This window comes from Sesamum indicum, unplaced genomic scaffold (genome assembly GCF_000512975.1).
Source record: "Sesamum indicum cultivar Zhongzhi No. 13 unplaced genomic scaffold, S_indicum_v1.0 scaffold00183, whole genome shotgun sequence".
NCBI classification, from domain to species: Eukaryota; Viridiplantae; Streptophyta; class Magnoliopsida; order Lamiales; family Pedaliaceae; genus Sesamum; species Sesamum indicum.
The window spans coordinates 66,232-138,320 of record NW_011628079.1 but is presented as its reverse complement, the minus strand read 5'-3'; the positions used below and the strand labels follow the sequence as shown (position 1 = coordinate 138,320).

Sequence of the window (72,089 nt, the reverse complement as noted above, 5' to 3'; positions counted from 1 at the left end):
TTTCTTTGTTCGTGGGAAATGCCTTGATTTGGTGGAGGTTTGTAAAGAGGGGATATGAGCCAAGAGAAATAACTTCGGCTGAGTTTTAGAAAGAGAATGGAGTTTCTAAATTTAGTGCAAGGGGATGATCAAACGTTGGCAGAATATGAACTTCGTTTTGCGGTACTAGCCAAGTATGCACCAGAAGCAATAGCAACGCAGGAGGATCATTGTTGCCGTTTTGAGCAGGGTCTACGACCGAATATCAAAAGAGGCTTCGCAGTTAGAACTACAAATTTTAAAACTCTTGTTGAATCAACGGTCCTGATGGAAGAAGTAGTAATTGAGGACAAGAAGAAGGGGAAGAGAAGAGAAAATCAACGTAACCAATTGGGGAATTGAGTAGGTTGACCAAGAGGGGAACCGGTCACTCATTCTCAGTGGGAAATGGGAACTTTACACGTGGTGGTCGCATTTTTTGAGGGAGTAGTGGACAGATTCGGTGGATCCATGGGCTTTAACAGAGGTTCTTTCCAACGTAGCTCATTCGCTACGTCTTCTGCTAGATCAGAAAAAGGGAGCTAGACCGAGTTATGGTCGAGGACCAGTTTTTCCTTCGAGCTGTTCTACATGTGGAAGAAAACATCAAGGGTCATGTTGGAGACGGGATGATATAGTGAAGACCTGTTATCACTGTGGAACTAGAGGACACATAGCCAGGAATTGTCCCAGTCAGACTATAGGTGTGACTGGAAGTGTTGCTAGTGGGACCCAGAGCCAAAGTAGTGAGGGGAGTAGTGGCAGGGAAGCTGGGAGAGGCAGAGGTAGAGGCAGTGGCAACAGAGATAGTGGCCACGCTATTGGTAGCGGTATGAGGGGGCTGGAGCACAAGTTACTTAGGGACAAACCCAAGCAAGGATATATAACATGGCTAGAGAAGAAGCCCCAACATCGAATGACGTGATATCAGGTACGATATTGTTATTTGACATTGCAGCTTATGTTTTGATTGATCGTGGCTCAACACATTCATATATTTCATTCGAACTTGAATCTAGAATACCGGGAGAGAATAGCCCGTTCTGATATAATTTGATGGTTTATTTGCCCGTGGGAGGGGTGTGGTAGTGAAGAGTGTTAGGAAAGGGAGCTTAGTGATTGTTATAAAAGGGAAGTGATGATCGAATGTTTCGGTGAATCAAAAGCAATATTTGTCGGGGATCGTCAGATAGTACCAGTTTGTGTAATATCAGCCATAGAGGCGAAACGATTGATGTTAGAGTGTTGTGAAGCATATCTAGCCCATGTGGTAGATACCGAGAGGAGTAATCCCAGGTTTGCCGCCACATAGGAAAGTAGATTTTTCCATAGAAACTCTCCCAGAAGTTGCCCCAATTTCTATTGCGCTGTACAGAATGGCCCCAGTGGAAATGAGCTCAAAAAGCAAATTGAAGAATTGTTGGGGAAAGGGTTTATCAAGCCGAGTACTTTGTTGTGGGAAGCACCAGTGCTGTTTGTGAATAAGAAAGATGGGAATATGAGGTTATGCATCGATTACCGCCAATTAAATAGGATAACAGTGAAGACTAAATATCCACTGTCAAGGATTAATGACCTGCTAGACCAGTTAAAGGGTGCTACAACATTTTCAAAGATCGATTTGAGGTCTGGGTATTGGCAGCTGAGGATAGCAGAGAATGACATACCGAATACAACTTTCCGTACTCGTAATGGTCATTATGAGTTTCTGGTGATGCCTTTTGAGTTAACAAATGCACCAGCGGCGTTCATGGCATTGACGAACCGTAAATTTCAGAAATACCTGGATCACTTCGTTATTATTTTTATAGATTAAATCTTGGTATACTCAAAGAATAGAGAAGAGCATGATCAACATCTGAGGATAGTTTTATGGATTTTGAAAGAAAAGGAGTTATATGCTAAATTAAACAAATGTGAATTTTGGGTAAATCAGGCGGTTTTCCTTGGGCATATAATATCTGGTGATGGGGTTAAGCCTAACCCTTCAAAAAGTAAAGGCTATTATGGAATGGAGAGTGTCAAAAAATGCCACTGAATTTCGAAGCTTCTTAGGGTTGGCTGGATATTACAGGAGATTTGTTGAGGGTTTCTCTATAATTGCCGGTCCTCTAACCAAGTTGTTGAGAAAGGGGGTAGAATTTCAGTGGACGAAAAACTGCCAACAAAGTTTTGATGCGTTGAAGAAGAGACTGACCTCCAATCCGATTTTGGTTTTGCTGTTTGGTAGCGGTGGATATATATTGTATACAGATGTTTCTAAATAGGGTTTGGAATGCGTGTTGATGCGAAATGGAAAGGTAATTGCTTATGCATCCCGCTAATTTAGGAACCATGAGTTAAATTATCCCACACATGACTTGGAGTTAGTCGCGATTGTGCATGCACTGAAAATTTGGAGACATTATTGGTATGGAGAAAAATTTCAGATGGCTTAGTGACCATAAAAATTTGAAATATATCTTAACGCAGAAAGAATTGAATTTGAGACAGAGAAGATAGATAGAATGCTGAAGGATTATGATTGCACTATTGACTTCCATCCGAGGAAAGCAAACGTGGTAGCAGATACCTTCAGTAAAAAGAGTTCAAGTACATTAGCCAATCTGGGGAGTCACAACCAGACGTTGCTATTGGAGATGAGGTCTATGAATACGAAATTGGAGGTTGATCAGGTAATGATTTTGTTAGCAGCCTTGCAACTTAAGTAAGACGTTTTAGATCAAATCAAAGAAACGCAGATTCGAAATCCTTTCTTATTACGAAAGTTGGAACAAATAAGACATGGTAAGAAAAAACTTTTTTTGATAAGAGTTGATGGAGTGACAGTGAATGGGGGATGAGTTTGTGTGCCTGATATAGATGGGTTATGAGAAGAGATTTTGCGAGAAGCTCATAATGCACCATATGCGATGCATCCTGGTACTACAAAATATATCGAAATTTAAGACCTTACTATTGATGGCAGACAATGAAGAAGGATGTGGCTGAATTTGTGGGTAAATGTATGACCTGTCAGCAAGTAAAGGCAGAACAACAGGCACCAACAGGTAAACTTCAACCTCTATCAATACCAGAAGGTAAAGGTTTTTCCTCCGTTATCCAGGCCAATCGAGTAAGCAAGTCCAATAACTAAGTAGATGCCCAAAACTGATTTGCTTGCTCTCATTCCTGAGGTTAAAGCAACTTGGCTAGAATAGCTAATAGGTGCTAAAGCCCTTTGTTTGGCGCCTTTTCTTAAGGGCAACATTAGAAAGGTTATTTAAGTAGCTAAGCTGGTTATATTTACTAAAGGCAATTCAATTGTTGTTCCTATCTAAAAGTTTCGCACCAGTGCCACAACTGTCTATAAAAAATAGAAATATCCGCTTGCGCGAAGAAGAAAGAATCTCGGCCTTCTTTCAGTGCTCTCTTCTTGGAATCAGAGACTGCCTTATTACATGATCACGCCGAGCAAGCTCCATTCATGCCCAAGCATCGCACACAAGAGACAGCCTTCGGACCTATGGCGAACCAATATCGTACTCTAGGGTAGCACTCTCCATGGAAAGATGAGTGGTTTGTGCTTCACTAGCCAAGTCACACAAGCGAAGCCGACTAACTCTCGAAGGGGGAAGTAGGAGAAGATCACTTGGATTTTGTCGTGGGGTTGCCACGTACATTCAGAAAGCACGACGCTTTGTGGGTGATTGTGGATAGATTAACGAAATATGCTCATTTCTTGTCGATACGAATAACTGATACTATGGATAAGTTAGTTGGATTATACATATTGGAGACAGTAAGATTGCATGGAGTGTTTGTATCGGTTGTGTCAGAACGGAGGGGGTTGGACACAAAATTACATTTTAGTACCACATTTCATCCTCAAATAGATGGGCAGTCAGAAAGAACGATTCAAACCCTAGAAGATATGATCAGAGCTTGTACAATGGAGTTTAAGGGCAACAGGGATGCTCATCTACCGCTAATGGAGTTTGCATATAATAATAGATATCATTCTAGTATCGGTATGGCCCTATATGAAGCTTTGTATGGAAGAAAGTGTTGCAGTCCGATTTGTTGGGATATAGAAAGATTAAGACAACTGGAAGGTCCTGAATTGGTGCAGGAAATAGTGGAAAAGATACAAGTAGTTACGAAGTGCTTGAAGGCTACACAAGTTCGACAAAAAAGGTACGTTGATCAACACCAAAGGGAGATGGAGTATGAAGTAGGTGATAAGGTTATCTTGAAGATATCTCCTTGGAGGGGAATCCTGCGGTTTGGTAGGCAAGGGAAGCTGAGTCCGAGATATATTGGACCATATGAAATTATTGAATGAATCGACCTACTGCCGTACCGACTAGCATTACCGGCAGAGTTGCCACAAATACATGATATTTTTCATGTTTCGATGCTGAAACGATATCAGTATGATTCTAGCCAAATTATTCGCCAGTCAGAGATAAAGATTTCTAAGGAATGTATATATGTGGAGGAACCAATAGAGATTTTGGAAAGAAGCGTAAGAAAATTGAGAAATAAGGACATATCGATGGTAAAAGTGAGATGGAGTCATCATTCCGCGAGAGAGGCAACTTAGGAGGTTGATGAGCATATGAGAGAGAAATATCCCTATTTATTCCATTGAACGGGTAAGTTAGTTAAATTTCGGGGACGAAATTTTTATTAGGAGTGAAAAACTGTGACGTCCGTAGAATTTTTCACATAATTGGGAGACTAATTGGTAAATATTTAAGAATTTAAATTTAATTAGTAAATAAATTATAGATTGAATTTGGAATATTATAAAATTTGAACAGAATAAATTGGAGTTCGTTATAATATCTAGGGCAAAATATATTAATTAAAAAAATTAGGAAGGACGTAATGAATATTTTTAAAAAACTTTAATTAAATAAATAAAATAATAATAATATATATATAAACATATATATATATATATAATGAGAGAAGAGAGAGAGGATGGAGTGAGCGGCCACCGCCCACCTCAGTTCTCTCTCCTCTCTTTCATATTATAATACACACTCACAACAAACACATTTTTTTGCAATTTCTCTCTCGGCCGAAGGAGAAAACAGAGGTATGAAATTTTAATTTTAATTTTTGTTAATTTATATAATTATATTATTTAATTACTTCATTTATTAAATGTTGTTTATATTGAGCGATGTATTATTTAATCGAATTATTTTACGAGTTTGGCTATTTAAAATAGTGTCGGATTGAATATCAAATCGGATATAAAAATCATATCGTCGGTTAATTAGATTATTAAATTTATTAGATTTGGATATTACTATAGTTAAATTACACAATTCCATCGGAATGATTGATCAAATACATAATTCTACGTATTGTTCTTTAATTAAATTTTATAATAGCGAGGAATTGGTAGAAAATTCATAGAAACGTTCCAAAAATTATAATTAAGAAATATTATGTTATTAAAGAGGGAAAATGAGGTTTTAATGGTAATAAAATTTAGAGATGTTAAAAATGATTGTTATAAATATACAATGGGTTTGATTAAATGAATTCTTATCAATTAGTTGACAAATTAAATATATTTTTGAGAAGCTTAGAAGGTGTAGTTGTCTAAAATAAAATGGAACAAAGGTTGAACTTCAATATAAATAGAATATTAAAAGATTGGTGAAAAATGTACGAATATTATATAACTTTATTTAGAGTTTATGATATTCAATATATATATTGATTATACGTATAATACTCTATTATAGAACGTAAGGACAAAGCAGAGGGTTGAGCAGTCCCTTGTAAAATCGAAGCATTTTGGAATTTAAGGTAAGTGTAGCTAATTGGATTTATATATATAGCTGTATGTGTAGTATTGTATATATTATATATATTGGTTTTTTGGATGTGATCATGAATTTGGGTTTATAGTTATGTACGTGGATTTTGTATATTGGTTATTTATATATTTAGTTGTGGACTATTTCTTAGATCTTAATATCAATGGAATTGCTACTCTGTGTTGTATGTGCTTGTGATGAATGAACATGAGAGTGGTATGAGTATGTGACCGTACAATTGATTATTGCATAAAATCGAATTGAGAAGTTATTATTAAGTAAGTAATTATTATGGAGAATATAATGATGAAGCAGTGATATTGTCGTTGTAACTTGAAATAAGTGATGATGCTTGCCTAGTTGGGAACACAGTCAATGGTTTATGATAATGTGATTAATGATGACGTGATTGATGATGTGATATGAAAAATAAATGAACTAACCTACGTATCATGGCACGTAGGGTACTGGGTTATTCCGAGTAGTGGGGAATATCCTGTGATGTTAGCTACACACTCGGGTGGTGCGGGAATACCATTTTGTTGTGATGTCCTGTGCTGATATTGCTACACACTGGAGTAGTGATTGTGTTGATATCATATACAACGGGTATCCTGTGCTGTATATGATATGACGTTGACTAGCTCGAGACCACCTAGTTTTGGACCGGGCTTGTTGGGCCTTTTTTTAAAAGGATTATATATTCTTAACTATTATTTTTTAATAAATAAATATTTATGTGATTTAATTTATTATTCATTTATTTCATAAGATCATTATAAATTTAAGTAATTCTTTATAAGAACACTTCAAATAAAAAAATAAAACAAACACATGCATACCTCCCAGATCATGAAACCACTTAATAGCCCCCTTGTTCACATCCCCCTCCGCCGCCGCTGCTACTCAACCCTAACCCTTCACTTACTTTCTGCTGATCTTTCCCCCCTTATTCTTTTCTCTGTTTTTTTGGGTGAGAATCGGAACATGAATAGAGGAAATGGAAAATGAAGGGGTGAGGTCTTAAAACGTGGGATTGTGGATGGACGGTGGTTTTGGGTAAAATGGTCGGAAAGAGTACGACGATTTTTAGGATTTTAACTGTGGATTTTTTCTTTTTTGGATATCTTTAGTACAATTTCTTCCTAGAACTATGAGATCAATATTTAAAGAAATCATTGAAAAATCGCAAAAAAAGGAAGAAGAAAAGGTTCGCATTGAGAAATATGATAGAAAGAGAGAGAGACTTTGAGAAAAAATATGGCAGAGAGAAATGTTTCGTGCTTCTTGGGTACGATGATGATGACGACATGCGTTGCAGTATCACTTGTATTCCCAAAGTTGCCATTAGCCCCCCCCCCCCCCCCTTTTTTTATTAATTTCTTTCTGTAAAATACACAATCTCCAAACTCCGTATATTAATTTCTAATGTACATCAATCTCAACCACATATGCCATCAATTTCTAATGCTTGGAAAAAAAAAACGAAAAGTGGAATACTCACATAGACAAACAGATATTGAGCAGTGAAAAGAGGTACGCGATATTTTTTTTTATTTTAATTCATATTAATTTATATAATCATGTTATTAAATTAGTTTATTTTTAAATATAGTTTGTATTGAGCGAAGTATCATTTAACCGGAGTATTATATGATTTTGACTATTTAAATTAGTGTCGAACTACATATCACATTTGATATAAAAATGATGTAGCTGGTTAATTAAATTATTAGATTTATTAGCTTTAATTATTATTATAGCTAATTTACACAATTCCATCGGAACGGTTAACCAAATATATAATTCTATGTATTATTGTTTAATTAAATTATATAGTAACGATAAATTGGTAGAAAATTCATGGAAATATTCCGAAAATTATATTTAAGAAATATTAGTTTATTAAAGAAGGAAAATGAGATTTTAATGAAAATCTCATTTAAGGATGTTATGAAAAATGATAGCTATAAATATATAAGGGGTTTGTTTAAATGAATTCTTATGAATTAGTTAATATATGAAATATATGTTTGAAAAGCTTAGAAAGTGTACTTATTTAAAATATATTGGAACAAAGGTTGAACTTCAATATAAATAGAATGTTAAAAGATTGATGAAAAATATACAAATATTATATAATATTTATTTAGAGCTTATGATATCCTTTATATATATAGATTATACATATAATACTCTATCATAGGATGTGACGACAAAGTAGAGGGTTGAGCAGTTTCTTGTGAAATCGAACCATTTTGGGATTTAAGGTAAGTATAACTAATGGGATTTTTATATATAATTATATGTGTTGTGTGTAGTATTGTATATTATATATATATATTGGTTTCTTAGATGTGATAATGAACTTCAACTTATATTTATATATGTGGATTTTGTGTATTGGTTGTTTATATATTTGGTTGTGGACTATTTATTGGATTACCTTAATATGGATGAAGTTGCTACTATGTGTCATATGTGCTTGTAATGAATCAATGTGATAGTGGTATGATTATGTGATTGCATAATTAGTTGTTGTATAAAATCGAATTGAGAAGTTATTACTTACTATGTAATTATTATAGAGAATAGAATGATGATCGTGAGTTGAAATAAAATATGGTGCTTACTTAATTGGGAATAGAGTCAATGGTTTACGATGATGTGATATGAAAAATAAATAAATTAAGCTAGGTACCATGACGCATAAGGTACCGGGTTATTCCAGATAGCTGGGAAGATCGTGTACTGTTAGCTACACACTAGGGTGGTGTGAGGATAGCATGCTTGTTGTTATGTCCTGTGCTGATATTGCTACACACTGGAATAGAGAGTGTCACACAATGGGTATCCTGTGTTGTATATGATATGACATTGATGAGATGATGATGCCCGAAAAAACCATTGATTAATGTACTCCAATTAGAGTAAGTAGGGCCCTTAGTGAATAAGCGATAACGTCAAATATTATATCGCGGATTGATGTACAGTTGTGGGTATGCATTATTCCTTACATGTGTTGTGGCTATATGATGATATTTGTTAATTGATTAGATTACATTGTATGTGACTTGCGGTCTATGTGTATATATAGAGACTGGTTAGCTATACTTACTGAGTAGGCAGCTCATTTCTTGCCACGTACTTTTCAGGGAATAGGTCACACTGACTAGCCACATTGGACTTAGCTATACTTACCCGTGTCCTCGTTTCTTATTAGATAGGTCAACCATGACATCTAAAGTTGGAGTTTTTGGCTGTTTGATTGTTAAATATTCTAGTCTTTTGCCGAGTCTGCGTTAAAACTTTGGACTATTTTTCTTTGAGGTTATGTAAATGAGGACATCTGGTGGGAGTAAATATAAACTTTTGGCTATATCTATTATCTTTTGTGATACATATATATATATATATATTATATTGATAAAATAGAATTTATTTTATGGGTTGAAAGGGAATTACTTATAAAATGAGTTCTAATCAAGAAAAGGATGAAATAGTGATAATTAAATGTAGGGAGTACGGGGTGCTACATTGGGTGGTATCAGAGCAGGTCTAGGTTTTTAGGGTAATAGGTTGGTTGTGGATGTGCCTAATGATTGAATTGTTTAAGTTAGAATGGCTTCTCAAGGTGCACTTGCTGACCCAGTAGTTAGTAGGGAAGAGTCAGCGGAGTTCGTAGAGGGCTCATAGCACGTTCAAGTGCAGGTGTGGTGGAGGTAGGTCGAGACGGTGTTGGTGCTGATGCTCTAATTCCTCCCGGTGGTGCTCCCGTGGCTGGATTACCACCAAAGTATGCACATATATGTCAAATGGCCTTTCAGGCCCAAGCACAATTACTTGCACAGGCGCGCGCATCCACTCCAGCGCCAGCACCAGTAGTTCCTACAATTTGATCGTAATTATGAAAAAATCAAGAAGATGGGGGCTACATAATTTGAGGGTACCCTTGACCCAGAGATTGCTAAGAGATCGTGGGAAAAAGTCGTAGATGTGATGTGATGTACTTAGCTAAGTTTCAAAAAGACTTTGATGATAAATACAGACCCAAGACGTACTGAGATAGGAAGAGAATGAAATTTCTAAATTTAGTGCAAGGGGATGATCACACAGTGGTAGAATATGAACTCCGTTTGCTACACTAGCCAAGTATGCACCAGAAGCAATTGCAATGCAGGAGGATTGTTGTTACCGTTTTGAGCAGGGGCTACGACCAAAGATCAAAAGAGGCCTCGCAGTCAGAATTATGAATTTTAAACTCTTGTTGAATCAGCGGTTCGGATGGAAGAAGCAGTAATTCAAGAGTCCTAAAGGACACCTCCCAATGAGTCCTCTTGCTGGACTCCTTTTTTAAAGTCTACCTCTGTAGACATCCTTCCCAAAAAGGTATGATGTGTTTAAATTTATTAAAGCGAAGCATAAAAACTATATAAGAATAAGTCCAGCCAGAGCTTACACAGGCCTCCACCGTCTTAGGGACCTCTAGGACTCCCATCTTAAGCATTCGTTTGCTTTATGTTTCAGTATTTCTTATGTAAACATATGTTTTACTATGTACTATGCAATACTCACGTTTGAGAAAAGTTAAGGCGGCATCCCATGAGAAAATGAAGGTAGCCTGATTACCTAGAAAGCTTAAGGAAGTATCCCCCAAAGGAGGTGAAAGGAACTCGCCTCTGGAAATTTTAGATGGCCTCCTTCAAGAAAAAGGGAGGGTAACCCCCAACCAAGTGGCATTATGGAGGCACCTTCCATGAAAGAAAAAATTCGAAGTGCCTTCTCTCAAAGGACGTTTGGTACCTCTCTCAAAAAACTTGGAAGACGATTCCCCCTCACAACAAGACTTGCGATATTCATGTATCAAAGGAGCAATCTCATTCCACAGGAAAAATAGCAAATACAGGAGGAAAGATTACCTAATCGCATTTCAAGGCCCCAGACCTAAAACCATGGCCAGGGGCGAATCATCCCATCAAAGCAGAAAGCTAAAATTATTTCATCCCCATTTTTATTGGGGGAAAGCAGGTAAGGAAAGAAATATTATTTCGTCCAACAATCACATTACATTATCATTTTTTTTCCCCACAGGCGGGGCCTTCATCTTTATCCTCAAGTGTCGCAGCAGCAGAAGCTTCAGGGGGCAGCCATCAGCATCATTGGGGTTGTCCCTCTCTTTTAGGGCCAATTCCTGCTTCAGGGTGGGGGTGGGGGGGGACCCTCACTTCGGCTTTGACCTCTCCCAGTATATTATCTAAGTCTACCTCTGCAGAAAGAGAACAACCAGTGAGAAAGAGTTGAGATAAAAGAGCAGCATCAAATTGAGGGAAGACCGATCCAAGAAACAAACTTGATTCAGGAGAGAGGCCTCTACCCACGGGACAAGAGTGTTTGAAAAGGGATCTGGAGCACTCTCCATGGATGTGGCAATATCCAAGAAGGAGGAATCCTCCACTGATGGAGGATACCCAGGCACTTTGAATTGTTCCTTGCATGCCATGAAATCGTGTTCGAAGTAGGGCCCTGCTATCTCAGCCAACTCCCTTTGATATGCCTTATATTTCTTTAACTGCTCTAGATGACTTGCTTCCCTTCCAAGTAGCGTTGCCTTTCTAATGTGTTAGGGAACTCGAGGACTGCCATCTCCATAGCCTGCTTAAGGGTCTCCCTACAGCTCTGAGCCTCTTTTTGCATCTTCTTCATTTCTTTCTCCAGCTATTGCGAACGAGCCATTGCCTCTTTCTTATCCTCTATGAACTTGAGGTTCTTAGCCCCCAGGCACTCCAACTTCTCCTCCAGCTTCCTCCTTTGGGCATCATGTTGGGTGTTGTGACAAAAAGAAGAAAGAAATTAGGAACCCATCTTTTGAAAAAAGAAATAAAATCAAAGGGATTCGTACCTTGAGCATGTAAGAGGAAGCTATCCCTTCCAATTCCTCCTTTGTCAGGGAAGACAGTAAATGCTTATCCCTTGAGGACAGCACCCTTTCCTTAAGTTCAGCCACCAACGGAGCATTGCTCTCTCTCTCCTGATGTAGGGATTGACAGGTATGCAAGCAGCCAGAGAAGGATCGGGATTACTGAAGAGACACCCCATTCTCATCCTTGAGAGAGGGTGGTGGACGAGGACCTGAAGGTTGTCTTTGTAGAGCTGGCTGGGGATACCCCTACTGAACTTACCTTCGCCTTCTTACAGGAGCCCATTGGAGTAACGTCGGGCATAAGAGAAGACAAAAACACTAATGAAAATACACAAGGAGTCCCCCATAGGTTCTACCCCAGGACTTAAACTGAAGTGGCCTAGCAGCCTTTCATCAATGAGAGACCGACAATCATAAGGGTTGTCATTCAAGATATCAAGTAAAGAGGTTAGCACAATGTACCTCTCCCCATCCTGAAAAGTAGAAGGAGCCTCCTGAATCTAGCGGTCAGGGAAGGACTAAAGGCGATAAAACAAAACAAAAAAGAAATTCTTCTTCCAGTTTTTCGGGGGATGAGGGGAAGGCAAGAAGGAAACCTCATGACGGGGCATGAACACAAAAAAGTCTTTCTTTGCCTTCTTCAGGCGGTAACACTGTGCAAAAATACTGACCAAAATAGGAAACTGATGAAAGCAAAAAGCCTGGAGAAACTAGCTAGAAGTTTAAAAGAGTTGGGGACTAACTAATTCAAGGGGACACTGAAAAGGCGAGCCATATCAAAGTCAAAGGAGGAAATGGGGAAACGCAGACATGATTTCAACTGAGCAGAAAAGAAGGTTAAGCTGTTGGTGGGAGGAAGGTGAGGACGGCTCTTGGGGGAGGGGGTATAGATGAGAAAAAGCGGAGGGATGTGACATTCCCGTATCAATTGCTCTATCCCCATGACTTTGAGGACGGAAGAGCCCTGCTCCAAAGGCGAAGGAGAAACCTCCCTCTACTCTTCTCCAAAGGAAGAGTCCTCTCCCTCCTTCCCCCTTTCTTCAAGATCGATGTCCTCCTCATCGATCAAGGGACGGGCCGTCCCTGTCACTCGGCGGAGACCTCTCCTCGGCCTCGAGGGGAATTAAGCAGAAAACTGCTTGTCCCCCTCGAAGTAGCCTCCAAGGAATCATTTTCCACGAAGGTCTCACCTATAAAACGGATTGACTCATCGGAAGAAGACATATTCTACACAAAAAGTACTTAGAAAAATTTTAAAGGAACAAGAACAAGATACTTACAGAGCTCTCTGATGGAAAAGGCTTGTGATGCGTCAAGAAAAAAGGAACGAAGGAGAAATAAGGAGGAGTTACCTGTTTAAAGACATAGGGAGGAAGTTGAAGGCACACTTCTGTAATCGCCCATGACCGGAGGTGCTCGTAATTGCCCTTACGCGTGGTGGAGGTAGTTATCACCCCCAAGCAATCAAGAAGGCTAGGTCTAGGCCTAGCCATCATTCCCTGACAGAGGCAGAAGTACAGCGCTTAAGTACGGGCAATTGAAAGGACGCATGAAAGCGGGAAAAAACAAGTAATGAAGGAAGTTGCTTTAGGAAATCCTTCTTCAGTTGACGGAAGGACACCCCCTGGATCAAAGGGGAGAAAGACTCCTACTCTAAGAAGGAATTGGAGGCGTCCCTCATCCTTAGAGTGGGGTGGACTAAATTATGGGGGTGGCCTAACGAATTATGGCCCAAGAACAAGTTAAAGAGCCCAATACCCACCCCCTGTGCATAGCCATGATAATGGAAAAAGCCCACTGCGTACGACCCAGCTCGTTTAGCCCAAACACTTATAGATGGCCCAATCCTCATACACACGTCATTCTTTGAGGCTTGCGTGGCACACACATGGGCCCTCCACGTATGCCCTCCTAGCTGACAGGGAGTACGCGTAGGAGGAAAGCCTGGACAAAGAACCTGGAGTCTGACATTCAATAGACTTCTTACGGACTGGGAGTTCTCATCCGCCTCGGACTCTCTTTCTTACTCAAATAATAACCCTAACAACATGATCCCTAAAAAATAGAATTCGATCAAGTTTTATCTTAACTAATTCTATCCATTTCTCTTAGGAGTAGGGAGCACTATTAGTTCCATGGTAGAGGAGGATAGTCTTCTATAAATAGGGGATTCATCCCCAGGACGAGGGATACCTCACCAAATAGAATTTTGGCTACTACTCTTCCATGCTTCTAGTGCATTCATATACACGATTTATTTCTATTTATCTATCATAGATCTCATTCTTTTATGCTTTTCTTTATTTTAAATTATTATTCTTCAAATTAAGTACCAACTTGGGCGTCGGAGTGTTGTTTTTCAGGTCTCCTTCTTTTGAATTGTGTTTTAAGCAATCCAGGCCCAACGCGTAAGTCGTAGTTTGCTGGACTCGTACTAAAATGGTAGTCATGAATTACACTTAGATAAATTCACACGCACACAAAAATTTTTAAAATGCGTACACATGCGGAACCAAAAAAATTTTGAAAAATCGATGATTTTATTTTCTTTATTAATTTATGTAAAAACGATCATAGTTCGGATCGTGAAATGTAATTAACTCTTGAAATTACTTGATTTGTTAGATTTAATCATTATTATGATTGGTTTGCTCAATTTCATCGGGTCTATTAACCAATTGTTTAATTATATGTATTGGTGTTTAGTTAAATTATATAGTAGCGAGGAGTCGATAGTTGAAAGTATTATTACATTGTGTATGATATACAACTAATATATTTGTACCAACACTAACTAGTCACGTACATATATACTAGCAAATGTATTACAAACCTTTGTGTTACTTGACAAAAAGTACATCTTTCAATTCCATCCTTACAAACCCTTACCACTAACTACATAATTGTGCAAATGACATTACACGATTCTTAATATAGTCATTAGCTAATCAAAGCATATATATACTAAAACCCAACATACATACGATAGTCAAAATGTTACTTCGCATCTTGTTCAAATCTCCATAACCTTAAATATTGTAACCATACAATCGAAATAAATACAAGTAGATAGAAAAAGTGTATAAGGTTGCATGCTGAAAGAAAGAGAAATTTTCTTACATTCACAAACTCCCAATAGACACATTTGTTAACAACCTCTCTAATGGTAGTAGCAGCATCTTTACTCGGTCGCTGTAACTTCTCATCAGGAATGTGAATTTACCCAACATACACCTTCATAATCCAGGTGGAACTCCTAGTTGGCTATTCGTACCAACAACAAGACGTTCAACAACAATATTTTTGGGTATCTGATGATAAAATAAATGAACTAGTGCTCCAATTTGCATTTATAATGATTCGATAATAATTTAATGATCTTTGATACATTGACAATACTGAAGCTTACACATTTATTTTTCAATAACACTTTCAAAGTAATATACTTACATTAAAATCCTTTGTAGAATCATCACTAAGTTTTCATTTTATTGATCGCTCACCAACCACCTGCATTAAATGAAGCATAATAATTAAGAAATAGAGAAAGTTAAAAAGAAAATTGACAGATAAATAGTGTACTTCTTATTCTTTGAGAGGCAAAACATCTCTCAAGGCACTCAAATTCGGTTGTTGCAGGCTTGATGCACTCGGAACCGATCAATTAATTATGATCAAGAACAAAATTATATATATATATGTATATTTTTATGTATATATTAATAAAATAACTATTAGTTAGTTACTTGAGTAGTCATTGTTAACATAGAAAATATACTAGGGAGTTGACTTATGAGTACTTCCAATTTCTGAGTTAGTGAAGCTAACTTCTCCTTTTCCAACCTTAATTGCTCTTTGTCATTATTGAAATCATTTGCATTTGTTTTATTTGTTCTCTTTCCTCCATGAGTCCATCCTTAAGGATTTTAATTCTTCTTTTTCTTGTACAAAGCTCATGGATGCAATCACATTTTCAATTTTTCCCTTCTCTGTTCTTCTTGTCATTTTTTTGTATCTCTCCTCTCTATTGCATTCTTGAAAAAATTTGCTCTTTAAATTCCTTGTTTATTTCTAACTCCAATTTCTTAGACAACTCCCTAGTGAAATGTGTCTGAAAAGAAGTATAACATCATACAATAAGGATCACATAACATCACTAGCAAAAAAATAGAACATTTAGATAGAAAAAAATAGTACAAATGTTGAACAATAACTAGCAGTGATGCGTACCAAAAATTTAGCCAAGCTAAAATGGTCGAAGGATCTTTCATAAAATTCCAAGATTACAGGGACTAACCCTGCAAAACAAAGGTTAACAGTCTGATGCCTAATTGAATAACAGATTAAAGAAAAAATAAAAAGGAAAACTTCAATAAAGTGAGAATAACGGTGAAATATGGTTAAGAATGTTGAATATTCATATGGAGTGCAAATTATAAGTTTGGAATAGCTTGAAAATTGAGAGAAAATACTAAGGACAAGTGAGAGTTTGAGAGTGAAGAATGATCTTACCAAATGACTGTACAAGGTATCTATTTATAGGCATGTACAAAAGCAGGATACAGGGCTTGTTGTGCAATGTCGTATTAAGTTGGAAAGCCCTTCAAGTTGGCTATTATCCAGAATAAACTATTTGTGAGTTGGACAGATATGGCTGAGATACGTGAGTTGGACTGAACCCTGCCATATCTGGCTAAAAATTTGGGAGTTGGTTGTTTATGGAATTCCCAGCTCATTTGTTACTGATTTACTTGGAATCATCTGGAGATACTTTAAGGTGATGTGTACAAATGTGTCGGCAAGTTACATGATGTGTCCTCTCAACTGTATGATAACGTCTCCAGCTAAAAATGATGGGCCCTTATCCATCCTGCTGATGAGTTAGTTGGGTTAGTATGTCGAGCTTGTTGGCTTGGCCCAATAATTTTAGAGAGCATCATCTCTCCCCCCAACTCCAGGAGTGCAGATCATAGAGCTTGATTGTTAGAGTAGGTGACTGTCCTACATAAAAAAGAAGAATTTTCTTGCTCGTGAGCTGGAGGAATCCCACCAAGCTTCTTGAGTAATCCAACCAGTTGAAGGTCTCTAGCTAGAGAGTCATTCTGCTATACTTTGTTGTTCCTGCAGGCTAGTATAAATACTTGGCTAAAAAATACCCAATTTATTTGCTACGTAACAATGATCCTTGTAGGTTTTAGAGCAATGCTAAGTAGAATAAGATAATTCTTAATCCAAGTAGCTAGGCCTTAACTACGATAAACCTGTAGGTTTAGGCAACCTATTATAAGGCAAGAAAGGTTAGCCTGTTGTGCTCAACTTATGCATGCGTGTTTGTTCCAACTGCTCCTGTCATTAGTGAGGAAGATGTGATTTCGTTAGTAGGAGAAAATATATCTCGCAGTAAATGAGCAAGGATAGAACTCATGGAATAAGTTAACCTAGGCAAGTTTTATTTGCATTATGCTGAAACAGATGTCCCAGTAGAAGGAAACTACAAAATTGAAGTGAGTGTGTTAGCTGGTAACTGCTTGTATGTACCAAATGGTGATGGCTGAGTTGGATGTGTGCGCCAATTGGTGGCGGCTTATGTTACTACATGCACTAGCTAGTGGCAGCTTACCTAAATGCGTGCACCAGCTATGGGCAACTTAGTGGAAGCATGTGTCAGCTAGGAACGGCTTAGTAGGAGGATGCGCCAGCTGACAGCGACTTATTAGGAGTGTGCACTAGCTGGTGGCAGCTTATGTAAGTTCATATGCCAGCAAAGAATGACTTATGTAAAAATATGCATCAGCTAATAGTGGTAGCTTATTTGGAGTCAGCTAGGAGTTGAAAACTAAGCCTGTGAATAACATAACATGGGAAGCAAGAATTGCTTTATTGATGTGAGATAGTGCTTGATTACATGAATAGCAAACTTTAAATGAAGAGTAGGGATTTTAGCAATAAAACTTCCTCAGGTTAAAAGTTTTCCATGGTCGAGAAAACCTCCTACACTCCTTGCTTCTATAGGAACTGCGATAGTGAGAGCATTGTTCCTTCCACTCGCTCTTTTTTTCTTTGTCCATGTAGTCCTTAAGGTTGCCGACTTATATAAGCCTTTCTATCTCTTGTCTCAACGGGAGGTACCGATTGGTGTCATTTCCATACTCCCTATGACACCTGTTAAAGTATTTAGATTTTGGGAGTTCAGGACCTTTCTCTAAGCTATCAGGCCATTGTAAGGTGGGATGCTGATCAATTGCCATAAGTATTCTAGCTGGGTTGATGATAAGCAGGGCATACTTCTCGTTTTTTAGATCAAGGGGATTGAACCATCCTCTAGCCTCTCCACTGCTCTTGTTGGGGGAGGACAACTCATTCTCCCTCCTCTTACCGCAACTGCTCCTTCTCACCAGCCAGGCGTCCTCTAGGTTCATGTACTTTTCAGCCCAAGCCAACACATATACGAAGTCACTGGTTGGGTTTTTAGCTAGAGATTTGGAAAGATGGCCTCCATTAAGTATTTGGGAGAATTCACTAACTAGCACCTCCTAGTGAGCTATTGGGACCACAAGGATTGTTGTGTTGAAGAGTTGAATATATGCCCTTACAGTCTCATTTTCTTCCAGCTTGACCTCGAAAAGGCTGATAACCAATTTTCAGTACTTCTTGCTGCTAGCAAAATGGAGTTGGAAGAAATTGCTTAATTCTACAAAAGATATAACTTATCGCTGGAATCTAGTTGAACTATTACTGGGTAGAATTTGTTAACATAGTAAGAAAACACAACATTTAAAGCCATTAGTATACCTATGCAGCAAGGCTGCCTTTTTTAACCTATGATATGTTCAGCTGGAAGGTGCTATTATAAGCAGGTAGGTGCGAAGGTGCTCGAAAATGAGCAAGGAGTTCCTCCGCTATGATGTGTTCGTTCAAGGGAATGTCGCGTTCAGCATGCATGGTCTCTTTTGTCACTTGCTGGCGAAGTTCCACCACTTCTTTCCTAAGTGATTGCTAGATTTCAAAGGGTCGTAGGGTGGTTGCTTCCTTGCCTACAATAGCAGCAGGTTGTCAATCGATCCTGCTCGAGCCTAGTAGGAACCTGTTTTCGATACACCTTGACTTCTTGGTGTTTCACCTATTTTCAGTTGGGAATAGGGTTTTGCTCCGCTAGCTTGAGAACCATGGAGGGTTGAGTTAACGGTCTTCATGATGAATTGTTGAAACTGCTCACAAAAGAGCAGGTTCATAGCAGCAGGTCCAGTTGTTAAGTTGAGAATCGGGGTAGGGATTCGTGCGTGTGCTCCTAAGGTTAGATCTAGAGCGTGATCAGTAACAGCTCCTGCAGTGGAATCTATCGGTGGAATAGTAAGAGTAGCTACAGCAGAGTAAGAGTTTCCTTCATATGTTCTGTAATAACCACCGTCATTCGAATGGGCCATTTCTCACGCCAAAGCTTAAGTATTCACACAGACGACGTCAATGATGAATATAAAGATTTGGTCACACCACAAAAGTCGAAGGATTTTCTGTGAAATTCTAAAATTACCAGGGACAAACCCTGCAAAATAGAGGTTAGTACTCTAATGCTTAAGTCAATAACGGATTAAACAAGAAATAAAATGGAAAACTTGAATTAAAGTGAGAATAACAGTGAAATATGTTTAAGAATGATGAATATTCGTGTGGAGTGTGAATTATAAGCTTATAATAGCTTGACAACCGAGAGAAAATAGTAAGGACAATTGAGAGTCTAAGAGTGAAGAATGATGTTACTAAATGACTGCACAAGGCCTTTATTTATAGAAATGTACAGAACATGATACAAGGGTTGTTGTGGTGTGTCATGTGGTGTTGGAAAGCCCTTCGAGTTGGCTATCATCCAAAATAAACCATTTCTAATTTGGATAAATATTGACTGCGATACGTGAGCTAGACAGAATTTTGATATATCTACCAAAAAATCCTAGAGTTGGTTGTTTGTGGATTTCCCAGCTCATTTATTACCTATTTACTTGGAACCACATAGAGATATTAAAAGTGATGTCTACAAATGTGTTGGCAAGCTGCACAATTGTCCTCCCAGCTATATGATGACGTATCCAGATGAAGTGGCTTTATTTCTTTGTCCTGCCAATTCAATAAAGTACCAGGTACGCCTATGGGTCTTTCTTCCCTGCTGATGGGCTTTATTCATCCTGTTGGTGGGCTTTATCGTCCTATTGGTGGGCCCTTATCCATCCTGCTGATGACCCAGCTAAGCTAGTATGACTAACTTATGGGCTTGACCCAATAATTTTAGGGGGTATTCAACAGAAAATCTTTTTTTTTTTTGTTTTTGCAGAAATGCAGAAAAATAGCAAAAAAAAAAAATAGAAAAACTCCTCTTTTAGTCATGAATTGTAACTGAATCTAGTGAACAAAATGATTTTTAACTAAATCTAGTGGACAAAAGTGAAAAGGAAAATCGAATCACAAAAACTCAAATGGTTTCGTATTTTTTTTCAATATAGAATCAGGATACATCATAAAAACTTTACAAATTTGTTTGTCACGGATGAAAAATTATTATAAATTTATTGAACTAATTACTCTCTGTCTGATGGCTTTGTTATATACATTCATTCTCCTCGCAATTTCAATGAAAACAAATCAAATTAAAATGTCTCCATCAGTATTTTTCTCAGCTAAAAATTCTATATCTAAACATAACTCAAAGCATGTGCCAACCCCGCCAATTTATTCGCTGGAGGAACCTAAAACAAGGTGGTGAAAAATATAGTCAAAAGTTTACATCAAATCTGGTTTTTCAGCACCATTCAGTAATTTTGGCTAATAAGAAGTTCCACACCTCATGAATCAATCAACAATCCTCTACAAAAGACGCGGACAAGAAAACACACAATAAACACACATATAAGCATCAACAAATCATACCATCAAACATCCATCTCAACCATAGACTCAAGCAGTAAATTAAGTTAAATATGCGATCAATTGGCATAACTATCACCATCTAAAACAAATGATCCCCGTTAATATTTTCCATAATGGCTGTAGATAGTTTCTTCTCATCAGATCGAAACACTGAAAGAATCGGTATGGCTCGGAAATGCGGTGGAAGCATGGAATAAAAAATTATTAAAATTATTCAAAGGGGCGTTCCCTTTGAAATCCCAGGCATTTGATTTTTTCAAAAGCATAATAATCAACATATGAAGATGCTAGACAAGTGGCTAGAGGATGAAACAAAAAGCATAGAAACAAAAATGAAACTTTATCTTTTTATTTCTATAGTTGAGCAGCAATGTGCATTGTTCCCTATATATTGTTCTGTTCTGTTCACTTTAGGATCCAAATTAGAACCCATCTAATTTGTCCACACCACACTATGAAAAGATATAGTTCTTTTGTATTGTTACATAGAACAAAGAACAAGAAGAAAAACAACTCCATACTAACACTATTGTTTAGTGTGCTTTTGGATTGTTTTATGTTCTAACTTGAATCCAATTCAATATAGAACAAAAAGGAGAATATTTTGAGAGAAATTCAGAAAAATTTCATGGCTCATCTTATGGTTATGTTGAATATGTGTGTAGTTTTGTATATTACATACAATTGAATTTAAAATTCAATAACTATCATGTTTGCCTCCAAGGCAACCTGTACATACACATGCATATAACCTCCAACCATGATGAAATAACTACTCCATCATGTTCATCATGGTGAGTAGTTTCAACTCCTTCTTAACTTGCCCCAACCTCCCTCAAATGGGATTGGACTTCAAGTATGGACCGGCTTGATTTAATCAAATTAAATTAAACTCAACCAAAGTTCATTGGACAATAATTAATTAAATTAATTTTAGCCCAACTAAATCCGATGATTCATTTAATTCAATTAGATAAATCTAAGCCCAAACTCTAATTAATTGATCTAATCAATTAATTAAGTCAAATTTAATAAATTAATCCAATTAATTTAAAGGTGTTAAGTCCAAAATTAAATAATCCAATTAATTAATTCTTGAGTCATCCATCAAATGAATTATTAAATAAATGATCCAATCATTTATATATATTCTCCTTGAATTAATTTAATCCAATTAAACTAATTCATTTCTTCTTGAATTAATTCCACCAATTCCATAATGATTTGTGTGTGACTTTTTAGGTTCACCCTCAACTAGACTAGGCATTGTGTCCAACACAAATAATTAAATAAATTTAATTTAATTAATTATTTTTAATTAATCATGAATAGGAAACGCCCATCACCATGGGTGGTCGTCTAGTAGGGTCCATGGCCTTAGAGACTAGGTGAATGTTGGCGTGAAAATTTAGGCTCTCGAGTTCCATACAAGTACGGTCCTTCCGTCAACTATCTCTCGACCTTATCTAGGGCATGGAATTGGGCGTCGGTTCCCATCCTGGACCACCAACTATACTGAGTACTTGAAATGCGTTTACTCTATTAATCGAAAAAAGAAACCATTTTCTATTCGACCAATCACTATAGCCATAGGCTTAAAGAGTCTAAACCATCTCAGAGCGCATAAAAGATATATCCATCATATACTGATAGAGGACGGATTCTATCTTGAAATCCACCGTCCTTATAATGACCACATCGCAGACACAGTCATATATCCCAAATCCAAGATATAGCCATCATATGCATGCGATTGCCATGATTTCTCGAGTTCAAGGACTAATCTTGTACTATCAGAACCGGGAATTCAAGTTATACCGACTAAGCCTCTAAGGCTTTTATATGACGATTCCTGCGAGTCAGTTCAATCAATTAACAACCTTGTCAACTAATCTATTAAAATTGCATAGCCATCCCATGTCTATCGCCGATGAAACACGACACTTATCCAATCAATGCAACATTTAGTGCAAGTCTCTATAGGACTCTTGATGCCCAATCTCGAGGTCCTCGACTTAGACGTTTCAGACCAACCCTCAGAATTTGATTTCATAGCTGCCATCAAATGCGCAACCCAACTACATGGGTTATTCAATTGGTCTGTGTGCATGTGGTGACGTTAAAACACCGTTCAATATAAATAGTAGACACAACAAACACATGGTGTCATAGATGAATGCGTATACATTTACCAAGATAATATCACCTTCATAAACATTGCTAAATGGTTTCCAAAACCTCCAATTCAATTGACTTTCTGATTAACATTTCTAACAAACACATGTAGTTTTACGAGGCCCAAACAAGCATTCACAAAATTGAAATCCAAACCATTTTCTCTATAACAATACACTCCAAAAGAAAAAACAATTCGTTTCACCATTTTCGAAAATAAAAAAACTCAAACCATTTCACTCCATATGTGTGTGACTGGGTTTTCAAGCTTCAAATCGTGGGTTTTTCATAATCAAAAATCCAAACAATATACTTGAAGAAACCAAGTCGTGTGCGGGAGTGTGTGCAATTTTCAGCTGAAATCGATTGAAGATTGAGAAATACTTGGGTTTTCTTCACACAAACAAACAGTAGAGTGGGCTTCTCGCAGCGATTTTCAGCTCAAGAAATCGATCAACAATTTCCACTGAGGTTGGCTTCTTCCAGTAGAGTGGGCTTTTAGAAGCGAAGAATTGATTGTGAGAAGACTACTTTCTTCGAACAACGGAGATGGATTTTTCCAGTATAGTCAAGTATGAAATTTAGGACTTATGGTTAATTTTTCTGAAAGAACTTTAACAAAAAGATAGTTTTTTGAGTTTTTTTCATTTCTCTTTGGGGGAAGATATTTTAATTGCAGTCTATTTTATCGTTTTGCTACAATTAACAAATATTAGTAGAAAAATCTCAGAAAACAATTGTTTAATTCACCTTCTTTTTGTTATATCAGACAATCTTTTTAGTACCAAAATACTATCATAGCAAAGAATTGAAACGACATTGTTTTAACTGGAATTATTGTTGCGTATCAAAATTCATAATAAAAAACACATTTTGCTACGGGGTATTTAGTGTAGCGAAAAAACTGTTAACAAAAAGCATATGTAATAATATGACTGTAGTGGTAATATTAAGGGGAAGAGCTTAATTATGTATTCTTGTACTCAAATTGGTTATTTTTGTTTGCACATTATAATTGATGGGGATTTCAGTGATTGATTTCTCCAATGTTGATGGAGAGGAGAGGGCCAATGGTTTGCCCCAAATTGATCGTTGTTGTGAAGAGTGGGGTTTTTTCAAGTACTTAAAATAGTAATACCAACGACTTCTTATTTTATTAAAATGTATTTTAAAATAAGTAGTGTAGATTTGATATTAAGATTTGTGAGATAAAAATCGTTGTTTATTGTCAAATTATATCCTCTTTTATAGATAAATATATATATATATATTGTATGTTTAATATTATATTTTTGAAAGACAAAAAATATTATTCATCGACAAATTATGTCTCTTTTATATTATATTTATATATGCAAGTGCGTGTACATATATTATATATAGAAAGTTGAAAAATAAAGAAAACACAAATAAGATGTCAAAACTAAAATAATACAAACATTGGGTATGTCTTGTCTTCTCTCAAGAAATGCCCAAAAATGAAACAACACGTAAGGAGGGTATTTATATTTTTGTGTAGACTTTTATATTGTACTTTTATGTTTGGTATAATGAACAACAAATCAGAGTGGCGCAGCGGAAGCGTGGTGGGCCCATAACCCACAGGTCCCAGGATCGAAACCTGGCTCTGATACGGAGTGGCTTCCCTTCTGATTATTAGTTTGTTTTTGGCATATTATCCACAACAGTTTTCAGCAGACCTGTGTGCCAACTTGGGGATGTAGCTCCAGATTTTATTATTAGTCTTTTCTACTCACAAATTCCCACCTGGGCCCTTCAACGTACAAATAACCCAGCCCACCACTGATATTCTACTGCTACTGTTGGGCCCATGCCCACTTTCATTATTTTTATTTCAACCAAAAACGTTAAATTATGAATTCTAACAACTTTCTCACGGATAAAGCACGATTAATGAGCCGTATGTCTTTGCCCCTGGAGACAACTGATCCTCTTCAAAAATGAAAACCCATTTGTCCTCCTACAGACAATACCACAAATATGTTGTGAAATATGGCAAACTGGCACATTGTTTTATCATATTGTTTAATTCACCTTCTTTTTTGTTATATCACACGATTTTTTTAGTATTAAAATACGATTGTAGTAAAGAATTGAAACCATATTATTTTAATTGGAATTATTGTTGCGTATCAAATTCATAGTAAAAAGCAGATTTTGCTACGAGGTATTTAGTGTAGCAAAAGAAATGTTAACAAAAAACATATTTTCTTATAATAATATGCGTTAAAAAACGACTAACGAAGATGAAGTGAAACTTTGAAGAAGAGGCGAAGAAAGTGAAAAGCTGCTAGGAAATGCTCTCGAAGAAGAGACAAAGAGAGTTTAAAGAGGTAGGCGACTGGACCTACAAGAAATGGTTCCCGAATTGCTTCAAGATGTATGGTATATATACCACGGTTTGCTAGTGGATTTGGATACTGAGAGCAACAACATTTAGCGACTAGAATGACTTAATTAGTACAAGCACTATAATAACAAGCGAAATTTGGGGGTTTAGGAACGTGTTTCTTTTTTTTTTTGGTTTATTTCTTTGTAACGGTTTGAAAGTGACGAAATTAATTTGAATCGAATTTCACCTTCCATCTTTATAGATAGCAATACAAATATTTAGAAACAGTTAATGACGGACCATTTCAATTTGGCACGGTCACTGTACCACATGATTGGTAAACGTTCCTAATATTAAATTTGTGTAAAAAAATTTATCTTTTTTAATTAGACAAACTGGACGACATTTGGAACGGTTATATTATCTATTTCGGATTACAATTGTATTGTATTTGTAATACTCGTGACCAAATTTGGAACTGTATTTATTAGTATTGGTGATAAATATAGGAACGGCTTTTGGAATGTTTGTTAAACATAACATTGCAATAGTATTAGGCACGGTTATAATTTTGTTGGAACAACCTTCTATAACTGTTTTAAGAACGGTCAGTCTTATTTACAAACACGTATGTAAACTATTTTAGTAACGGTATTAGAAATGGTCGTTCTTATTTTGGAACACGTAGTTAAAACTGTATTAGCAATGTTATTAGGAACAATTAGCCTCTATTTAGGAACATGTATTTGAAATGGGTTTAGTAATGATATTTGGAATGATTAATTGTAGTTTAGGAATGCGTGTTTAGAACTGTTTTAGTAATGGTATTAGGAACGGTCATTTATTTAGATTTGTAATATTTTCTTTACAATTACTAAAATTGTTCCTAATTTTTAACTTTATAATTTATTTATATTTTATATTTTATATTTTTATTTAATCAATTTTAATAAATAATTTAATTTTTATATTTAATAATTTTTTATAAATAAATAAATTTATATGTTTTAATATATAATTAAATTAATTTAATATATTTTTAATTAATTATATTTATGAATTTTATTAATTAATTAAATCTAAAATAATGGAATTTAATAAACAATAGAAATATGTTAAGGAAAAGAAAAATATTATTTTTATTATAAAAAATACTATCTAACTAAAAATATTAAAAAAAAAATTAAATTCTAATCTAAACCCTCATCAGCGACGTCCATATCGTCCTAGTTTGGGATCGGGGGGTCTGTCGGAGGTGGTGGGGCGTTAGTGGAGACGATCGACTGTGATGGTTCTATAGTCGAGGGGGTAGCTCGCATCTCCCTCATTGTGACCATCAGTCTTCTCAAGCCGATTCATGTGGTCCTCCTGGCAGGGTTTGGTTGTGTAGATGGGGGTGGCGATGCTGATGTAACTTGTCTAAGCTCGATCGGGCGATAGAGAATATCTTCTGAATGTACTTTCTGGCCCATATGTGCAAGACCCGAAACATAGACTCATCGTTACAATAATAAAATTAAATGAACAATTTAGATTATTAGATAATAGCAAATTAATTTAAAGTACACTACCTTCATGCTCTCGAACAAAAAATATTGATGCTCTAACTGCACCTGCCTCAAACATGGCCACGGGTGGAGAAAGTATCCCCGCACCATCACATTGATATGCTCTTGAAAATGGCGGTCAGACCTGAAAAGACATGTTAATTAGACATTTTCAAGACAAAATAATACTATAAAAAGTTCATAAACAAATTTACCTTGTGTCATCGAGGTTGATGTACTGGTGAGCTAATAGTGGGGGATTGCTGGTGGTGGTGGTGGAGCAACGCTGGTGTGGCAGACTGTTGTATGGCCTCATCAACTACCGGTGCAGCTCCAAATGGTCCAGCATCATCTTGAGTCTACGGGGCAGATGACGATCCAACCGTGTCAGGTGGTGGGGGTGGTCAAAGGACTGTTTCCCAACTTGCAAAGCATCAGACGACGATGCTGGAAGTGAAGGGCCACGACAACGTGGTACAGAAGGCATACCACTACACATTATCTGTACAAATTATTAGGAAGTTTAGTCTAAATTTTGTGATTATTAACATTATTATGTAAATAATATTATTATTAGAAATATTAGCCTAATTTTGTGATTATTGACATTATTATATAAAGAACATTATTGGAAAAATTAGTTTAATTTTATGAATATTGACATTATTATGTCAATAACATAATTATTGGGAATATTAGCTTAATTTTGTGATTATTGATATTATTATATAAATAATATTATTAATGAGAAATATTAGCCTGATTTATGATTATTGACATTATTATATAAATATTAGTATTACTATTGAGAATATTAGCCTAATTTTTTGATTATTGATATTATTATTTAAATAATATTATTATTGGCAAGATTAGCCTAAATTTTGTGATTATTGATATTATTATGTAAATAATATTGTTATTGAAAAAATCAGCCTAAATTTGTGATTATGATATTATTATGGAAATAATATTGTTATTGGGAGTATTAGCCTAATTTTTTGATTATTGACATTATTATGTAAATAATATTATTATTGAAATATTAGCATAAATTTTGTAATTACTGATATTATTATGTAAATAATATTATTATTGAGAAAATTAGCCTAAATTTGTGATTATTGACATTATTATTATGTATATAATATTATTATTGGGAGTATTAGCTTAATTTTGTGATTGTTGACATTATTATGTAAATAATATTATTTTTGAAAATATTAGCCTAAATTTATGATTATTGACATTTTATGTAAATAATATTATTATTGGGATTATTGGTCTAATTTTGTGATTATTGACATTATTATGTAAAAATGTTATTATTGAAAATATTGGTCTAATTTTGTAATTTTTGACATTATTATGTAAATATTGTTATTATTTGAAATATTGGTTAAATTTTGTGATTATTGACATTACTATATGTAACTAATGTTATTATTGGGAATATTGGTCTAATTGTGTGATTATTGGCATTATCATGTAACTAATGTTATTATTGCAAATATTGATTAAATTTTCTGATTATTGATATTATTATGTTAATAATGTTATTATTGGAAATATTGGTTTAATTTTGTGATTATTGATATTAGTATGTAAATAATGTTATTATTGAGAATATTGATTAAATTTTGTGATTACTGACATTATTATGAAACACAAGAATCAAATAGGCTAATTATACAATAAATTTCACATATAGACAATAAATTTTACAAAAAATTTTAACAATATGATACAATACATAAGAATTGCATAAATTACACAACTATAAAAAAAAATTAAAAAATTATATAAATTACACAAGAATTACAGAAAAGTATTATAATTTCAGAAAAATATATATAATTTCATAAAAATATATTTTAATTTTGAGTGTGATATATATTTTTATAGTTGCAGAAACTACAATTTGCAAAATTTTTTATAGAAAGTTTTTAAAAACCACCAAAAATTTACAGAAAAGTATTAAAAAAAAAGAAGATTATGAAATTTATAAAAATTACAAGAAATTATTAGAATTTTTTACAATTTTAAAATATTTTTAAAATTAAAATAAAGTTATTAGAATGTCTAATTTTTTAGAACTTACCAAAAATTATAAAAAATTATATAAAATTACAGAAAATGTATTAAAAATCACAGAAAAATTTTAATTTAATTTCTGTACAAAAATTCTGCAATTTTTTCTAATTTCTAAATAAAATTCAAAAAATTAATATGTCATAAATTAATATATTTACAAATATTTTCAGAAATATTTGTCCATATCTTTCTGAAAATGTTATTAGAAATTTCAACAAACAAAAAATAAGGACTAAAGGGAAAAAGAAAAAACAAAAATCACCATAGAGGACGACCTTCGGCGAATAGCGACCTTGAAAAGCGATGACCCTGAAGCATCATATATATATATATATATATATATTAACATTTGGAATAGTTTAGGAACAGAAAATTATAAAAAACCCGTTCGAAGAACGTTCTTAATTAAATCGAATGATATCATTTTATGTGCTATGGATTAGTATTTCTCGCATTTAAAACGGTATAGGAACTGTCAATTATAAACAAATTGTTCCAAGACCATTTCTAGGTAAATAGAACAATGTCGTTTATATGCTATGGATTAGTGTTCCTTGCATCCAATATGGCACGGTATTTTAATTATTTAGGTGTTCTTAAACCCGTGCTAAATCGACTTAAACGATGTCGGTTTGTACGCGGACTATGTCGTTTTGATTGTCTGATAAACAAACAATTCCTATATATTTATAATTGTTCCTATTTGAGTGTCAATATTAAGTTTTTTAATATAATAAAAAAATAAAAATACAGAAAAAATCATTCCGGACATATTATCGCTAAAAATAAACTAAACTATAGATTTATATTGACTATTGGACACATATACTTCTTTTCGAAAAATTGATACATGTTTGGCAGCTCAAATATATTTGTATATCCAAAATTGTTAGTCTTAGGTAGATGTTAATAGCATCATATAGTGTTATACTACATCGCCTAATCAGGCCTTTGGATATGATTAAAAATCGACATAATATTACTTTCGGTGAAATTTTGGACATTTTTGTTATACGGATACTGAGATATCGTATTTGATACATAATCAACGAGGTTAAAAACGATCCAACTATCCATCAGGCCATGCGATTTTACACTAGACCGCTAGTTAAGTTCACATATATAAAGTATTGATATGCGTTTAAGTTTGGAATTAATCAGGGTCCCGGATATAGAGATATCGTAATTGGAAAATGAACTAGGAATATTTGGACCTATTTAGAAACGGTTTTCGAGCTACTTTAGGAACGGTTAATTTTATCTTTATGTTAGAAATGGATAGTTTAATATCATGGCATGGTTCTCTTTAAATTCATCTTAGGAAGGGTCAAATATTTAAAAATTATTTCTATATTTGATTTTCCTTTCGCTTTTCATTTGGCGCGAAATTAAATTTGTTTGAAATGGATTTAGGAACGGTCAATATAAATTGACATTCCTATATTTTGAATTTTTCTCCTTTTTTCTGTATGATATTGTAATATATTTAGGCACAATTTTTTTTTTTTTTTGCCGTTTCTATGTGAAATTTAATATTTTTCACGAATATTAAAGAACGGTTACATTTAGGAACGGTTTTAGTTGTGACTATTCCTAGTAGGAATGGTTTCGGAACGGTCTTTTCTATTCATGACCGTTCCTAAATAGAACAAATATTTTTATAAAAATATATAATTAATTATTAATTTATACAAAGATTATTTACAGATGTCTGATTATAGAAATACTGAATTGTCAATCATAATTATTGTCTTCTTCAGTCTAGTAATCTTTATCAAAGTTATCTTCGTCAGACTCATCATCAGATTCAAAATTTCTTGATCGAGATGCACTTACTCCTTGTTGATTAGCAACAACGAGCTCAACGACTAATTCTATACCATTTGGGTCATGCAGGTCATAATTATGATTGTCTGTCGCAACTTGTGGAGTAGGTATTGTTTCATCCTCTTGAAACGAAACTTCAATCCGTCGAAAGTCATCAATGACTCTTCTCACTTTTGTTTTGTAGAAAGACATCCAGTTCATTTTGTCTCTCTTCATGCTAGGATACTCCGTGTAGTAGACTTGTACTACTTGTTGTGCCAGGATGAATGATTTGTTCTTTTGATATACTTTTTTTAATTTAACATCAGCAAGGTGATAACAAGGATGTACCATCATACCTCTCATGAGATTGACACAATGGTATTAAAACAGAACGATCTGCTTGTTTGGAATAAGTGAGTAATCTAACTGAATTATCTTTTCGAGAATCCCATAGAAGTCAGAGTCTGTGTCTTTATATGATGAGTTTTTGACAGACATCCCATAGTTCATAGTAGACTTGCCTAGGCTGTGAATTTGAGTGTGGATCGCGGGGAAATATATGATCAGCCCATTGGGATATTCGACCATATATATGCTAAGAAATATGGCCCTCGGCATTGATATTCACCAATTCAGCAACAACCTCCAATAGAGATTGGGTGCAACCATTCCACAACGGCTGCTCGACAGCATGCACTACATCGTGAAATCGATTTGCAAGTCTAGACATATAATCATAGGCGCCCCCACCGTATTATGAATTAGGAACCTCCTATCATCATTAGGTACACCATCCTGGTTATAATTGGAAAACCAGACAGTCGGCCTAGGCATTAAAAACTATCCTTTACGCCCAATCCATTTGAGCTGCATCACTCCAGTGCGTATTGGTACCCTCTACCTCATGAGAAATGAGAGTTTGCTCCTCCTACAAAGGGGTTGCGGTGACGGCCTCAAACTACTCCTACACCCTCTCCTCGCCACGAGAGATCCAATTATAATACTTCGGGATAAAACTTTTCATGTACACGTCGAAGTTTACCTCGTTCGTGGTTTTGAAAACTTCATTTTTGTACTTCCAGCAAGAACATTTAATTTTCTCACCGTCCATATATGCATGTTGAGACTTGGCCCATTTTATAAATGTAGCAATAGTATCCTCAAACTCCGGAGTAAGACCCGCTCTGATCTTGCAATATCAGCATTTGGGGAAGGGGACCTTCTCCTACGATCAGTCTGGCCCTGTGATCGCGTATCCTCACTCCCACTTCGATCGGAACTAGTTCCCTAGGATTTCCTACCTCCAGCGTAGCCGAAGACGCTAGCTCAAGTTGAGTAGATGCGACCGAAGCAGGAGGCGCGACCTGAGCCGCAGCTTTGGCCTGAGCAGCGTTGAGTGATGCGAGACTGAATAACCATATTATCTACATATAAACGACCATGTTAGAAATGTTTGTTAACGAAGATGAGATAAGAGTAAAAGAAGGAAAGATTCACCTAAAGAACCTCTAATTTGGAGGGATGCTGGAGTTAGATGCGCGAGCCACAGAATTTTCTCTACCAGAAATTTCTTCGGGTCATACTGGTAAGAAGTAAGGCTACTTATTTGATCTCCTTCCAGCCCCCCTCCCTCAATAACAGGCTCTGGCTTATCTACGCTCCAGTTACAGTTAAAGGCCATTCACGACCCGGAGGCGGTCGAATGAAAATATACTTTTCCTTCCAAGGGCCAACATTAGATGTAAGGGGGTCGAGGAACCTACAATCTTTTCAAGCTGACAAATAGAAAAAACCCCTATCCCCTGATCTTTTAGAAGTTGTGAAGGAGTATAACGACCAGAAGTTGTCGAAATTGGGCTCGAAACGATGGACCCTCATTATAATGATGAAAAGGATGATATGGCAAATAGAATTAGGCGACAATTGCATAGGACACAGGTTCAAACGACTAAGAAATTGAGCTACGTAGGGAGAGCTAAAGGTAAACGCAACCCAGCCTCAAAATGCTGAAGTGAAAAAGAACATAAACGTTGAGGAGGTCGATGCATGCGATCAAACGACCTAGGTATAATAATCTCGTAGCTGTTGGGAATGAAGTATTTCTCTTTTATGCGATGGATTTGCTATTTTACAGTGCTAAATATACCAGTCCAGGGGCTATGTTCTAACATTGATTGAAATTTTGCATAAGTATGAGTTTCATCAGGGTAGGACTCCTTTACCTGGCGACCACGTCGCGACCTATTCCTAGAAGGACCCTCTAAGGGAGCGGGGGACACATCCATATGAGGGGAGGAAGCAGAAGATGCAGAATTTGAACCAGAATTAGAGGATTTTGAGGAAGACATGGTACCTTAAAATGGCGAGGTCGAAGTCGAAGTCGAAGATGAAGACTAAGATTGAGGGATTGAAGGAAGCGTCTCTGGCAGATGACGAAGTCGGTAAAACTTTTTGAATGGGACTACTACATATATAGACAGTAGGCGGACATATACTTCATAAGCCCACCACTCTTTAGGTGACGCGTGATGGTGCACGGATCGAGATGACTGTTATCGGGCGACACGTGTTGTCATGCAGAAGGAGACGATTGCCCTGCAGGTTGAAGTAGACCTTTCAACTTCTTTGATGTAATTAATTACATAAAGGAGTGGGGGAGTAATGATTAGGGTAAATTACTGAAAAACCACAATACCCCTCATTAAGGGTAAAAAGGACATTCACACTGTAAACTCGCCACTAGCTAAAATTACACGAGAAGATGGAAATCCGCATGCGTGATCACGGCCAGGATTGCGGATTTCCGCCCATCACACGATCCAAATGCTTGGTCAATGACAAACCGTCCGATGGAAAGATTGGAGTCCATGATTATGACACGTGGCAGCTCCTCATAATCGACTCAAGTCCTATAAATACACTCTATCTAACCGGTTAAAGGTAACTTTACATGATTCAAGATACCTAGCTTATTTTAATCCACACTCACATATCTCGACTAAAAACTAACTTGAACGTCGGAGTGTTTTCGTCAGGTACAAACCCGACTAGCTTGACATATTTTCTGATCCTTAGAAATTATTGAGGATTCGGAATGACGACGCTGCACGATTGAGATTGCAGTCAAGGTCACAACAATTGAGCCCGAGCATATATGTCTGTTGAAAAATGGTGTTTGTGGTGTGTGCTTTGAACATGTAGTTTGCACTTGTCCTAGCCAAATGCTTTACTCTTTGTATGTTTATGAAGGATATCGAAATAAATAAGATGTTGTCTATCTTGTCTTTTATTGGAATAATTCAACCGCTTCTATCTTTTTTTCTTTTTTCTTTTTTCTTTTTTTGAATAAATAAGGATATCGAAATAAATAAGTTGTCCTTTTATAATATTTTTTGCTTTCCATAAAATTGAAATAATAAGAATATAATGAAACACTAATAAAAATCAAGATGACAAAATGTTACAATTTGGTCGAGTGGGTAAAACTCAAATTAAAAAACACGATCTTTTTTGCTAGAATGAAATATATATTGATATATTGATTTAAGTCGTCATAATTATATTAAAAATATCATAATATTGGTAGTAAATTCTTGATATGAAAGTGTATCTATTGACAAGTTCACATATATTCATGAAAATTTTTAGCTCTACTCTTGACATACTTTGACCAATCATAAAATTCAATATATAAGACAAAATTATATTTTTCATCCTATAATTTTAATTTGGGAGTGGTATTTTAAGGACATTTAAGTATCAAGGTGGCGAATTTACCCTATTATATTTTTATTTGTTTACGGTTTTATTCCATTGCCCAAAATATAATCACATGAGGCTCACGTAACTAAAAATTGGAAATTTTGTCATTTTTCAGAAGAAAATCATATACTTTTTTGCATGTAAAGACTAAAATTGCTACTTACCAAATTGGGACGACTAATATTGTTGCCATTTTTTAATTCGTAGGACTAGAATTAAAAAAACAAAAATAGGTTTTAAGGTAAAGTTTCAATTTTAAGTCATGTGATTGAGAATCTCCGAGGAGTAGTGTGAAATTGGCAACAGAAATCATAGAGTAGTTCATTGAAGAGAGATTGAAATCAGCAAAAGAGGGTATATCTCTGTTTTCATTCATTCATGTTCAAGACGTACAGAGGGTGGGGTATATATACATATTGCTGCTATAACTGCTTAAACTGTTATTTCCTCCCTCTATGTCTAATTCTTTAAAACAGCAACTTTAATAAGCGTTCTTTAACTCATAAGAAAAGTTGCTAATTCACTAACAGACTCGTGCTCTTCTTGGTGTGCTTGTTCGCGTGTTTAGGAACACGCGATTTTGTCCTGTTGTTCTTCCCTCACTCTGTTCTTCTGAAATACTGTTGTTGCACTGCTGTTGTATCATTGTTTACACGCCCCCCTCAAGTGGGACTTGTCAAGACATTGATGAGTCCCAACTTGATTATGAGTGAAAGGAATTTAGGTCCAGGCAAAGCTTTTGTAAACAGATCAGCCGGTTGGTTCTTGGAGGGTATGTGCTTAGGTAGCAAAAATCCTTGCTTATACTTATCCCGAACTAAATGACAATCGATCTCCAAATGTTTAGTCCTTTCGTGGAAAACTGGATTAGCCACGATGTATAAAGCCGCTTGGTTGTCACAAAAGAAGGGGATAGGAGTAGGAGACTCAAGTTGGAATTCCTTGAGTAAGTTATGTATCCAGATGAGTTCACATGTAGTGGAACCCATGCTGCGATATTCTGCTTCAGCACTCGATCGAGCTACTGTTGTTTGCTTTTTGGTTTTCCACGATATCAAACTATCCCCTAGGAATATACAGTAACCGGTTAAGGATCTCCTTGAGTCCTTACATGCAGCCCAATCTGCATCACAGAAAGAAACTAAGTCAAAATTGGAATCTGCAGCAAAAAACAAACCTATGTGCATTGTTCCCTTCAAGTATCTGACTATGTTGAGTGCTGCATCCCAATGTCCTTTGCATGGCCATTGCATAAACTGACTTAATTGCTGCATGGCATAGCATATGTCAGGTCTTGAAAATCCTAGGTAGAGAAGCCTACCTAAGAGTCTCCTATATTGTTCAGTGGCCTTTGCTGATGCAAGTTTAGCATCATCTACAATATCCTTTATGTACTTAGCTTGAGTAATGGTGATCCCTTGGTTAGACCTTGCAATTTCTAAGCCAAGGAAGAATCTGGCTTCACCAAGGTCTTTAATAGTAAAAAGGCGATCTAAATATAGTTTAATTTCTGAAAGAGTATGTTCAGATGGTCCTGCAAGAAGTACATCATCCACATATACTAACAAGCAGTAAAAACCTGTAGATGTTAGCTTAGTAAACAAACAATAATCATGCTTACACTGTATGAAACCATAACTTTCTAATTTGGAAGTGAACTCTTGGTTCCATTGTCTTGAGGCCTGTTTTAATCCATATAAAGATCTTTTTAATTTGCACACATAACCCTTTGGTATGTTGGATCCTTCAGGGGCTTTCATGTATATTTCTTCATCAATAGTACCATGTAGAAATGCATTGTTTATATCTAATTGATGTAGATGCCAATTAAATTTTGCAGCAAGTGCTATGAAAATTCTAACTGTGACAGCCTTTGCAACAGGAGAAAAACTATCAAAGTAGTCTATACCTTCTAATTAGTTATATCCTTTAGCTATAAGCCTAGCTTTATATCTTTCAATAGTGCCATCTGGTTTTAGTTTTAGTTTGAATATCCATTTGCAACCTATAGTTCTTTTGTTTTTAGGTAATTCTGTGATTTCCCATGTTTGGTTCTTTTCTAAAGCCTTAAGCTCTATAAGCATAGCATCTTTCCATTCCTTTTGTTTAATAGCCTGATTAAAAGACTTTGGTTCTTGTGGTAGAGAAGCAGCAGATAATAAGCAAGAATGAATGGAAGTGGGATAGGAGATATTAGTCATATTCTGATGATCTGAAATATTAGAACAAATATAGTCCTGTAGTTTGGTTGGTCTAGCTGTAACTCTTGTGGATCTTCTTAGAATCTCATTACTATTTTCTGCAGGATTATTTTCCTGCTCTGCTGTTAAAGACTCTGTACTATTATAATCCTCTTGTACAGTAATATTTTGTTCATTATCATCAGTGGTTTCTAGGTTTAGATCAGTTTCTAAGTGAGGTAAAGAACATGTAATGGGGTCACTTTGATGTCCTACATATGGAAAAACATTCTCATGAAACACAACATCTCTTGAAACAAATATGCTTCTTCTTTCTAAGTCATACAATTTGTATCCCTTTTTATTAGCGGCATAACCTAAGAAGACACATTTAAAGGCCCTAGGATCAAATTTGGATTTATTAGGAAAAGTATTAGTAGCAAAACACAAGCATCCAAAAGTTTTAAAAAGAGTATAGTTCACAGATTTATTATGCAATACTTCATAGGGTGTTTTCCAATTTAATATAGGTGTAGGAATTCTATTTATTATGTATGTCGCTGTAAGAATGGCATCTGTCCAAAACATTTTTGGTACGTTGGATTGGAACATTAGGGACCTAGCTACTTGAAGCAAATGTTTATGTTTTCTTTCAGCGATCCCATTTTGTTGAGGTGTATGAACACATGATGTTTGATGTATTATTCCCATTTTCTTAAAGAAACTTTGACATTGTTCTCCCATAAATTCAGTACCATTGTCACTTCTTACAGTTTTAATCTTCCTTTCAAATTGTGTAAGTATCATGTTATAAAAATCCATAAGTATGTTCACAGTATGTGATTTAAGTTTCATTAAGAATGTCCATGTAGTTCTACTGTGATCATCTACTATAGTTAACATATAGGAGCATCTAGATAAGGAATATTCATTATAAGGACCCCATATATCTATGTGCAAGAGATCAAAACAGTATTGAGATATGCTATTGCTAACATTAAAAGGCTGTCTTTCTTGCTTAGCCTTAGGACAGATTTCACATAAGAGTGGCTGATCATTGCAATCTTTCATTAATCTTGTATGTTTCAATACATTGAATGAAAGATGTCCTAGTCTTTTATGCCATATTTGTGATGAAACATCATGAACACTAAGGGCTGTTTCTTGACAGTTTTTGATAACAGCATCTATGTATCTCTTCTCAAAGGAGTGTTTCTTAAGAACATATAGTTTTCCTAACATGCTTGCTACTCCAAGAACTTTTTTAGTCTTGTGGTCCTGCATAACACAATAATTCTTTGAAAATATGAAACGAATAGAGGAAGAATTGCATATTTTACTAATGGACAATAAGTTGAACTTTAAATCTGGCACAAGGAGAACATCTTCAAGATAGATTTTGTTAGAAAAGGTTACAGTCCCTGAGCCATTTATAGAGTGTCTAGTACCATCTGCTAAATGTATACATGCATCAGACATTTTAAGTTTGGGTTTATCAAACAAATCAGAGTTGTTGCACATATGAGCTGTTGCTCCACTATCCAAGATCCACATATGAGAATCCAAATTATTCAAAACAGAATTTTCAAAGATTTTACCTGAGAATTCAATGTCATTCAAGTTGGGGAGCTTGATGTTTGTGCTTCTGAAGCTCCAAAATATTTCTGTAGTTCAGTCCTTATGAGTTCACTCATTGATTTCTCATCTACCACACTGTGCACCTTCTCTTCAATTTGTGCAGTTGCTGTCAATTTGTTGTTCATAGTTCCCGACTTCTTTCTTTGATCAACCAACGTCTTATACCAGTCCGGATAACCATATATTTCAAAACAAACTTCTTTTAAATGGCCTGATTTGCCACATTGTTTGCAGACTTGGTTTCTTTTATCTGCTAATGATTTCTTTTTCTGAAATTCTGGCCTTTTATACACCTGCATTGCCATGATTTGAGATGTATTTGGCGGCTCTTCTTTCTCTTTCTCAACTCTGAGAATCATGGCATAAGTTTTACTAACACCCGGTACTGGATCCATCATAAGAATCTGATTCCTCTCATGATTATACAATTCATTCAATCCCATAAGGAATTGAATGGTCTGATTATGGCTGTTGATGTCTGCTGATTCTTTGGCTGCCCCACAGGTACATTTTGGTGTGTAGGTTATGCAAGATAATTCATCCCACAGTTTCTTTAATCTTGAAAAGTAGGCAGAAACTGTTAGGGAGCCTTGTAACAATGCACCAAGTTCTTTCTTCAATCGAAATTCAGACGGACCATTACTTTGTCCGAACCTGTTTTCAAGCTCAACCCACAACTCTCTTGATGAGTTAGTGTACATGAAACTCTCAACTATATCATGTGAGATAGAGTTTAGAATCCATGAAGTGACCATAGAATCCGTTCTATCCCACTGTTCCCATTCTTTGGTATTTTCTTCCGGTTTCTTTGTGTCTTCACTGATGAATTTCAATTTCATCCTGGATCTCAGTCCCAATTTTACTGATCTGCTCCAGGACAAGAAGTTGGTTCCATCTAGAGGTGCAGTGACTAAGGTCAGCCCTGGGTTGTCATTGAGCTGCAACTTGAGTATTTCTGCATCATCGGCCATTCTTGAACTTTTCTCTGTTTCTTGCAATTGGTAATATAGTGATCTTGGTTTTCTTGGTATGAATTGCTAAAAGGAATCAGAGACCATCAATGATGGCTCTGATACCATGTGAAATTGGCAACGGAAATCATAGAGTAGTTCATTGAAGAGAGATTGAAATCAGCAAAAGAGGGTATATCTCTGTTTTCATTCATTCATGTTCAAGACGTACAGAGGGTGGGGTATATATACATATTGCTGCTATAACTGCTTAAACTGTTATTCCCTCCCTCTGTCTAATTCTTTAAAACAGCAACTTTAATAAGCGTTCTTTAACTCATAAGAAAAGTTGCTAATTCACTAACAAACTCGTGCTCTTCTTGGTGTGCTTGTTCGCGTGTTTAGGAACACGCGATTTTGTCCTGCTGTTCTTCCCTCACTCTGTTCTTCTGAAATACTGTTGTTGCACTGCTGTTGTATCATTGTTTACAAGTAGTGTACTAAAATTGGAAAATTTTGAAAATATGATGGAGAATATATCTTTGCCATCTTGATTTTTGGATGTCCTGAGGATGCCATTTAAGACGAAAAGTTCAATTTGACCAATCAATGATTTATTTAGAGCACTTTTTAACCAAATAAATATTTATGTACATATATATGTTCAACTTTTGAGTAATATTACACGAAAAAGAACTAAGAATTGACCATCACTCCAACATCCAATGAGGGATTTAAATTATTTATTTTTTAAATAAATCAATTATGACTATATCAGAGATATCAATTATCAACAATTAGTATAAATTACGTTGACTTCCTCTAAGGGGTGTTCGTATAATATTTTTTAGGGTGTGTTTGTGTATAATTTTAGAGGAATGGGCACATGGCCTTGTTAACCAAGGCACTTGCTAACTTCATTAACCCCCAAACAAAAGGCTTCGGATGGGTACATGGTCCAAAAATAACACCAATTGATGTGGTTTGCGAGATATTGTCCGTTCTGATATCTTAAAAATCTCATAGTTTTGTATAGGAAAGATGCCTTGCTAACGAGAAGACACTTTCGGGACATATAAATCACTCAAATTCTTCGCGTACAACTGATTTGTGATGCATGCCTACTTAATCAACCCCAAGACAAAGGGCTTGGATGAATACATGACCTTGTCCACACAAAAGGCCCCAAATGATGTGGCTTGTATCTTAGTCGGGTGTTTTTGTCATACAGTTTCTATTTTGGAAACTTCCTAAATTAAGTGGATTTAAGAGAAAAGTTGTAAACAACTCCCTACCAACTTCTACAATTTATAGGTAAAATTGTGATGTTAAGTAGTTTTCCAACCTCATTTTTCGAATTTTAACCTTTATTTTCAAATTAACACTCCCAACTTTTATTGCTACTCGACTTATAAATTTTTTTATAACTTATTTTCATTACAAAAATAAAACCGATTGCAAATACCCTTGACATTATTTCTACTTAAACTTAAATATTGTCGATTATAAGAATAACGTCGACTGGTGCAAAGTAATGCAATTTACTTTGGACCTTTTGCAATCATTGAAAGTCCAAATTAATTCAAAATTTACTGCAACATTTGAGTGTAATAGAACAGAACTCAAATCCATGTTCAGCTATCCTGAACATCATCTTGTATTAAATTTCTCAAGTAAATTAATGCATTGAGAGTACGTACAGCTTCTGTGTCAGCATTAAGAACTTGTGTTGGATAGGAATTGAATCATATTTTTTAAGGCAAGATGCATGAACATCAACCAGATTCGCACCACTTTATTGAAAATCAAATTCAATTGTCAAAAAGTATCTTAATTTAAAATTACGAACTCGAGTTTAAAGAAATTAAAATGAATATATATATATATATCAGATTATTAATATGCATTTATCATAAATGATTATTATAAATTATTTATAAATAATTCAATAACCATTATAATTGTATCTTCAAATACAACGACTTTTTTCATCTATTCGCTCAAAAACATAAAATAAAATAAAAACTCATCAAACGAATAACGAATTCAGTGACTTCTACAAATAATCACTATTTATTATTTTTCTTGTTTATTATGGTAGGCCAAATAAGTACATAGGAGTGGCACCCCACAAACCTATTAGGAAGGATTGTGGCCCTGTTGCTGACTTCCTATCACTATGAGACAAGATTTAAATTTATGAAATCAATACACAAGTCAGGACGTATGTTTAATTCTATCTTCGATTATAATTATGATAATGCTCAACCTTAGCCACTAAATCATAATGATCGGTTGATATTAAATTTATGGATACGGCCAAGGAAAGCGGCGATAATAATAGTAATAATGACCGATTTCACTGGCACCAGGGAAAAAAAGATTTTTGGTCTCAATCATGCAAGATGACATGATATATGATAAGATGTATTTATTACCTTAATTAAGGTTTTGTGTCACTGTCCATTTCGTTGAGGTTTAAAATTTATAATTTTGAAGGAAAAGGATATAAGTATATATAAAATTTAATGATTTTACTTCCAAGATGACGGAAAATACTATATTGCTTCTATATAAATAGGCCTCAAGGCGAGCTATTGAGCACCATATCAGCACACTAGCAATAAGTAGAAAGGGTTTAATAGTGTATTTAAAATTGGTTAATTTTCTTTGACTTATAATCAATGGGGATTCCAGTTGTTGATTTCTCAAAAGTTGATGGAAAAGAGAGGGCAGACACTCTGGCTTTGATTGACCGTTATTGTAAAGAGTGGGGATTCTTTCTGGTATTTAAATTGTGATTAAATGGCTTATTATTTCCCTGAACGTCATATTATCTAATTGATTTTTTATAATGGCAGCTAACCAACCACGGTATCTCTGAGGAGCTCCTGGACAAGGTGAAGAAAGTGGCCACTGAATGCTACAAGTGGAAAGGGAGGCTAGTTTCAAAAACTCAAAACTAGTACAATTGTTGAATGAATTGTTGAATGAATTGGTGGACAAGAAAAGCGATGAGAAAATAGAGAATGTGGATTGGGAGGATGTGTTCCTACTTTCAGATGACAATGATGATGAGTGGCCGTCAAAAACTGTTGATTTTAAGTAATAAAAAATTTGTTCTAATTATTTTCTATGAGTTTTACTTTCATAATAACTTTTGTTTACAAATGAAATGTTTCTATATATTTTAGTCACTTCAAGATGGAAACTTCTGGAAAAAATTTAATTAGTCCATTGCAGTCCGCATAAATGTTTGACAACCGGAATGAAGCTTTGTAAAAATTTGTATTCAAAAATTTTTATTTTGGAACAACTAAATATCCGTAGAATAAATTCATTTTTCAGAAAACGTGAACATGTTCATGCAAACATGAAATTGAAGCATAAGTTAAATATTTAACTAATTATATTTTTTACGACAGGGAAACTATGAAAGAATATAGAGGTGAACTAAAAAAACTAGGACACAAAGTCATGGAAGTAATGGGCGAGAATTTAGGCTTGCCAAAAGGCTACATTAAGAATGCTTTTGAAGGTGGAGTAGACAATGCAGCCTTTTTTGGCACTAAGGTCAGCCACTATCCACCATGTCCCTACCCGGAGAAGGTAAACGCTCTCCGAGCCCACACTGATGCTGGGGTGTTGTTTTACTCTTTCAAGATGATGAGGTGAAGGGACTTCAGATGTTGAAAGATGGAGTTTGGATCAATGTGTAGCCTCTGAAAAATGCTATAGTCATCAACACAGGTGATCAGATTGAAGTTGTAAGTAATGGGAGATACAAGAGTATTTTACATCGAGTTGTGCCTCAGATGGATGGACAAAGGAGATCAATTGCTTCATTCTATAATCCATCCCTCAAAGCTACTATTGAGCCTGCACCACAATTGCTCAGCAACAAGATAGAGAACAAGGTACAGAATGCAACCAAGTATCCAAAATTTATATTTGGAGATTATATGTCCGTTTATCTTGAACAAAAATTTCAACCTAAAGAACCAAGATTTCAAGCTGTGGCAGCAATGTAAGAGTTGAATAGTTGAGTTAATGTGTCTTAAGAAATGATGGAGTTTGTATGAGTGTGTGTTGCGTGCGTCTGTGTATCTTAATATGTTTGTGGGCTTGTCCTTCTAGCAAACTGCTTTATTCGAGCGTATGTCATTCTACCCATGTATAAAGGATATAGAAATAAATAAAGTGCCCATCTGGTCTTTCATCTCGAATATTTCAGCTGCCCTTATTTTTTCATTCGTTCAATTTAAATATGCTATATTATGCACTCCATAACATTGTATGTATTTTATGTCAACTGAATTCTGTTACAGTGTATTTTTGGACTGGTGTATTTAGATTTTAGAGAAGGATTTGGAGGAAGGATTTCAGATGCTCCATTTTAAAATATAGTCCAAAATAAGAATAGAATTATTTGAAATCCTTCAAATTTGGAATTTTCCAAATACATCCAGAATTTGTTATTAAAGATTTCAAATGCATAATTTCAAATCCTTCAATCCAAATGCAATTTCAAATTTTGCTAATAGAATTCTATTAGGACGTATTTGGATTTGAACGAAGGATTTGGAGAAAGGATTTCAAACGACTCCACTTAAAAAGAATTTGAAATCCATCCATATTTATCAAAACTTAATTCAAAATTAAAATAGAAGGATTTAAAATCCTTTACATTTAGAATTATCCAAACATATCCAAAAGATTTGTTATGAAGGATTTAAAATTCATGATTTCAAATCTTTCAATCCAAATACAACCTTAGATTTTACTAATATGCTATATACACTCCATGACATGGTACACCTTCCAACATTTCGACAAGCTACAAATATTCACTGGTTGCATGAAAAGTTACATTCAAACTTATGAGGTTTAAAGACCTTAGACTACTCCATTAAAATACTGAAAAACTACATAATATATACCCGAAGAAGCATTATAGTCTTTTCTATTCATCATTTTTTTTTTTTGAAGTGGTAATTATAATAAACTCACTTTGAGACTTCAATGCATGATTTTAAATTTATTCATAAAATTTTCAATTAAATGCATAACTGATTCAATTATCAGTTACATATTCAATATACTGTAAATTAATTCCTGTAAGATGACTCAAGAATTGGCATCACAATAATTAAAGTAAAAATATATTTATTTGTACCTATTTCTATTGAAAAATATATTAATTTGACATCATAATTCAATATAAAAATACAATCTCATTAATTAATCGAAAAATATTCTCATTTTCATACAAAAGTCTATACAAATTTGAAAATACGTACTTTTTACTGAGAATTGAAAATCAGAACATAAGCAGACAGGCAAGTAGTCCGTAGTTTTTCCGAAAATATTTTTTAGAAATGCATACGTTAATGGTTAATCTATATCTGTACTCGATATAAACGTATGAATTCACACGTGTTCCCTATTATGAAAGGACATATATACCCTTTTTGAGTGCTAAATATTCTAAACTTACTCCACCTAAAATTAAGATTAAGAAGTGTAAACGTGAATAGATGTTCTTCCATGATGTTTAGTGTATACATATTGTAGTTTGAAAAATTATATTAAGTATCTTAATATTTGTTTTATTTAATAAATAGATCCCTCTATTATTTAAAAGTCACTGAATATGTTGTATTAATAAAAAAATTGAATGAAAATTCATATTTATTTTCGATCAATTTATTACTGATTTATTGCGAATTAAACAAATTATTTCTAATCAAACTACTCTTACGAGGGTGAAGATATACAATGCTATGAGAATGTATAGAGGGTAATTTGTTAAGAAAAAATATTTGTTTGGCTTTCAATAAGTTAGTAGTAAGTCAATCGAAGATATTTATGAATTTCATTCAATTTTTTGTGCTAATATCAATAAATTTGGTGAATTTTAACTAATGAACGGATCTATTTCTTAGACAAAAAAAAAACGTTAGGATAATTAGACTTGCAATAATGTTTCTAGAAAGATCATTTGTCAGCATTAATTAAATTCAAGATATGTTTGCTTTGTATAACGAATTTTTTTTTTTCTTTTTTTCTAAACTTAATTTTTTGTGAGGAAATTCAATTTCTTCTTATGGATTAATACAATTACTCCAAGAATTCAATTCTATTGTAACAATTACTACACTTTTTATAAGAAAGCTAGTTTTTGTGAGAATTTTAGCTTTCGTTACAATTATTTTATTATGTTAAATACATTTTATTGTACTAAATTATATGAAATTTATGTGTAATTACATTAAACTTAAGAGGAAAACTAATCCCCATACTTATTTAAGGAGCCTAAACGTGAAGGATATTTAATATCCTAAAATATAGAATCCCAAAACTCTAAACTTGCTTCACATAAAATTAAGAAGTCTAAAACTAAATACATAGTACAATTTCAGGAAAGAAGAGATATAGGATATGGACTACTGAACTAGCCGAATACATAATGTAATATTACAAAATTGTCATTTAAAAAGTTAACTTAAGGATAAATTACAATGATCTCCCTTGAAATTTGACATAATTATGAATACTTCCTCGTTGTTTGAAAAATTATAAATACACCCCTAATGTTTGATGCAATATTGTAATCATAAGATGAAGGTATGAAATTGTCAACTTTGCCCTTACTGTATTCTTTCTTAAAAAAATAAAAATTCATAAAAAAAATCAAACGGCTGGATGAAAATTTTTTAAAAATTATAAAAAAATTATTCACTTAGTCCATAAAAAAATAAAAAAAAATTAAAAATAAATAAATTTATTATTCTTAATCCACAAGGGCATTTTGATCCGTGCACCAGAAAAAAGAAATAAAACCTAATGGATGGGCTAATTGCTAGACAACTATTATAATCAGAAGGGTATTAGTAATTTTTCGAACAATGAGAAAATATTCATAATTATTATGCCAAATGTTAAAGAAGATTTATCCTTAACTTAAATTCCATTGATATAATATGTAAATGTTATATTAGAAAAGTTAGAATATATATTAATTAAATACCATATGTAACCTACTTTAACAAAATTCAATACAAGTTCATTCCATTAATTATTCGTTAAAAATTAATAAAATAATATCTAGGTACCTAGTTACATTAGATGATTATTCCTTTTCGCTGTTACCTTATGACTTTTGAACTTAATTACCATTAAAATCACAGTGAAATGCATGATGAGTTAAGTTTTTTCTGTAGTAATAATTAGACTTGACAAATAATAAGTTATGATAGAAAAAATAGCATCACAATCCTTTGTATTTAAGTATTTCAAAATATATATAAGGACTGTAATCAAGCTATGTAGAACTTAATATGAATTAATTTTTTAAATTATTTATCCTCAATTGTGAAATTGAAATCAAAATAGGATTTATTTTTTTGTGTTGAATAACATGGAAGCCAAACATAGCCTTACACAGACAAATTTCCACCTAATTTTTCCTTCACAACTCAACGGAGGGTACTCACGCAAATGAAAATTAAAAACTTTGCCTACCAAGTCCGACTATTTGAAAATGTGAGGTACTAAAACTAAAAAAGGGATATACTTTAGGTATGAAAAGTGAAATAATCCCTACTTTCTTACATTCACTTCTAAGCATATGCTTTCTAGGTTACAAATATTGGAAAAATTACAATTTTAATCTTGTGCGGGAGGTGATAATATTATTTTTTTATGAATTTATTTTAATAATTTTATTTTGTAGTTTAAAAATTTTGCACATTAAGACAAAAATAATTCATTTTGATAACTTGCGGTTTTCCAATCACCTGCATGAGAATATATTCCGCTTCAAAGTATACAATTTGTTGACACTTTTAGAACTGAGTAATTTATGATTTTTTAGCATTTGATATTAGATGCTCTACGGAACTTCTGATTTTGATGAATTTGGAGGGTTTTCTTTTCTTTTTTCTTTTTAAGAAAAAAGCGCTATTTTTATATTGAAAACCAAAGTGAGCCAAAATATAGCCATCCATTGTTTGATTACAACACCACTGAAAAACTAAGAATAACGATTAATTACATTTACATCGCTTTAGAATAGGTTTGAATACATTAATATTGTTTATCTTTTACGAAATTACAATTACATAATTTTAATGGATGGTAGTAGAATGTATCTTATGGGGTGTTGTGTAAGCTTTTGCCCCTAAATAGGGAATATACTTGTAATTACAACTACTACTTAACATATTTGAGCACTCATTACGTTTAGCCATAAGGAGAAATTGTCGTGCTTGAGTGATAAGTTCCTGCGCCTTTATGCTGATCCTTCGAAATTTTTCATGTTGCTATTTGTCCATAACGACCAACAGAGAGTGAGAAGCAATGCAAAGTCCCTAGCATAGGTCCAAGCAGTCATGAACCCGTCGCATTGATTCCTCCATGCTTGGTAACGACGACTAGTCATTCATAGCAAAAGATGGTGATTTTTGTTGCTGTATACGGAAATGATATAATAAAAGCATTTTTTTTATAGCAAATACTCTTTTGCTATGAATTTTTCATTTTTTTTCAAAAAGCCGCCTGTGCTTAGGTGGGGGGTATAGTAGACCCTTACTTGTTTATTAACTCAGTAAAAATTATAGTGTGTACAATTCAAAATTAGTAAACAAGGAGTACTTACTCCTTTTACAATCAAAAAAATTCTAATCTATGTGTAATATCAATGATTAACACTAAAAAACAAAGTCTATCTGAGCCTAGAAAACAAAGAGAATTTGACCTATAGACATGCCCATCTGTATGCTGGTGCATCGGACCTGCTGCGTAGTGCCCTCGCCAATCTCTCCCCCAATGCCCGACCTGAAATCAATCTCTAAGCATCACTCAAACTCACCGGCGAAGGTAGGGAGTGCCCAGTTTATCAAGTCGGATAATACTTCGCAATACTCCCGTAATGTCCTCCTTATATATAACCCGAGTCAATTGTCGAGAAGCGTCGTCCTTCTGAAGATGATCAACTGCTCCATTAGCCTCTCGAAAAACATGTTGTACGTCTGATACTAATTCCTGTTGGAGCTGCACAATGTGCATGATCAAATGCTGCACCTCCCACATCCTAGATGCTCATGACTGTAAGAGTTGGACGTGTCCACCTCAACTACTATGGGTGCTAAAGTGTGTGCTCGAGCTAGCTCTATACCACACCAGACAGCAGTAAGCTCTGAGACCATACTAGTGGTTGTACCCAAAGCAAACTGGTATGCTAGACGCACCTGTCCAACTGCATCCCGAATAATGCCTGTTGTTGCTGCCGGCCCGGGGTTCCCAAGCGAGTACCTATCTGAATTAAGCTTGAACCACGCCAGAGAGGGGTACTCCAACGCACCACTCTGGGTGCCCGAGGCACCACCGGCCTGAAGCAAAAATCCATAGCCAACGCCTGGTGCAAGTCACCCTTCCACTGTATGCTCGTCACGACCCGTGCTGCATATAGGGTGTGGAGATGGGCTGAATCTCCAATATGATGCCCATGGCCGTAAAATGTACTCCATGATATTTTGTAGCATTTCGCTGCGTCCAAGTAGACCATAGAATCAGAAATGGTACCAAAGTGCGAATATGCAAATCTGAGTGAAACGGAGTAGAGTGTCGCCAGAAGTGCACCATATGAAGCAGGTCCCCCATTTCACAAAGGTAAAGTCCAAAGATGTTAGCAAAGTACAGTCACACATCATATAATCGAAAATTTTAACCCCGTAAAATGTCTACTCCGGCGACCTAAACATCGACCCATCATAGGATTAGTTCGGATCATTGGAGTATATATAGAGTTCCATCATAGGTACGATATATTTTGACCCATAAAAAATATTATTAGGAGTGCTTTCGTAATTTATAATATTACATATATATGGGCCCTAATGTACATTATTGATGTGTTATTGTTTATTGTAATTACATAAAAGCATTAATTACATTTGGACCCCTTTAAAATTTAATTATACTTGATTTTTAAAAACTTCTAAAATTATGTACACTTGCACCCGCGCCAAGAATATTTTATTTATAGTTGTATCCTTTTCATTAGGCCGGGTTTGAATGAAGTGGTGATTTCAATAAAAATTTATATAAATTTTTTAATTTTATTTCTCATTCAACATTCTATATAATTTATTAACAAACATATCCTAGCTAGTAATATATTTTAATATTTATAAGAGGGTAAATATAATATACTTAACATGAAAAGATATTATCGAATTATTGTCTTTTGATAAAACATATCCGTTGTTGAAGCAAGAAAACAACAATATTATCAATAATTTAGACGAAATGTTGAATGGAAATTAAATTAGAAGTCTTTTTTTGGTTTTCTTTTGTTTTTGACGAAGTGAACATTTTTTGTCCAAACCCTAACCAGAGGAGCACAGTTGTAAACAAATTGAATTCTGAAAAGGGGTATAAATGGATTTCCAAACTTTTGAAAAAAAAATATAATTTTATATTTTTATAGTAGTTTACCTATACTATATATTAAGTGAGAGCACCCTTTTGGTGTTTAACTTAATTTCGACATGTTATTTATTTTTAAAATTTTAAATTAATTAATTAATTATTTCTTAACTTCTTTCACAACTACTTTTTGGTGGTTATTTTCTTTCATGCTATTTTTTTACTCTCCTACATAAATATTTATTATCTTCATTTGTCAATTTCTTTATAAATCAAAATATTTATATTAATTAATTATCTTAATATAGATTTTTAAATGCTTTTCTAAATTCTAAAAATTAATAACATAGTTTATATAAATATTTTATTTTCATTCATTTTTAAAAATTATGCACGTATATAAAATACGCTACACTTACTCGTAATAATAAAAGAACTTTTATGAATATGGGGGTTGGACCACTTTCCATACTATGTAAAACACTTATATTTTACATTATTAAAATTTAGATTATGAATTTCAATTTCTAACAACAAATTTTCCGAATTTATTTGGATAAATCAAAATTCATAAGATTTTAAATTATTCAACTTTCATTTCAATCTATGTTTTTTAACATTAATAAATTTCAAAATCTTTTAATATGAAGTTGTTTGAAATTCTTCGCTCCAATCTAAGCCCATCAATCCAAATATCAGCAAACATAAATTATGTTTGATTGAATATCCAATATATATCATATGCATACATTCTTTTACTTTAAGATTGATATGAGTTATGCAAGATGAGATTTAGGCAAAATTACCTATTAGGGTAGGTGAAATTAATAACGCCAAACATATATAAAACATATTAATTTTGCTGCTGTTTGATCGTCGGATTTCTGTGAATTTTCTGCTGCGTTCTTGCTGAATTTTGTTGCTGTTTGTTCGTCGGACTTCTGCGTATTCTCTGCTGCGTTCTTGCTAAATTTTGCTGTTGTTCGTTAGTCGGATTTCAGCGAATTTTGTGCAGCGTTCGCTGAATTTTGCTGTTGTTCGTTAGTCGGATTTCAGCGAATTTTCTGCTGCGTTCGCTGAATTTTGCTGCTGTTCGTTAGTTGGATTTCAACGAATTTTCTGCTGCGTTCGCTGAATTTTGCTGCTGTTTGTTCGTGGGACTTGAATTTTCTGCTGCATTCTTGTTTGCTGCGGTTCTTCTGCGAATATTCTGCTGCATTCTTGCTGATTTTGGCTGCTGATTTGTTGCTGGAATTTGATGAATTTTGCTGCTTGATATTGTATTTGGTCGGATTTCCTTCTCTGCTGCTGCGCTGTTCTTTCACGGTTGTTGCTGCAATTTCGCTGTGAATCGGTGCCATTTTTCTGGATTTGCTCGTCTGAATTCCGTCGGATTTTGCTGCGCTGTTTGTTGATTTTTACTGCTGTAATTCGTCGGATTTCTGCAATTTCTCTGCTGCTGTATTTGCTGAATTTCGTCAGATTTTGTGTTGTTGATCATCGGAGTTTTTGACGAGGTTTGGGCTGTTGACTGGCGGCTGACTGTGTATTGGTAGTATGTTTGCTACGGCAGGGGGTTTGTCGCCCCCAGTGCGGTCTTATTGTGATGCGGTTGCCTGTGCAGCTGTGCATCCTCCACCACCACCGGTATCTTTTGAGACATCTTCATTCCGCCCGATGGGTGTTCTTTCTCGGGATCAGGGAATGAAGGTGCTGAGGTTTTCATCCGATGAAATTTCTCGATTATCCCTACCATTTCGTTATGCCTTGGTAGGGAAATTCTCGCATGGCTATCCATCCATGCAAAATCTTCGACGTTGGATGCTGGCCCAGGGATTTCGTGGGGATTTCTCTGTTGGGGCCATTAATGTCCGGCATGTCTTCATCAAATTTGCATTGGAGGAGGATTATACTAAACTCTGGATTAAATCTACTTGGTTTGTAGAAGGATTTCCTATGCGTGTCTTTAAATGGACACCCACATTTAATCCAAGGGAAGAGTCGCCTATTGTTCTAGTGTGGGTTCGTTTGCTAGAGTTGCCGATCCAGTTTTTTGATCGGGAGGCATTGTTTAGCATTGCCCGTATGTTGGGGACACCTCTCAGGACGGATGTATCTACAACGACTTTGGTACGACCTAGTGTGGCACGGGTTTGCGTTGAGATTAACTTACTTGAGCCACTACAGACGGAAATCGGGCTCGGGATTGGGACAGAAGTGATCATCCAGCCTGTAATTTACGAGCGGCTGCCTAAGTATTGTGGGGCTTGCAAGCACTTAGGACGTGATGAAGATGAGTGCTATGAGAAGCACAGATCAAAGGCCCCACCGGTTAGGCCTGCAAATAAAGATGATTCTCCACCGGCTATCCCTGATCAGGAGGATCTTCGGGTGAAATTGTATGCATTGCGGGCTCAAAAGAATTTGAGAGATCGCCGTAAAGGTAAGCGTGTGGCTTTTGATGATAGTGCGACCCAGTCTCGCCTTGGGGCTAGTACTAGTGGCTCTAAGGCGGCGGAGGGTGAATTGCAGGAAGCTGCGCCTCAAAAAGACGAGTCCAAAACAGAGGTGGAAGAAGTGGTGCACTTGCCGGAAGATGAGGATGATGGGATGGTGAAAGATAGTCATGTCAATAAAGTGGTTGACTCACACGCTACACTGAAAGATAAGCGTCATTCTAGGAATGGGAAGGAGACGGCGGTTCCGGAGGTACTGCCAAAGGTTCCTGAGTTGGGAGAGTCTGACACGAGGCCAGACGATGAGCAGGTAGGTACATGTGTTGTGCCAGCATTCCAAACAGCGAGTTTGCCTTGCGAGTTGCCAGGTTCTGGTAAATACAGTAGATCACGAGTTGCCTAACTGTGCTACAGTGACAAATGATGAGGCTTTAGGCCCGACGGTGGAGGGCGTTATTCAGAGGGATGAGGAGGATGTCTCTAGGAGGTTGGCACGCCATCGGCGAGGTCGGTCCATGGGAGATGCACCTACAGATCATTCTGCTTCGCCAGATCGTGGGAAGACAGTCTCCCCACCCCGTAGGATCGTCACGAGGAGTACTATATGATCTACTCTCCCTTGATCGATGAAAAGATTATTTTGGAACGTTTGGGGAATTGGAAATGATCCTACACAGAGGGTCTTGAATCGGGTCAGAAAATAACATCACCTGGATTTCTTGGCGATCATGGGGCCTATGATCTCCCTTTAGGGAAGGTTTATGGCGAGGGGGCTGGAATTTAAGGAGGTGGTTTCGAATTGTGTGAATCAAATATGGTATTTCTGGGGACCGGAGGTACAGTGTTGAGTTTTGATCGATCATGAGCAGTTTCTGCACCTCCACTTGGAATCAAATAAGTGGCCGAAACCGTTGTTTGTTACAACGGTATATGCTAAATGTGATATGGTGGAGCAGCGAGATCTTTGGGTTGGCCTTCGATTGATATCGGTTGGCTCTTCGCTTGGATTGTGGGAGGGGATTTCAATACTGTCCTCTGCCCAGAGGAACGGTCGGGGGCGCTGCCCCGAGTGGTATCGCAATGTTGGATTTCCATGACATGATTGCGGACTGTGCCCTTACAGATGCCGGTTATACTGGGAGCCCTTACACCTGGTATAGTCGTCGATTGCGACAATGTCTAGATCGGGTCCTGGTGACTGATAGTTGGATGGACGTATTTTCGAAAACACAAGTTACTCATCTTGAGCTCTCCAAATCGGATCATCATGGATTATTGGTTGTTGCAGAGACTATTGTGACGCAAAAGGCATCATCTTTTCGGTTTCAACACATGTGGATCATGCATCTGGAATTTCTTGAGGTTGTTCGTCGGAATTGGCAATACCCAACGATCGGGAGTGGTATGGTTCGCCTTCAGCAGATGTTCGTCGGAATTGGCAATACCCAACGATCGGGAGTGGTATGGTTCGCCTTCAGCAGAAATTGACTCGCTGGAAGCACTGTCTGAAGGAATGGAACAGAACAGTCTTTGGGAATGTGTTTGATAGGGTTGCAGCGGCAGAGTGAGATCTCAAGGAGGCTGATGAGGCATATGATATTGATCCTTGTGATCGCACGCTTGTGGAGCGGAGTCGGCTTGTGATCGCACGCTTGTGGAGCGGAGTCGGTGCTCGGCAGTGTTGGTTCGGGTGTTGACCCAAGAGGAGACATTTTGGAAACAAAATACCGGGATGAAATGGGCTAAAGATGGGGAGCGAAACACGAGATACTTCCACTCTTTAGTTCAGAAGAGGAGGTTTCGTGGCACGATCTTTGAGATACAACATGAGGGGGAGGTTTTAACTGATCCAGTAGAAATTAATAGATCGGCGGCTTCTTTCTTTGAGCAGCTCCTATCCGCAGAGCCAGCGTTTCCCGACGAGATGGATCGAGATTGCCTAGAGGATGGCTTGATAGATGAGGACAGGTGTTTCTTGTGTGCCATGCCGACGATGGCAGTGGTTCGGGAGGCAGTTTTCTGCATTGAGCCGGAGAGTGTTGCAGGACCAGATGGATTTGGGGCGATTTTCTATCATACCTGTTGTGATCTCGTCTCAGAGGATGTTTTCTGTGCAGTATCTGAGTTTTTCCGTGGTATAGCTATGTCGAAGAGTTTCACAGCTACTACCATCTCTCTTATTCCAAAGACCGCCAGCCTAGTTTCTTGGAGTGAATATCGGCCGATAAGTTTATGTAATGTTTCGAATAAGATCTGCACGAAGTTGATGTCCATCAGACTTGGGCATGTCTTGCCGAAGGTGTTATCCCCATCCCAGAGTGGGTTTGTCCCGGGACGATTGTTGAGTGATAATGTCCTTTTGGCGCAAGAATTAGTTTACTCATTGGAGTCGCGCCGGTCGGAGGCGAATGTTATTTTTAAGCTTGATATGGCCAAGGCTTATGATCGGGTTAACTGGGAGTTCCTCTTTCAGGTCTTGCGACTAAAGGGCTTCCCGCAGCATTAGATTGACTTGGTGGTTAATGCTGTATCAAACTGTTAGTTCTCAGTCCTAGTGAATGGAGAGCACGCTGGATTCTTTCATTCGACACGCGGCTTGCGGCAGGGGGATCCATTATCCCAGGCGTTATTTGTGCTTGCTGCTGATTACTTATCTCAGGGACTGAATAGGCTTTTTGTGGCGCACCCAACGATGTATTACCAATCACCGGGTCGGGTTCGGGTATCTCACCAAGCATATGCCGATGATATGATGATCTTTGCTAACATCTGCAGGCAGCACATGCAATTACTCCGTGATTTTCTCCACGCATATGAGCGAGTGCCCGGACAACAGATAAATAACGCAAAGAGTTCTTTTATTCTGAGCCGGCAGGTACCATCGTCACAATTACAAGAGGTACAATACGTTATGGGTTACCAGCTGAAATATCTCCCAGTCACATATTTGGGTGTCCCTTTGTACAAGGGTAATCGGAAGGCATGTTTATTTCATTCGCTCATTTCCAGAATACGTGACATGCTACAGGGGTGGGCGATGACGAATCTATCCCATGGAGGGAGGCTAGCCTTGATTCGAAGTGTGTTGCAGGCTATGCCTTTACATCTGCTTCAAGTAATCCATCCACCTAAATATGTCTTGATAACCATTGAGCGCATATTCAAAGGTTTCTTTTGGGGCTCGTACAATGGCCGCCGGCATATTCATTGGTGTTCATGGGATAAGATGTGTAGACCAGTAGCAGAAGGTGGTTTGGCTATTCGGAGTTTGGCAGAGTATGTTAGGACTTTTTCGATGAAGCTTTGGTGGCGATTTAGGCTTAAATCATCCTTGTGGTCGGAATACTTGCATGATCGCTATTGTAGGACTCTTCACCCTACTCATGTGCCGTATAATCGCAATCATTCCTCTGTTTGGCATCGCTTCTGTCGGATCAGGGATGTGGCAGAACCTCTAATCTTCTGGACTTTGGGCCAAGGCGCAGTATCTTTCTGGCATGATAATTGGTTTGGTGAGAAGCCTCTAGCCCAGCTCGTTCAAGGGGCACTATGGAGCCGATATGTTATTATTGGCATGAAGGAGAATGGAATGTTCCCAAAATTTTCAGGATAGTCCCGCCACAGATCGCGCATATTATCTGCCGAATTCCTATTGCAGCGGGATAGAGGGACAAAATTGTGTGGACCGCGACGAGTAATGGGACATTTTCCAGCATCGGCCTGGGAGGCCATTCGAGTGGCGTCTCCTCGGCGGCAACTCTTTACAGATATATGGCACCGATCCTTGAGGCCAACATTGTCCGTCTTTTTGTGGCGGCTTTTCCAGGATTTGATACCAGTGGATGAACACATGAAGCGAAAGGGCGTTAGTTTCGCATCAAAATGTCAATGTTGTGAGGCAGAGGAGAGCATCTCTCATCTCTTTGTAGAAGGGGCAGTAGTTCGGGATGTGTGGCTGCACTTTGCTAACGTATTTGGGCTTCAGCTGTGTGAAATCGGAGACCTGTTTCATATGGTGCATTTTTGGCGATACTCTACCCCGTTTCACTCAGATTTGCATGTTCGCACTTTGGTCCCATTTCTAATTCTATGGTCTACTTGGACGCAGTGCAATGCTGCAAAATATCATGGGGCACATTTTACGGCCACGGGCACCATATTGGAGGTTCAGCGCCACCTTCGCACGTTGTATGCGGCTCGGATCATGACGAGCATACAGTGGAAGGGTGACTTGCACCGGGCATTGGCTATGGGGTTCTGCTTCAGGCCGATAGTGCCTCAGGCACCCAAAGTGGTGCGTTGGAGTAACCCCTCACTGCCGTGGTTCAAACTTAATTCGGATGGGTCATCGCTCGGAAATCCCGGGCCCGCAGCAGCGGCAGGCATTATTCGGGATGCAAATGGACAGGTGCGTTTGGCATACCAGTTCGCTTTGGGCACAGCCACTAGTGTGGTCTCAGAGCTTACTGCTGTCTGGCGAGGTTTAGAGCTAGCTCGAGCACATAGTTTAGCACCCATAGTGGTTGAGGTGGATGCTACAGTCGTTCTCCAACTCTTACAGTCTAGGGCATTTGGGATATGGGAGGTGCAACATTTGATCATGCGCATTGTGCAGCTCCAACAGGAATTAGGATCGGACGTACGACATATTTTTCGAGAGGCTAATGGAGCGGCTGATCATCTTGCGAAGGATGCCGCTTCTCGCCAGTTGACTCGAGTTATGTATGAGGAGGACATTACGGGAGTACTGCGAGGCATTATCCGACTTGATAAAATGGGCACTCCATACCTTCGCCGGTGAGCTTGCGATCGGGCATTGGGGAGAGATTAGCGAGGGCACTACGCAGTTGCACTAGTGGGATGGGCATGTCTACAAGCCAAATTCTACTTGTTATCTAGGCTCAATAGAATTGTGTTGTATTTTTTTTAGTGTTAATCACTGATGTTGCACATAGATTAGAATTTTCTTTAACTGTAAAGGGAGTAAGTACTCCTTGTTTACCGCTTTTCAATTGTACACTCTATAATTTTTTCGAATTAATAAACAGGTAGGGGTCCACCAAACCCCCCGCCTAGGCACAGGCGACTTTTGCCAAAAAAAAAAAAAAAAAATTCTCCAAAAAAAAAAAAAAAAAACAACATATATAAAACAGAAATGGGTTTTTAAATTAAATTATATATATTCTTTTCTTTTCTTATTTATTTTCTATGAAAGTAACGATTATATAATTATATTAATATTTTAATAAATTAAACAAACAAATAATATATATTCATTAATACGTGAATATAGTAAAAAATCATACAATAAATTATAATAAACTTAAATAAAATAGAACTCATCTGTACCCACTTATTGATGCATGCATACTATCTTGCATGATTTAGACCAAAGTATTTATTTTTAGCATTTAAAGGAACATTCATTCTGGACATGATTATATTATATTGTAATCTTTACTAGCTATATATAATCATTAACATCGTCAGTGTCATGTTAATTATTATAATTATTAAACATATAAATATAATTTCTCGTCAGTTTCATGCAATATAGAAATAAAGAAACCATCATTTTCCATTGCTGCTTTCGTAGATTAAGTATAAATAGATATGAATTATAAGTTTGCTGGAAAAATTCAAAGTTAGGGAGTGACAATTTTGATCCTATTCAAATTACACTTTATAATTTGGTTTTATAATTTTCAAATATTAGGAAAATTTTAGTCCTTTCTGGCTGATTTGACCGGAGAACTCCACGTCATCAGTCATGTCAATATCTAATTGAGGCTTTCGGTGGATTTGATGATGTGGCACGCTAAATTGTAATTTTAATTGCAATGTTGGTCCTATATTTTGAAAAGGTTGGCAATTTTGGTCCTTGAACTTTTGATATAGCCATTTTAGTCTTCTGTCTTTCAAAATAGTAGCGATTATGGCCTTTGAGCAAAATTAGTGATCATTCTGACATTTTATGACAAAAGCTTAATAGTCCTATCATATGCTCTAAATCAAGCACAATACGTTTTCGAATTACAATTAATCCTTCATAAACTTCATACCTTAGTTTGACCACCTAGCCACCAGTTGCAACCCTTGATTTTATGGACTTCATCCAACCATACTAATACAATAGATGGTTCCAAGCTAAATAGTCTTAGCACCTCATTTGTTGCTGAACAAGTCAAGTACTTATAAATTATCTATTGCGGTAGTGTAGTTGAAAGAAGTTTGTAAACCCAAGGGCTTAGAATACCTAGTAGCAAGGCAGTCAAACCAAGATATGAAGTTTATCAAGGCTTGATGTTATTTTAGAAACACATTGAGTTTGATTAGAAGCATATAATATGACTATTGAACTTTTCTCATAAAAGGGAAAATATTCAATAATTTGGCTAGCTTGAGGACCAAAATCACTATAATTTTTAAGATGGAGGACTAAAAGCGCTACATCCAAAGTTAGAAGACCAAAATTGTCAACCCTTAAAGATAAAAAAACCATGATTGCAATTAAAAATTACAACTTGGATTGCTACATCAGCAAATTCATGGAAGCTCCACCACAATGATGACTCTCTTGTCTTGCGAGCGTTGAAGCTTGCTTTTTCTCCAGAGTTTTCTTGGTCATCAATACAATCTGTCCTTAATAAACCAATCTAATTCTCTAAAAAATCAGAATTTTGTACTTATCTCAGATCCTCCCTATGTCTTGATCGAGCTTGTGTAGGTAGATGTTGCCTAGTAGGGCTGATAGTAATACACTGTGTGGGATGGAGTAAGGGCCCTTCTCACCTCCTACGAGTCGTCTGGCGGAAAAAACTTTCTAAATAGAGTAAAAGAACTTGGGATCTTCAATCTCATAGAATTTCAGAAAAAAGTTGCATTTGTCTTACACAACAAAATGAATTAAATACGTTCATATAGCCGAAAGAGCCAAAGGGTCAACAGGTCATGTTTTACTACAATTACTTGAATTTGGATAACACCCTTTTTGGATTGGGTATGGCTTCGATTATAGTTAATTAGGTGAAGTTACAGAAACAAAGGGATTTCGAACCCTCGGTAAATAAAAATCTATATAGCAATTCCAATTCTACGCGTTAAACCACTCGACCATCTCTTCTACATAATGATTATTACCCAAAAACCAAGTGAATAGCAAGTTATTCATATTAGAATATCATTGGATAGGTATGTCCTAACTATAAAAATAGAAAATCTTTTTCATTCCCTTGCTAAGAGTGAAATGGTGGGATCCTTAAATCAGTTACCCCCCTTGCTTTTCGTAGGTTTCGCTTTACTAAACAAGGCCATTCAATCAAAACAGAAGGAGGTCCTCATCCTTACTTTACGATTGGTCACTTTTCCTAAATTGTACACCAATTACATAACAAGTGTAATTCACTTGCAATGTGATTGGTTAAGGTTTGCCCGAGCGGAGTCCGGGTAAGAATTTTTCGTTAGTTAAACGTGAAAGGCAAGAGGGGATTTTAGAGAGATGAATAGGCGATAGCTATTCCCAAGCATATTCTGAAGAGTTTTGAAATCGAAACATACATTGAATATTTGGATGAAAGAAAACGATGAATAAGCTTAGGAAATGTGGAGTACTAATCACAATGATAATAAGAAAGAGAGTGAATGAGAATAAAATAATTTGTACAAATAGCAAGAACCTAAGCAAATTACCGAGCTTGAGGCACAAAAAATAATGCAAAAATGCTGAGCAAGCAATTCAAGAGATTGAGAGTCGTAGTGAACCTTCTCTCACAACCACATCATATCAACCAAGAGACATATTGCAGGTATTGTTTTAGTTTACTTCTTAAATTAATGCTTATTTTTCTATTGTCCTGTATATACCCTTTATTAATTAAACAATTTTCTTGTTAATAGGTGAGACGACTAAGCAAAATGAGAGTCATAACGGTAACTTTATTCATTTACTCTCACACACTTTTTACTCTAGAACAACAGCAAGGCTACGAGTTCCTGCTCAATTTTTGCACCTCTACAAACATATTTCATCTTATATTTTAATATTTTATCATTCAACTTCAATTATTTTACCTTATATTACATTATTTTCAAGTGTTTTCTTACTCATTTTTCAATAAATTTTTTACTAACTTAAGCATTAGAGTGCTAATATTTATTTTGGATGTTAATCCTCCTTTAGTCTTAGGAATTTTTTGCAGATCTTTCAACCATTGAGTGTTGTTGAACTCCACTGCACATTATTCGTATTAAATAATTTTGTTGTTTACCGGGGGTTTCTCTAACATTGTGGCCTCAATAAATGTAAGTAAATATATGTATCTCTCCTTTTAGTTTTTCATATTGTGATTACTAGTAACTTCTTTTATTTTAGAAAAATCGATCAAACTTTAAGAGCAACAATACCAATTGTTGTTAAAAGAGGTGTTAGTTTCATTAGTATTTTCAAGTTGAGAGCCACTTTTGGGAATCAAGCTAGAGCCTCCATATTTTTCCCTCAGATTGCTTCAGTACCTCCACTTGGATCCTAGCATGTTGCATTGAAGACCGAAGTTGCATCGAAGAGTGCTGCAGCTAAGCCTCTCTTCAAGCCCCCTGGAAGAATAATGACTAATAGGTCTTCAAAGAGTGCTAGTTCTTTTAGAAATTTGGTAACTCATATGATTGAAACTAGCTAACAGTTCGTCCGGTGCTACATCATAGGCTCATTGGGAGCATAGATAATTACGGGTTAAATTTTGGACTATTTCAAAAGTCTAAGAAATTTGGTCATAATATTCCATAACATCCTAGCAATAACATGGTATTTTCGTATTTTTGGTCCCATAGTTTACGGATTTTCTTTTCCGGTACCAAAACTATTAAAAAATTTATAAATTTAATCCCAAAAGTCTTTTTCCGTTAAGTTTTAATGACAAGTAACAAAACTCCGTTAATCTTTAACTATTAACTTGCTTTTTTGGTCGGACAAAGGAGGGAAGTTTCCTTTTATGGTCCCACGATTTACGAAATTTGGTACCAAAATTGTTAAAAAAATTGTGAGTTAGTCCCAAAACTTTATTTTCATTGATTTTTATTATTAATAACTAAATCAATGCACACAATCTAAAACTTATTTTATTAAATCAACATCACTCTTACCAGATCATGGTGGAATAGACAAATAATTTACTTATTCATATTTATTATATTATAATTTGTGATTATAATATAAATTTTTATTCATATCTATATTTATAATCAGATAAACAAACAACAATGTACAACTTATTATTATAAAATAAAAAAATAATAAAATGAAAAAAACAATGTGTTCATCATTTTTTTTTCTAATTATTTAACACGGTAATATTCTAAAAATTGAGAAGTTTCAAACATACAAATATTTGTTGCTCAATCACATAACAATTGTTGCGATAATGAATTTCTAGATCACAAACATGGCCTTATATGGACAAACTCCCCCGTTAATTTTTCATCCAAAATTGGATTGACCGTTTGTCTTAATGATCAACCTAATGAGGATACTCAGGCAAATGAAAGTTAAAAACTTTAAATACCAAGTCTGATGACTTAAAAACCTGGAATACTGAAATTAAAAAAGGGTTATAATTTGGGTTTGAAAAGTGAAATTATCCCTTTTGGGATCTAAAAAGAAAACCCATAAATCATGGAACCAAAAATACAATATCCCTTTTTGTGGCACCAAAAAAGCAATTTAGCATACAAGAAGTACTAATTATGCAAAATTGACTAAGAGAACACTTGGACAATGGTCGAAAAGGTAGAAGTTTGGAACAGACAGTGGCCCCTCACAAAAAAAGTGGTGGGAGCTTATATTCTTCTCAAAGATGATTGTGCGTATAGGTAGATTGCCCTATATCTCTTTCCAGAGCAAAAAAATACGTAATCACTGTTTAAAATTCTACCATCAAACTACATAATTTAAGAGCTATGGCTTACATCGATGCGAACACTCTTAAAATGCAACCTCTTCTTATTTCACAACATTCTTATTTTATTTTTCAAAATTATTTTTATGGAGCTTTGGGTAAGCTTACACATTTAACTATCACTAACGTATAATCTTGTTTAGAATTATTCTTAGGACATTTTCCACCTATGAACTATACATAAAGTGTATGTTTCCCCTAAACTATAAAATGTAACAAAATACCTCCTCATAATATAAACCAAGTATTTATGGCGAAAACATTCTTATTAGTTATCTCCTAAAAATATGTCTATTACAATCATTCCCCTAAACTATAATTTAAATTATTATAGACAATTTTATTTAAAATAAATATTAATTTTTTTATTCTATAATTATTATAGAATTTTTATAAACTCTATACTTAATAATAAGAAAAATATGAGAGAGACAAAAAGAAAAAAATAATAATAACAAAAAAGTATAAAAAAAAAACTCTATAACTTAACGATCCTTATATATTTTACATAATTATTCAAATATTTACATAATTTTTGTTTGTTAGTTATATGTATTTAACTTTTTTTAAAAAAAATAAATTATCAATACAATTTTAAATATTGCATCGAGAATCCATATACATACATGAGCTGTGAAATATACAAATCTTTAATATAATTAATCTATAATATTCTATAATATTTTTAGTAATGATAAGATATATTTTAAATACTCGTACATGTAATTGAATAAAAATTTAAAATTAAGTTATATAACATACTTTTTTATAAAATTATATGCATTATATATTAACATGTATTCTTTAACATAAATAATTAGCTTTGTAGATGATATTTTCATATATTGGGCTTGTAAATTCTTTTTGTATTACATAATTTATAACAATTTATAAATTTTAAACATTATTTTATGAAATCTTAGTAAAATTCCAAATAATAAATGTAGTTTTAATAAAGTATATTTTAGGGAGTTAAGTGAGAAGCGCATTTTTTTTTTCGGTAAATACTAGGGTATTTTTTATACCTGTCATACTTTAAAAAGGTAATGCGAGTACATATGGTTTGTGACATCGTGAATAATATATTTAACCTATTATTTTATTACTAATATAACAAAAAAAGTCCTTTTCACTCATAAACAACGATTTGTGACACCGCAAAAACAATATTTTTGTAGTCTCAATAGTACCCTTCAATTAGTTTTATTTTCTTTATTTTTTTTTTTTATAAAATATGATGTATTGGTTTATATATTTTATTTTTATTTATGATATTAAAACCATGAAATATTATTTATTTTATACACATAAAGATGGAAAGCCAAGATGACTAGCACATTAATATATATTGGGATAATTATAATTACTTTCATCTCTATACATAGTGACTAATTTAGTTTTTGTTCCTAAAATATGACATCCATCATTAATGAGAGAATTCGTAACTTGTCAAAAATGTTGGAATGTGTAGAAGTAAATCATAAAATTTAATAGAATTAGATTGAGATATAAATATATATAGCGTTATGGAGTAAATATAGCAACTTAAATTGCACAAAATAAAAAATGGGAGCATCTAAAATATTTGAGCCGGAAGACAAGAGCAGCTTTTTATTTATTTTTATATGCTTCATACATACAAGGGTGAATTAACATACACCCAAGTAAAGTATTTTGCTCAAAGGACAAGCCCAAAACCATAGTTAAAAACATAAACACACACAAGACTGTAGGTTATTTTGTTGAATTGGTGGTGGAACCCACAGATTTGTAAGAGCAGCAGCAATTGAATTTCTTCTTCAATTCTCTTCAATTTCATTTGCCATTTGAAATTTCATTAAACCTGCATTTGAATGTGCTTTATTGAGGATCAAAAACTGCAACCCAATTTTGAAGGCTGCTTCAATTTCCTTGGACGTTTTAGACGGTTTCATGTGGGGGGAATTATTGCAATTATAGCCTTCCTTATTGCTGAATTTTTTGGAAGCCTATATATAGGCTTGTCCATTCTTCATTTGAGACACACCAAAAATAACAAACTCTCATTCTTGAGTTTTTTCTAATTCTCACTTTCAGCTTCTATATTGTGTCTAAGATTCGAGTCTCTTGTTTCGATAACAAGCTTCTGAGTGTTTGATCGAGGTGTTCTTCGTTATAGTGCTAAAATTGAAAGAACTGTAATCGTCTTATCCTGGGAGAAATTACGTTGAACCCGGTGCACTGCTGATACGGGGCGTATATTTTCTTCAAGGCAAGCAGTAATTCTGCGATTCGGTTAAAAATTAACGACTTCAAATTGGATTGAGAATTGTTACGATACAATTCTCGTTGTAAGTTTTCGATTTAGCTTTTTTGTCGTAAATAGCGTTTCTAATTGCTTTATGTTATTTGTTCCAACGTGGATTTATTTGCTTTAGATTTCTTAAATCTGATTGTAATATTTTAAAACGTTGTTTCGATTGCTTGAAACCAAATATTTTTCCAGCAATCTTGAAGAAATTATACAGGTTTTGAAAAATCGGATTTTGTTGCTGGAAGTGTTTTGGAAAACGCTATTTTCAAACTCAATTTTTGAAATGTTACTTTTAGTTTCCTAAAGTACTAAAAATGGCCTAGCCGATTTCTGTTGCAATTTCGATCACACAAAAGGTCGACTTGACCGGTTTACCGAACAAGTTTTCGGGCCAATTTTTCAAACGCTGGCAACAACGAATGAAATTTGGTTGACAATGAAAGGACTTTTGTCAGTGATTCAGGTGATCAGACCTGAACCTACTGATACTAATCCCAAAACTGCTAAGATAGCGCAGTGGACAGAAAGGGATCAAATAGCCAGATGAGCGATTTTGTCAGCCCTGTCAAATACGCTCTTCGATGTCTATTGTTCCGATTGTTATACTGCTAAGTCTCTGTGGGATGAGTTAGACCAGAAATATAATACTGAAGAGCAAGGGCTCGAAAAGTATTCTGTTTTCAAGTTCATGAGGTATTTAAATGGTTGAGGACCGGTATGTAGTTGAACAGACTCATGAGATTATCAACCTTGAGCATGCTCTGGCTGATGCTGAGATGAAGCTTCCCGAGAAGTTTCTGTTCATGACCATAGTGGACAAACTTCCCAAATCCTGGGAAAATTTTGGCATGACACTCAAGCATTAGAAAGGGAAATTGTCTCTCGATGATCTTATGATTGCTATCAGCATTGAGGAAGAACATAGAAATCAAACGCACAATATGCCTGTTGAACATCAACCAAGGGCCAATCTTATAGTGAGAAAACAGAAAGTGAATAAGATTAACTCGAATTCGAAAGCCATCAATAAAAGCAAGGCTTCCAAAAATAAGAAACCAAAAGCAGACAAACCATGCTGGAACTGTGGGCAGGTTGGATACTGGGCCAAGCTTTATCCTAATAAAAAGGCCAAGATTGGGCAGGCAGTTGTTAATATGATTGTGGGAGGTTCTAGCAGTACTAGCACCTCAGGAGCAACTGGCGGGTATGTATCTGTACAACCCGAACTCTTGACTATTTACGAACCGTATGATTGGTTGATTGACACTAGAGCGAATGTGCACGTTTGTGCTGATAAATCTCTCTTTGTGTCTTATCAAGCCATCAGTGGAAGGACAATAAGCATGGGGATAGGAAGCGTGGACTTGAAGTTTCCTTTAGGGCGCATTCTGTCGCTAAAAGGAGTTCATCATGTACCCACTGTTAGAAGAAACATTATTAGTGGTTCTGTAATAGTTAGAGAGGGGTATGAATTGGTTTTCAAATTTAATAAAGTTGTAATTCAACAATTTGGTACTTTTGTTGGTAAAGGCTATTTAGACGATGGCTTGTTCAAAGATCGACTTGATAATAATAAAATTGATGTTTCTGATTCTATTATATTGAATGTTGAATCTTCTACTATGTGGCATAGTAGGTTAGATCATTTAAATTTCAATTCGATCAAACGAATGATGAATTTGAATTTAATTCCTAGTCAAAATATTGAACGAAATCACAAATGCCAAGTTTCTGTAGAAGCTAAATAAGTTAGGAAACCCTGTCAGTTGAAAGGGATTCGGAAATACTTGATTTAGTTCACACTAATATTTGTGAGTTCAATGGAGTTTTGACCAGGGATCATAAATGAAATTTTATCACCTTTATAGATGATTGCAGTAGATACTATTATGTGTTTTTCATGAAAAATAAGGATGAAGCCTTAGACAAACTTATTTTGTTTAAAAATGAAGCAGAAACCCAAACTGGTAAGAAACTTAAAAGATTAAGGTCCGATAGAGGAGGAGAGTATGAGTCGAGTAAGTTCAATTAATATTATCAAACTTATGGCATTGTTTATGAAGAGACTCCTCCATATTCCCCTTCGTCTAATGGAATGGCTGAACGAAATAATAAAATATTCAAAGACATGATTAACAGTCTCCTACTAACCTCCGGTTACCAAAGTATTTGTGGGGAGAGGCTTTGAATACGACTTGCCATATTCTGAATAGAGTCCCTCTGAAACAAAATACAAGTACTCCTTTCGAGTTGTGGAAAGTTAGGAAACCAAGCCTCAAATACTTTCGAGTGTGGGGGTGCCTAGCAAAAGTGCTGATCTCGGAACACAAACGAAAGAAATTGGGTCCTAAGACTGTCGATGCTGTGTTCTTGGGCTATGTGAAGACAAGTTATGCCTTAAGATTTCTAAATATTAAATCAAAAATTTCAGGCGTTGAGGTCAACACAGTAGTCGAATTTCGTGATGCTGTGTTTCTAGAAGATGCATTTCCTTTAAAAACAGGAATACCTTCAAATGTTTCGCTTGATAATTCACTTGCCTCCACATCTATTCCTGAACATGTGGAAAAGATGTCAGATGTGGGGGTTAGTTCTAGTAGTTCTAATCAGACTCATGAGGAGTCAGATGAACCTAGACGGAGTAAGAGAGCTAGGATTGTCAAGGATTTTGGAAGTGACTTTGTCACTTACAACGTCGAGGATGATCCGATCACTTTCAAAGATGCTATGGCTTCTTCAGAAGCCAAGCAGTGGAAAGAAGCTGTCAAAAGTGAGATGGACTCCATTGTTTCTAATGGAACGTGGATGCTAGTCGATCTCCCTCCGGGGTGTAATACTATTGGGTGTAAGTGGATTTTTAAAAGGAAACTGAAACCTGATGGGACCATAGATAAGTTTAAAGCCAGATTGGTGGGTAAAGGGTTTAAACAAAAGGAGGGAATAGACTATTTCGATACCTATTCTCCGGTAGCTCGATTTACTACAATCCGGGTGCTTATAGCAGTTGATTCGGTGTATAATCTCCCGATTCATCAGATGGATGTGAAAACAACCTTCTTGTATGGTGAACTCGAGGAAGAAATTTACATGGATCAGCCTGAGCAGTTTGTAGCTCATGGTAATGAGCATAATGTTTGTAAACTTGTTAAGTCTCTATATGGACTTAAACAAGCACCCAAACAGTGGCATGAAAAGTTTGATAAAACTATTCTTGCGTTCGGCTTCACTGTAAATGAGAATGATAAATGCATATACTGCAAGGTTAAAGGAGATAAAATTATAATTCTGTGCCTGTATGTGGATGATATTCTGTTAATAGGGTCATGTCTAGATATTATTATCGAAACCATGTCATTTTTCAAAAATAAGTTTGAAATAAAAGGATATGGGTGAGGCTAATGTGATTCTTAGCATCAAGTTGATTCGATCAACTGATGGAATAGCCATTTCTCAAGCTCATTATGTTGAAAAGATAATTGAGAAATTTGGTTATCAAAACAGTAGAATTGCTAAAACACCATATGATCCTTCTGTAGCTTTATTAAAAAATGAAAGTGGTGTTTCGGTTGCACAGCTAAGGTATTCCCAAATTATTGGGAGCTTACAGTATCTGGCAAATGGCACGAGACCAGATATATCTTTTTCTGTCTCTAAGCTGGCTAGATACACTAGTTGTCCTGACAAAACTCATTGGGGTGCTTTGGATAGAGTACTAAGGTACTTAAAGGGCTCGGTGTCACTGGCCATACATTATGGCAGATTCCTTGATATTCTTGAGGGATATAGTGATGCCAGCTGGATAGCCAAAAACTCCGGAAGTAATGGGTGCTCAGGATATGTTTTTACCTTAGGTGGGGGCGCAGTCTCTTGGAAGTCTGCAAAATAAACTTTGATAACCCGGTCTACGTTTGAAGTCGAGTTATGTGCGTTAGATACGACTGGTACCGAGGCAGAATGGCTATTTGGGTTATTATCACAACTTCCCATTGTAAGTCAGCCTCTTTCACCGATTGTTGTACATTGCGATAGCCAAACGACAATACCAAAGGTGAGGAGTGGTAAATACAATCGAAAGACCAAACGACACATTCGAGTTAGACTAAAGTCTATAAGGGCATAGTGTCAGACAGAGTAATGGGCATTGACTTTGTGGTAACAAAGGACAATATGGCTGATCCTTTGACGAAAGGATTGAATCTGTCACAAGTTCATAAGTCCAGACTGGGGATGGGACTGAAAACCCGTTAGTGATGTATCTACGACGGCAACCCAACCTTTTGAGTGGAGATCCCACAAAGAAGGTTCAATGTGGTATCAACAAGTCGTAAGGGTATGTCAGAGCACCAAATAGACTGATATTTTGTATCTGGAGTCTATCCCCTGAAATTCTGGAAGGTGCTGCTACTGACAAGTATAGTAAGAGTTTATCTCTGAATGGGGTCAAGTCTTAAAAGACGAGATGCTAGCAGTGCATCCCTGGAGACGCCCAACTAAGTGAATATCGTTGTTTGGCCGCAACTAAGGAATTGGGTTATTCCTGAAAATATTCATGAACAGGATTAGGACACATGCCTAAGTGTCAATCCTAAAGATCAACACAAAGCTGGTGGCTTGTTGTTACTGACAGACGTTGTCACACTCACAGGCTTAAATTCAAAGCACAGTTCCATTTGACTGGTGATAACTGAAGTCAAATAACTTAGACAGTGGTTCAAACCGGAAGGTACCATTGTTGAAAGCAAGTCATGGAAACTTGAGTTCAAATCTATGAGTTTGTGGGGGATTGTAGGTTATTTTGTTGAATTGGTGGTGGAACCCACAGATTTGTAACAACAGCAGCAGTTGAATTCCTTCTCCAATTCTCTTCAATTTCATTTTCCATTTGAAATTTCATTAAACCTGTATTTGAATGTGCTTTATTGAGGATCAAAAACTGCAACCCAATTTTGAATGCTGCTTCAATTTCCTTGGACATTTTAGACGATTTCATTTGGGGGGAATTATTGCAATTATAGCCTTCTTTATTGCTGAATTTTTTGGAAGCCTATGTATAGGCTTGTCCATTCTTCATTTGAGACACACCAAAAACAACAAACTCTCATTCTTGAGTTTTCTTTAATTCCCTCTTTCGGCTTCTGTATTGTGTCTAAGATTTGAGTCTCTTGTTTCGATAACAGCTTCTGAGTGTTTGATCGAGGTGTTCTTTAGTATAGTGCTAAAATCGAAAGATCTGTAACCGTCTTATTTTGGGAGAAATTATGTTGAACCCAGTGCACTGCTGATACGAGGCGTATATTTTCTTCAAGGCAAGCAGCAATTCTGCAATTCGGTTAAAAATGAACGACTTCAAATTGGACTGAGAATTGTTACGATACAATTCTCGTTGTAAGTTTTTTATTTAAATTTTTTTTCGTAAATAGCGTTTCTAATTGCTTTATGTTATTTGTTCGAACGTGGCTTTATTTGCTTTTGATTTCTTAAATCCGATTGTAATATTATAAAACGTCGTTTCGATTGCTTGAAACCAAATATTTTTCCAACAAAGACACATACAAACTGTGTCATTTCTCAAGAGGTATTGGATCAAGTCATCAACTTTTATATTGCTGCAACAGCTTGGAATCTTGGTTTTTTAGGTTGGAATTTTTGTTCAAGATAAACGGACATGTAGTCTCCAAATACAAACTTAGGATACTTAGCAACATCGTTCACCGTATTATCAACCTTAGCATCAAGCAATGGTGGAGCAGGCTGAATGGTGGCCTTGAGGGGATGGATTGTAGAATGAAGCAATTGATCTCCTTTGCCAATCTGTTTGGTGCACAACCCTGTGTAAAATACTCTTGTACCTCCCATTACTCAAAACTTCAATTTGATCACCTATGTTAATGACTATAGCATTTTTCAAAAGGTTGTACATGAGTCCAAACCCCATCTTTTAACATTTGAAGTCCTTTCACCTCATCATCCTGAAAGAGCAAGACAACACCCCCAGCATCCCTGTGGGCTCGCAAAGCATTTACCTTATCCGGGTGTGGGCATGGTGGACAGTGACTTACCTTGGTGCCAAAAAATGCTGTATTATCGACTCCACCATCAAAAGCATTCTTGATGTAGCCTTTTGGAAAGCCTAAATTCTCATCCATTATATTCATGACTTTGTGCCCTTGTTTCTTCAATTCAGCTCTATATTCCTTCATGGTTTCCCTATAGTCAAAATTATGATTAGAGAAACACATAGCCGGTACTTAGATTTAATATTTGCATGAACAAAATTTATTCTTCTGAAATTTTATTTATTGTATGCAAATATTAGTTTGATTTTAGAATTTTGCATATGAACCAAAACTAAACTATTAAAATGTTACTCTTTTTTTCATTTTTTATAACGCTTCGTTTCAGTTATAGACATGTCTTTTTCTTTTTAAGAAATTTCCATCTTTATGGCGATTAAAATATATAGAAGCATTCATTTGAAAGAACAACTTTGATTAAATTGAAGCATAAGAAAAATATTAAGAAAAATTGTGTTTACTTGAAACCAATAGTTTTTTATGGCCACTCATCATCATTTTCATCTGAGAGTAGGAAAACATCCTCCCAATCCACATTCTCTATCTTCGCATCACTATTCTTTTCTACCAGCTCATTCAGCAACTGCACTGGTTTTGAGTTTATGAAATCTGCCTCCCTTTCCAATTTATAGCATTTAGTGGCCACCCTCTTCACCCTATCCAAGAGCTCCTCAGAGATGCCATGGTTGATTAACTGTTGCAATAAAGAAACCAATTAGACAATCCAACATTCAGTGAAATAACAAGTCATATTGTAGCCATGTATGTACCTGAAAGAATCCCCACTCTTGACAGTAATGATCAATCAGAGCTAGAGTATCGGCTCTCTCGTTTCCATCAACCTTTGAGAAATCAACAACTGGAATCCCCATTGATGATAAGTTGAAGAAACTAATTACCAACTTAAGTACAAAATTTAAGAACTTTTTCTTATTGCTAGTGTGTTGATATGATGCTCAATAGCTCATCTTTAGGCCTATTTATAATGCAATGTAGTATTACCCCTCCATCTTATTAAACTCATCAATATTATATATATATATATATATTTATATTTGTTTCTTTCTGAATATTGTAGAATTTTAAACCTTAATAGGGTGGACAGTGACAGAAAACCTTAATTAAGGTTATGGATCTTATCATCATTAAACCATTTACTTAATCAACACTGGTTATGAAAGCTTTATTTTGAAATTATTCCTATTGGATAAAATACGTGTGATTAAAGAAAAAAACAATATTATCAATAATTTATATTAAAAGTTGAATGGAGAGTAAAAATTAGAAGTTCATGTAACTTATTTTTTGGGCCAAGTTCAACATATTTTTGTTCAAACCCTAATAGAAAGAGTACAGTTATAAACAAAGCTTTCTAAAAAGAAGCGTACTTATAATTTCAAAAGCTTTTAAAAAAAATATAATTTTATTTTTAGACCAAGTTAAAGTTTAGTTAACCCTAAAAAATTCTATAGTAATAAAAGAATATTTAGACGGAGCACTTTCTATTTAAACTATGAACGTATTTATGTTGTTTGTATTTTTTTTCCAGGACTTTTTCTTGGTATATATTTTACTAATATTTGAGGGTGCATTTGAATTAATTTATTTAAATTATTTTAATAAATTTATTTGGATAAAATTTAAATTTAAAATATTCAAATCATTCAATTTTAATTTCAATCATAATTGTTTTCAGAA

The 72,089-nt window shown here is 35.5% G+C and overlaps 3 protein-coding genes, 1 non-coding gene and 2 pseudogenes across 4 annotated transcripts; 3 read left to right on the top strand and 3 right to left on the bottom strand.

The window, feature by feature from the left end:
- Positions 1 to 24,415: 24,415 nt before the first annotated feature.
- Positions 24,416 to 24,487, top strand: TRNAM-CAU. Its single transcript has one exon. It is a non-coding gene; the product is annotated as a tRNA-Met (tRNA).
- A 10,594-nt stretch (positions 24,488 to 35,081) lies between these two features.
- Positions 35,082 to 36,179, bottom strand: LOC110011360 (uncharacterized mitochondrial protein AtMg00810-like). Its single transcript, XM_020691369.1, has one exon. It carries the CDS (start codon positions 36,177 to 36,179, stop codon positions 35,082 to 35,084), a length of 1,098 nt encoding a protein of 365 aa, XP_020547028.1.
- Positions 36,180 to 38,215: 2,036 nt separating this feature from the next.
- Positions 38,216 to 39,208, bottom strand: LOC105179628. Its single transcript, XM_011103270.1, has one exon. It carries the CDS (start codon positions 39,206 to 39,208, stop codon positions 38,216 to 38,218), a length of 993 nt encoding a protein of 330 aa, XP_011101572.1.
- Positions 39,209 to 41,871: 2,663 nt separating this feature from the next.
- On the top strand, positions 41,872 to 43,218 carry LOC105179627 (annotated as a pseudogene).
- A 9,936-nt stretch (positions 43,219 to 53,154) lies between these two features.
- LOC105179626 lies at positions 53,155 to 53,562 on the top strand. The gene has a single exon (XM_011103269.1). It carries the CDS (start codon positions 53,155 to 53,157, stop codon positions 53,560 to 53,562), a length of 408 nt encoding a protein of 135 aa, XP_011101571.1.
- Positions 53,563 to 69,915: 16,353 nt separating this feature from the next.
- LOC105179623 lies at positions 69,916 to 71,263 on the bottom strand (annotated as a pseudogene).
- Positions 71,264 to 72,089: the final 826 nt, after the last annotated feature.

What these genes read in the sequence shown, in the direction of transcription:
- LOC110011360 (XM_020691369.1), bottom strand. Translation starts at nt 36,179, where the DNA reads ATGAAAGCCCCTGAAGGATCCAACATACCAAAGGGTTATGTGTGCAAA.
- LOC105179628 (XM_011103270.1), bottom strand. Translation starts at nt 39,208, where the DNA reads ATGGCCGATGATGCAGAAATACTCAAGTTGCAGCTCAATGACAACCCA.
- LOC105179626 (XM_011103269.1), top strand. Translation starts at nt 53,155, where the DNA reads ATGTTGGATTTCCATGACATGATTGCGGACTGTGCCCTTACAGATGCC.